The sequence below is a fragment of the Dendropsophus ebraccatus genome, chromosome 7 (genome assembly GCF_027789765.1).
Source record: "Dendropsophus ebraccatus isolate aDenEbr1 chromosome 7, aDenEbr1.pat, whole genome shotgun sequence".
Classification (NCBI taxonomy): domain Eukaryota; kingdom Metazoa; phylum Chordata; class Amphibia; order Anura; family Hylidae; genus Dendropsophus; species Dendropsophus ebraccatus.
Genome location: NC_091460.1, coordinates 6470582 through 6542670, shown reverse-complemented (window position 1 = coordinate 6542670; position 72089 = coordinate 6470582). Strand labels below are relative to the sequence as shown.

The window sequence follows — 72089 nt, the reverse complement described above, 5'->3', positions numbered from 1 at the left end:
CTGACACAGCCTACTTAGGTTTGCGGAAAGTTCTTTCTATATTTTCTTATGGTTGTCGGCAAAAGATGGACATTTTGCCATTAGAACAATATGTAATTGCTTGCAGTAGTTTGTATAACCTTGCCTTATTTCATTACCATGTTTCTGTATGCAGGTAACGGACACTTTACGCCCAGGGGCGGATTAACTTTACCATAGGGCCCGGGCTGTTCACAAAGCCTGGGCCCCCCAACCCCACTGTAACTATTCATAGTACAGGATAGATAATGTCATGATGCCCTGATTTGTGCAAAATTGTGGTAAAAAGGAAGGTTTTTTTTGCAAGTCATGGCAGAACTTTAGCCAGGAGACAGTACACCACTGAAAGTATAAGTCTTTTTGGGTGGCCATGGGCCCCCCTAGAGCTCAGGGCCCCGGGCTACCACCAGAAACGGATCTATTAAAATCCACTACTGTTAACGCCTTCACTGAGCTTTATTGTATTACTTGTATTACTCTGTTCTTTTTGTTTTTCCCCGGGATTGGTTTGGGAGTATCGTTCACCTGCTTTGACCTCTGTTTCTAAAATAGCTTAATAAATACCAATTTAAAAAAAAACTTTATAAGGGGTCCAATTATGAATGTGTTATTTTCTTCCAAAAAGAAGAGGAAAATTTTAATAGGCTACAAACTTTCCCTTAGTTTTCAGTACCCTGCGCAAGTGGGGGCAGGGAAAAGACTCGGGTCAAAGTGAGATTGTGGCTTTTTTTTTCACAGATCCAAACACTGTTTTCATGTGGGAACAGGAACCACAGCCGACTGACAAGCTGGAGTTTAAACACCACAACTACAAGGAGATGCGTAAAGTGAGTATCAACACAACGACAACTGCAGACAACATAAGAGGTTTCTTCCAGAAACAGTTACTCACGCGTTGATTAGTTGTGTGTAGTACTGCAGTTGTTTTTTGGTGAAAAAAAAGCATTTTTATTGATTTAGTACAACTTTGATCTGCATGTAGAAATTAGTTGTGAGTTATCCCAGAGTACAGAAGGTGCAACAGCAACCCACAGGTGCAAGAGCTTACCGTACATACTCCTCCCACTGTACACACGGTAAACACCTGCCCTGTAGATATTAAAAATTAAAATATAAATTTTTTTTTTGAAAAAGTGAGGATCTTAGCAAACTATTTGATCAAAGAGAGCGCACCATGTCACCACGTCAAGGCGTCCCCAGAGACACGGTCCCTACTCTAGCATTTTCACACTAGCAATGGCCTCTCCTGGGCTGAATAAGCCTACAACTGGGCAGATAGGAGCCAAATGAGCTCTTTTATAGCAGCCACACCCCTCACAACCTGCAGTGTGAACAGAGTCATAGATGTGCTGCCAAAATTTCCCTTTTTATCCCAGAGTCATCACAACTATAAAGTGCTGGGCTGCCGGCTGATCGAGGCTGAATCATGCATTATCTAATGTCTATTGAGAATTTTTTTTTTTTTTTTACAGCTAATGAAGAGGGTAAATGAGGACTGTCCAAATATCACACGTGTCTACAGCATCGGCAAGAGCTACCTTGGGCTCAAGATGTATGTGATGGAGATATCAGACAACCCAGGACAGCATGAGCTGGGTAAGACAGGGAAACAATGATATATCTATATTAAAATATGGATATTTGTTCTAGAAGTCAAAATAGATGGAGAGACATTAATGATACTACACTACTATAGTTCACTGGGATATTTGCAGTCCTCCTAGCCAGGTTACAATACATTGGAGGCTTCGGTTGTAACAAACAATAGATACTGACAAGGTCTTATATTACAGGGGAGCCCGAGTTTCGCTATGTGGCCGGGATGCACGGGAATGAGGTGGTGGGTCGAGAGTTGATGTTGAACCTAATGGAATATCTGTGTCAGGAGTACAAGAAGGAAAACCCTCGAGTCATGAGACTTATAACAGAGACTCGTATACATCTCCTGCCCTCTATGAACCCAGATGGATATGAAATGGCCTACAAACTGGTACTGTTCCCCCTTTTCCACTTCACCTAGACCCCTCTGTAACACAGTGCATGGCACTGATGGTGTTGTCTTCTTTACTAGGGCTCTGAGCTGTCAGGCTGGGGCATTGGACGCTGGAATTACCAAGGACTTGATCTAAACCACAACTTTGCTGATCTGAACACTCCCCTGTGGGAAGCAGAAGACAATAATCAGGTCCCAGATCAGTTCCCCAATCATTATATTCCAATCCCAGAGTACTACACCATGGAAAATGCCACAGTAAGTAACCAGAGGTGATAGTATCCTACCACATATACTGTATCTGCGGCACACATTAACCATGAGCAACTTTACGTCCAATCATAATTTACAGATTTACAGATGTATTTCTAGATTTCACATTCTTCCTGTTCCAGGTGGCTCCGGAGACACGTGCCATCATTGACTGGATGCAGAAAATCCCATTTGTCCTTAGTGCTAACATGCATGGTGGAGAGCTTGTGGTGTCCTATCCCTTTGACATGGCACGCTCTTACTGGATGGCCAAGGAACTGACCCCCACGGCTGATGATTCCATGTTCCGCTGGCTTGCCACAGCCTATGCCTCCAGTCACCGCATTATGGCTGATGACAACCGCAGGATCTGCCACTATGATGACTTTATGAGGGTCGGAAATATCATTAATGGAGCTAACTGGCACACAGTGGCAGGGAGTAAGTGACATGCCCCATCCCATGAAGTTGTCACTGACATCTGTCTCTTATCTCTATGTAACCATGTCTTCTCCTCCACTCAGGTATGAATGACTTCAGCTACCTCCACACCAACTGCTTCGAAATAACGGTGGAGCTGTCCTGCGATAAATTCCCACATGAGATTGAACTCCCAACTGAGTGGGAGAACAACAAGGAGTCTCTGCTTCTCTACATGGAGCAGGTCTGTAACTACATAAATATATCCAGATTTAATTAAAAAAAATAATAATAAAAAGGGAGGAATGGGTTCAGACAACTACATAGTTAGTAAGGTTAAAAAAAGACAATAGTTTACCAAGTTCAACCTATAATCCTGTGTTGATCCAGAGGAAGGCAAAAACCCTTAAGTGGAAGGTTCCTCTTGGTAAGTCTGGTGAGGGCCAGGCATTGCCTTGGTCTGTTGGGTGATGCTCCAGTAGAAAAAGTTTGAGAAGCACTGTAACCCACCCATTTCCCTAATGACCCTGGTCGCCCTCCTCTGCACCCACTCCAGGTCAGCCATGTCCTTCTTATATCCTGCCCACCAATACCCCCAGGGTAGAACCTTACATTTATCCACATTAAACTTTATTTGCTATTTCTCTTCCCAAGCCTCCAGCTTCTCAAAATCCCTCTGTAATATTATATTATCCTTCTCTGTGGTGATTACTCTACCCAGTTTAGTGTCACCAGGAAAAATTGGGATTCTAATCTGTAGTGCCTCTACAAGATCATTCATATATTAAAAAGTGACCCTGATACTGCCCTCTGCGGTATCCTATCAATTACTTATATTTTATCCTAGTCCCAGCAGATGTGGTTGGTAAATCTACAATAACTGCATGTAAACTTTCCTGGGATAAAAACATATCTATCCTAAAGGTAATAAAAAAAATAATACGGGGTATACTAGATGGACCAGGTGGTCTTTTTCTGCCAACTTTATTTGTTTCTATGATTCAATTAATTCTTGAGAATACTAAAGCTTCCCCCCCCCCTTTTTTTTAGGTGCATCGTGGGATTAAAGGCGTTGTGCGTGATAAGGATACAAACCAAGGAGTCCCAGAGGCAGTCATAGTGGTGGATGGTCTCAACCACGATATCCGTGCAGGTAATCATGTATCTATAAGCCTGTATAGTCACTATAGTTACTTTCTTCCTGAAACAGCGCCACTCTTGTTCTTGGTTTATGTGTGGTCTTGCGGCTCAGATCCATAGAAGTGAATGGAGCTAAGTTGTAATACCACACACAAAACCTGAGGATAGGACTGGTGCTGTTTTTTTTCGTTTTTTTTTTTTTTTTTAAAGTAATTGTGATCTTCTGATCTTGGATATCCCCTTCAATGGCCAGTGTCCTGGAATTTGGGCAAATTGACTTATTTTAAGAAAACAGGGACAAAGATAATGGAAGAACATTAAAATATATGTATGAATTAATATTTGATAGTTCTTCACAATTCACAATGGGTACTATTGGTTTGAATTTCCTGCCATTTCTTTGGCAATTTGTCTGGGAGCGTCAAATGACTGACAACTTTCTTAGCCAATCGCAGCTGAGCAAGCTGTGAGTCATCCTAAGATATAGTAGGCGGGGGGCTGGCTAAACTGAGGGACGCTAAATGGCGTCCGCAAAAGATTCCGTGGTTGACAGGAGTTAGGTAAGTATGACTTTAATCACACTTTTAGGGGGGGGAGCTGGTAAAGGGGACAAGAAAACAGATTAACATGCATCACAAAGTTATACAATTTCAACGTGTATTAATTAACAAAAATAAAAAAAAAGTTTTACCGGAGTTCTCCTTTAAGCCCTAAGGGTGCGTTCACACCTACAGGATCCGCAGCAGATTTGATGCTGTGTTCAGTTATTTAAATGAAATCTGCTGTGGATCTGCAGCAGAAAATCAGCTGCAGATCCGGTAAGTGTGAACGTACCCTAAAGGAGTTTTCCTAGAAAGGACACTCATCACCTTTTTTAGGACAGGTGACAAGTGTCTGATTGGTGGAGGTCTGAATGCTGGAGGGACCCCCAACTGTTCACGAGGAAAAGGGGTCTGATGTCCCCTGCTGGCCAAATGGCACAATGGTTAGAAATACTGTACGTGAAGCAATTGCATTCAACTCAGAAATTCCAAACTTAAATCATGTACAGTAGTTGTGCTTGGTTTTCTGGCCTGCTTCTCAGCCTACAAGTCTCTCCTCTCCTTATGTCCTGGTCAGTCAAGAGACACTGTATTCCCATTGACACGCTGAACACTGCACCAAGACGTACAAGCAGGATCCAAAGTGTTCCTGAATGCCCTCCATATACATCCCGTTGCATACACCTTGTAATAACACGGCATATGTGTGCATTATGTTCTAATGCAAAACATTGTATATTCTCTTCTAGCTGTTGATGGCGATTACTGGCGTCTTCTGAACCCAGGAGAATACGAAGTCACAGCAAAAGCAGAGGGATATCACCCATCTACTAAGTCCTGTCGTGTCACCTATGAAGACCGCCCAACCATTTGTGATTTCTACATATCCAAGACCCCAAAGCAACGCTTGAAGGAGCTGCTGGCCAATGGTAAGAAGCTGCCCAAAGAGCTTCTGCTACGTCTACGTCAGCTAAGGAACCGCAAGCTAAAGTCCAAGAGCCCCAAGTGAATGGCCGGAAAGTGAAAACCAATGACAAACAGCAATAGGGGAGGAACAAGCAGAGATCAACAACCCGACAAATTCAAGTCCCTCTGTCCAATGACATAATCTTTAGGACTTCTGCTTCCCAGTGTAGGACTGGGAACATTGGAAAACGGTTTCAGACATTTATAATTAAAAAAAAAAGCTGCTATATGCTTAATGCAGGTCGGGAAGACCAAGTCCTGGAGAAACTTCCGTAAGATATTGCAGTAGGTTGTCTTTCTAGGCGAGAATCTTCCAACCAATCTAATCTGGTAAAATGGTTAAGAATGTCCTCGTAGAGTGGAGCCTTCTCTCTATGTCTTGGGATGAAGTCCATTTGGTATGAAGACACTGATCCAGACAGATTTCCCATTGACCTAGTCACTACTTAAAGCCTATCTCCATTTGCTCCACAATGTCCCCAACCTCATGGTCGGCACACAGACCTTACTTTGCCTTCTTTTTTATCATTTCTTTTGCAAACTTCTCTTCTCTTCCTGGAAAAAAGAATCTATGTCTGTGTGGCCTGGAGAGTCTCCCATATAGATAAAACTTTACATGACTGATTTCAATGACCTGAAATTACTTACAGGAATAGTCAGGCTGTGGAGCTAGGCTTTAAGGTACAGTATGTTCTATGAATCTCTGGCAGACGTGTGAGCATTGAGACTGTGATGTTCTGACAGGCTGGGTCTGCTTAGAACAAGTCATGTACAGGAATAACGTTTACTACTTATACTTGGAGGAGATGCTGGCATTGATATATATCTATGTACTTGCTAGTCAAGTAATATCAGTAGGAAATATTAATAAACATTACTGCTTCAATCTGTGTGTGTGACTCAATAATAAAATATGCACAAAGCCCGATGAGGAGCAATAGCCGACCACCGCATCACCGCATTGAATATTGTTACACTGAAGGTATAGTTCTGTATGAAGTGAGCTCCCCCTAGTGGTGGTCCTGTGGAGGAGTAGGAGAATAGGAGCTCAGTGTTAGGGTTCTTTTACATGCACAGATAAATTGCTTAATCGCTTGTTTAGCGAAGGACAAGCAATGACTTTTTTTTCTTTTTAACGATAGGTGTTCAGGAGAGAAGATAAATCGCAATAAAAAGTCAATGTGATCGTAATTGTGTCTATATTCTGTGAATATTTGTAATTGCGTTCGTATCTATACACTGTGAATGACGAGTGTTTACACTGAAAGACTTGAGAATAGAGATGAGCCAACCTGGAGCATGCTTGAGTCCATCTGAACCTGAACTTTCGGCATTTGTTTAGCTGGGGCTGCTGAAGTTAGATAAAGCCCTAAGGCTATGTGGAAAACATGGATATAGTCATTGGCTGTATACATGTTTTCCAGACAACCTTAGAGCTTTATCCAACTTCAGTAGCCCCGGCTAATCAAATGCCAAACGTTCGGATCGACTCGAACCCGAACCCGGTTCACTCATCTCTACTTGAGAAAGATTAACGTTCGGGTTTGAGGACAGCTCAAAAGATGCGATCAGCGACTTTCGTTCATAGTTTGATTGCTGCCGCGTTTACACCAGAGGATTTATGTAAACAAATTAATGTTTTTTTGCATAATAATCCTGTGTAAAATGCCCTTAAGAAATACTGAGCTATGTGAGCAGAGCCTGTCCCTAAGATCCTGTCCTCTGACACCAGCAGGGCCTGTCCCTTAGATACCATCCTGTGACATCAGCAAAGCCTATCCGTAAAGTCCTGTCCTACGATCTCAGCAGAGCCTGTCCCTAAGGTCCTGTCCTATGATCTCAGCAGAGCCTGTCCCTAAGGTCCTGTCCTATGATCTCAGCAGAGCCTGTCCCTAAGGTCCTGTCCTATGATCTCAGCAGAGCCTGTCCCTAAGGTCCTGTCCTATGATCTCAGCAGAGCCTGTCCCTAAGGTCCTGTCCTATGATCTCAGCAGAGCCTGTCCCTAAGGTCCTGTCCTATGATCTCAGCAAAGCCTGTCCCTAAGATCCTGTCCTACGATCTTAGCAGAGCCTGTCCCTAAGATCCTGTCCTACGATCTCAGCAGAGCCTGTCCCCAAGATCCTATCCTACGATCTCAGCAGAGCCTGTCCCTAAGATCCTGTAATACGATCTCAGCAGAGCCTGTCCCTAAGATCCTGTAATACGATCTCAGCAGAGCCTGTCCCTAAGATTCTGTCCTGCAACCTCAGCAAAGCCTGTCCCTTTCGAGTTAGACTGTCATAGATCAGCAGTATAATCGCTACAATGACAAAGCTGCACCAGCGGACAGAGTCTAAGGGGCCGTTGGGCTCCACCAGCACCCACTGCAAGGTGGGCTGGACTTGCTGCGGCAGGCGACCCCCAGGTCGCTACCCCTGGCTTGGCTTGCTAGTAGTGGGGGACGAGGTGCAGCTAAAGACACGTAGGTAGAAAGGCAGACACCAGAACTCACATATGCACCATACCCCGGTATATAGACATATACAGCTGACCCATACACCATACACCGGTATATACACATATACAGCTGACCCATACACCATACACCGGTATATACACATATACAGCGGACCCATACCCCGGTATATACACATATACAGCTGACCCATACCCCGGTATATACACATATACAGCTGACCCATACCCCGGTATATACACATATACAGCTGACCCATACCCCGGTATATACACATATATACAGCTGACCCATACACTGTACCCCTGTATATACACATATATACAGCTGACCCATACACCATAAAAATTATCCTTATGTGGAGTTGCCCTTGTACATCTTCAATAAATTGTTCAGCTATCGGCTATCCCTTCTGACCGCTGCTGATCCTCTCCATAAACATGAACGTTCAAGCACGGCCAAGTGATCCTGTGTTGTCTATGGGGAGCGGTAACAGAGGGGCTGGGCGGTGATATTATATCACATCGTATGTTGATGGTCGGTCAGAAGAGCCCAATACACCTTATACCACTGGCTGAACCAGTCAGGACTGCGGCTACCTGCCCTAATCCAGAGAACGTTTCATGGTCGGAGTGGTCACACCACTTTTACAACGCTCTCAATCTACTTCGTCTATGGTTATGGGGGTTACGAAAATCCATTAAAATCTCACCAAGTGCTGAGCTCAATACTGAACAGGAGGCCGGACAGTCCGACATTACACCAAACAAAAAGCACAAACATTGGATATTAACAACTCACAGCGCAGTGTGAACACGGCCCTAGTGCTGCAGTATACAGAGCTGTACCCCAGTATATACTCATATCGTGGCATATACAGCTGACCCATATGCTGTACCACAGCATATACACATATACAGCTGACCCATGCCCCGGTATATACACATATACAGCTGACCCATACACCATACCCCGGTATATACACATATACAGCTGACCCATACACCATACCCCGGTATATACACATATAGAGCTGACCCATACCCCGGTATATACACATATACAGCTGACCCATACCCCGGTATATACACATATACAGCTGACCCATACACCATACCCCGGTATATACACATATACAGCTGACCCATACCCCGGTATATACACATATACAGCTGACCCATACCCCGGTATATACACACATATACAGCTGACCCATACCCCGGTATATACACACATATACAGCTGACCCATACACCGGTATATACACACATATACAGCTGACCCATACACCATACCCCGGTATATACACATATACAGCTGACCCATACCCCGGTATATACACATATACAGCTGACCCATACACCATACCCCGGTATATACACATATACAGCTGACCCATACCTCCGTATATACATATACAGCTGACCCATGCCCCGGTATATACACATATACAGCTGACCCATACACCATACCCCGGTATATACACATATATACAGCTGACCCATACACCATACCCCGGTATATACACATATACAGCTGACCCATACCCCGGTATATACACATATATACAGCTGACCTATAACCCGGTATATACACATATATACAGCTGACCCATACCCGGTATATACACATATATACAGCTGACCCATACACCATATCTCGGTATATAGACATATACAGCTGACCCATACCCCGGTATATAGACATATACAGCTGACCCATACCCCAGTATATACACATATACAGCTGACCCATACCCCGGTATATAGACATATACAGCTGACCCATACCCCGGTATATAGACATATACAGCTGACCCTTTCCCCCGGTATATACACATATACAGCTAACTGCAGTCACGCTATCAGCACTAGGAATTGCAGTGCTCCTATATACCATGTTTTACGGTAATAGCCAGGACTAGTTAGTTCCAGGCTCCAGAATGTGCCAGGAAGATCATAGGGTGACATCTACATGTGAGACTAAACAATGTCAACTCTTAACCCCTTCAGGTCCATTCACCCACTGTTAACCCCTTCAGATCCACAACTGTTCAATTCCCCCACTGTTAACACCTTCACATCCACTACAATCTAATTCATCCACTGTTAACCCCTTTAGATCCACAACACTTCAATTCACCCACTTTTAACCCCTACACATCCACCACAGTTTAATTCATATACTGTTAACCCCTTCAGCTCCAGGAATATTTTATTTTTTTCTAACTATATGTAATTTTTAACACCTGAAAACCAGGCTCATTTTAATTTATTTCTCTTATTTGTCTTAGACATAGAGGAACCATTTTTACTGTACGGATTCGGAGTAATGTGATGGTAAAGTGTCTATTTGGGGTTATATGTCGCACATTTTGAAGTCCAATAAAATCAGGAAATCAAATTGTTGTCCAATCTCGTTACCATATCCTAGAAGAGCGCTTACTCTCGTCCAGGTTCTGTGATTTTCAGACATTTTTACTGTAGGGATTTGGAGTAATGTGATGGTAAAGTGTCTATTTGGGGCTATACACCTGATAATTTGAAGTCTAATAAAATTACGAAATCAAATAGTTCTCCATCTTGTTCTTGTTGTTGGACGCTCTTGGTAGACGACTTCCAATCCCAGGAGGGACCAGTTTCATGGCTGATGGAAGATAACCATTAAGAGACTTTTTTCAGGACTGTTCTTCTGTTCTAGTTTAATAAGTCTATGTTCCTTTTAAGTTTAGGTTAGGGACTGGCAGGAGAATGAGGACCCTTGATGTGGCTTGCGAGCTTACGATATTTCTTGCCTATTTTTTTCTTCTAGTTTTCAACGGTAAAAGATATCTACTAATACCTCATTGAAGATTGGACATCGAGCCATCAAGGAGCCCCACTAGACTAAAGCTGCTTTCACATGCAGCAGATTTTAGGCAGATTTTCTGCAGCAGATTGTCTGTTGCCAAACCAAAGTCAACCTGAAGTTTCAAATCTGCTGTAGAAAATCTGCATCAAATCCGCAGTGTGTGAAAGCACCCTTACTATTCTGCAAGTCTTCCCAAGTGCATTATAGGGCAATGCAGCTGCCACTGACTGACAGCTACTTACCGCCCTAGCGGTCTTGTTTCTGCCATCTAATAAAGAGTGCTGAGGGGCCTGTGTGAGCTGCTGGCGCCTGCTGATGCCCCTCCCCCATGCTTTTATAGAAGAAGTCTGGCTAAAACATTTTTGTATTGTTATTGTATTGTCACTCAAACGTTATACAAATCCCCAATATACACCTATTACGGGAAATGCTTAGGATGCGCTTTTTTCTCTGCACTTACTACTGCATCAAGGCTTCACTTCCTGGATAACATGGTGATGTCACTTCCTGGATAACATGGTGATGTCACTTCCTGGATAACATGGTGATGTCATGACCCGACTCCCAGAGCTGTGTGGGCTGTGGCTGCCGGAGAGGATGATGGCAGAGAGACACTGAGGGATACAGGGCACTGGAGGAACACTGAGCATCCCCCTGCCATCATCCTCTCCGGCAGCCACAGCCCGCACAGCTCTGGGAGTCGGGTTGTGACATCACCATGTTATCCAGGAAGTGACATCACCATGTTATCCAGGAAGTGACATCACCATGTTATCCAGGAAGTGACATAACCATGTTATCCAGGAAGTGACATCACCATATTATCCAGGAAGTGACATCACCATGTTATCCAGGAAGTGACATCACCATGTTATCCAGGAAGTGACATCACCATGTTATTCAGGAAGTGAAGCCTTGATGCAGTAGTAAGTGCAGAGAAAAAAGCGCTTCCTAAGCATTTCCCGTAATAGGTGTATATTGGGGATTTGTATAACTTTTGGGTGACAATACAATAACAATACAAAAATGTTTTAGCCAGACTTCTTCTATAAAAGCATAGAGGTCGGCACGGGGGACGGGCATCAGCAGGCGCCAGCAGCTCACACAGGCCCCTCAGCACTCTTTATTAGATGGCAGAAACAAAACCGCTAGGGCGGTAAGTAGCTGTCAGTCAGTGGCAGCTGCATTGCCCTATAATGCACTTGGGAAGACTTGCAGAATAGTAAGGGTGCTTTCACACACTGCGGATTTGATGCAGATTTTCTACAGCAGATTTGAAACTTCAGGTTGACTTTGGTTTGGCAACAGACAATCTGCTGCAGAAAATCTGCCTAAAATCTGCTGCATGTGAAAGCAGCTTTAGTCTAGTGGGGCTCCTTGATGGCTCGATGTCCAATCTTCAATGAGGTATTAGTAGATATCTTTTACCGTTGAAAACTAGAAGAAAAAAATAGGCAAGAAATATCGTAAGCTCGCAAGCCACATCAAGGGTCCTCATTCTCCTGCCAGTCCCTAACCTAAAAGGAACATAGACTTATTAAACTAGAACAGAAGAACAGTCCTGAAAAAAGTCTCTTAATGGTTATCCTCCATCAGCCATGAAGCTGGTCCCTCCTGGGATTGGAAGTCGTCTACCAAGAGCGTCCAACAACAAGAACAATATGGAGAACTATTTGATTTCGTAATTTTATTGGACTTCAAATTATCAGGTGTATAGCCCCAAATAGACACTTTACCATCACATTACTCCAAATCCCTACAGTAAAATTGTCTGAAAATCACAGAACCTGGACGAGAGTAAGCGCTCTTCTAGGATATGGTAACAAGATTGGATAACAATTTGATTTCCTGATTTTATTGGACTTCAAAATGTGCGACATATAACCCCAAATAGACACTTTACCATCACATTACTCCGAATCCGTACAGTAAAAATGGTTCCTCTATGTCTAAGACAAATAAGAGAAATAAATTAAAATGAGCCTGTTTTTCAGGTGTTAAAAATTACATATAGTTAGAAAAAAATAAAATATTCCTGGAGCTGAAGGGGTTAACAGTATATGAATTAAACTGTGGTGGATGTGTAGGGGTTAAAAGTGGGTGAATTAAAGTGTTGTGGATCTAAAGGGGTTAACAGTGGATGAATTAGATTGTAGTGGATGTGAAGGTGTTAACAGTGGGGGAATTGAACAGTTGTGGATCTGAAGGGGTTAACAGTGGGTGAATGGACCTGAAGGGGTTAAGAGTTGACATTGTTTAGTTAGTCTCACATGTAGATGTCACCCTATGATCTTCCTGGCACATTCTGGAGCCTGGAACTAACTAGTCCTGGCTATTACCGTAAAACATGGTATATAGGAGCACTGTAATTCCTAGTGCTGATAGTGTGACTGCAGTTACTGCTGACTTATACCCCGGTATATACACATATACAGCTGACCCATACCCCGGTATATACACATATACAGCTGACCCATACCCCGGTATATAGACATATACAGCTGACCCATACCCCGGTATATAGACATATACAGCTGACCCATACCCCGGTATATACACATATACAGCTGACCCATAACCCGGTATATACACATATACAGCTGACCCATACCCCGGTATATACACATATACAGCTGACCCATACCCCGGTATATACACATATACAGCTGACCCATACCCCCGTATATACACATATACAGCTGACCCATACACCATACCCCGGTATATACACATATACAGCTGACCCATACACCATACCCCGGTATATACACATATACAGCTGACCCATACCCCAGTATATACACATATACAGCTGACCCATACCCCAGTATATACACATATACAGCTGACCCATAACCCGGTACATACACATATACAGCTGACCCATACCCCGGTATATACACATATACAGCTGACCCATACCCCGGTATATACACATATACAGCTGACCCATACCCCCGTATATACACATATACAGCTGACCCATACACCATACCCCGGTATATACACATATACAGCTGACCCATACACCATACCCCGGTATATACACATATACAGATGACCCATACCCCGGTATATACGCATATACAGCTGACCCATACCCCGGTATATACACATATACAGCTGACCCATACACCATACCCCGGTATATACACATATACAGCTGACCCATACCCCGGTATATACGCATATACAGCTGACCCATACCCCGGTATATACGCATATACAGCTGACCCATACCCCGGTATATACACATATATACAGCTGACCCATACACCATACCCCGGTATATACACATATACAGCTGACCCATACCCCGGTATATACACATATACAGCTGACCCATACCCCGGTATATACACATATACAGCTGACCCATACCCCGGTATATACACATATACAGCTGACCCATACCCCGGTATATACACATATACAGCTGACCCATACCCCGGTATATACACATATACAGCTGACCCATACCCCGGTATATACACATATACAGCTGACCCATACCCCGGTATATACACATATACAGCTGACCCATACACCATACCCCGGTATATACACATATATACAGCTGACCCATACCCCGGTATATAGACATATACAGCTGACCCATACCCCGGTATATACACATATACAGCTGACCTATAACCCGGTATATACACATATACAGCTGACCCATACCCCAGTATATACACATATATACAGCTGACCCATACCCCGGTATATACACATATATACAGCTGACCCATACACCATACCCCGGTATATACACATATACAGCTGACCCATACACCGGTATATACACATATACAGCTGACCCATACCCCGGTATATACACATATACAGCTGACCCATACCCCGGTATATACACATATACAGCTGACCCATACCCCGGTATATACACATATACAGCTGACCCATACCCCGGTATATACACATATACAGCTGACCCATACACCGGTATATACACATATACAGCTGACCCATACCCCGGTATATACACATATACAGCTGACCCATGCCCCGGTATATACACATATACAGCTGACCCATGCCCTGGTATATACACACATATACAGCTGACCCATACCCCGGTATATACACATATACAGCTGACCCATACCCCGGTATATACACACATATACAGCTGACCCATACCCAGGTATATACAGCTGACCCATACCCAGGTATATACAGCTGACCCATACCCAGGTATATACAGCTGACCCATAACCCGGTATATACACATATACAGCTGACCCATACCCCGGTATATACACATATACAGCTGACCCATACCCCGGTATATACACATATACAGCTGACCCATGCCCCGGTATATACACATATACAGCTGACCCATACCCCGGTATATACACATATACAGCTGACCCATACCACGGTATATACACATATACAGCTGACCCATACCCCAGTATATACACATATACAGCTGACCCATACCCCGGTATATACACATATATACAGCTGACCCATACCCCGGTATATACACATATACAGCTGACCCATACCCCGGTATATACACATATATACAGCTGACCCATACACCATACCCCGGTATATACACATATACAGCTGACCCATACCCGGGTATATACACATATACAGCTGACCCATACCCCGGTATATACACATATACAGCTGACCCATACACCATACCCCGGTATATACACATATACAGCTGACCCATACCCCGGTATATACACATATACAGCTGACCCATACCCAGGTATATACACATATATACAGCTGACCCATACCCAGGTATATACACATATATACAGCTGACCCATACACCATACCCCGGTATATACGCATATACAGCTGACCCATACCCAGGTATATACACATATATACAGCTGACCCATACCCCGGTATATACACATATACAGCTGACCCATACACTGTACCCCGGTATATACACATATACAGCTGACCCATACCCCGGTATATACACATATACAGCTGACCCATACCCCGGTATATACACATATACAGCTGACCCATACACTGTACCCCGGTATATACACATATACAGCTGACCCATACCCCAGTATATACACATATACAGCTGACCCATACCCCAGTATATACACATATACAGCTGACCCATACCCCGGTATATACACATATATACAGCTGACCCATACCCCGGTATATACACATATACAGCTGACCCATACCCCGGTATATACACATATACAGCTGACCCATACCCCGGTATATACACATATACAGCTGACCCATACACTGTACCCCGGTATATACACATATACAGCTGACCCATACCCCGGTATATACACATATACAGCTGACCCATACGCCGGTATATACACATATACAGCTGACCCATACCCCGGTATATACACATATACAGCTGACCCATACCCCGGTATATACACATATACAGCTGACCCATACCCCGGTATATACACATATACAGCTGACCCATACCCCGGTATATACACATATACAGCTGACCCATACCCCGGTATATACACATATACAGCTGACCCATACCCCGTATATACACATATATACAGCTGACCCATACCCCGGTATATACACATATACAGCTGACCCATACCCCGGTATATACACATATACAGCTGACCCATACCCCGGTATATACACATATACAGCTGACCCATACACTGTACCCCGGTATATACACATATACAGCTGACCCATACCCCGGTATATACACATATACAGCTGACCCATACGCCGGTATATACACATATACAGCTGACCCATACCCCGGTATATACACATATACAGCTGACCCATACCCCGGTATATACACATATACAGCTGACCCATACCCCGGTATATACACATATACAGCTGACCCATACCCCGGTATATACACATATACAGCTGACCCATACCCCGGTATATACACATATACAGCTGACCCATACACCATACCCCAGTATATACACATATACAGCTGACCCATACCCCGGTATATACACATATACAGCTGACCCATACCCCGGTATATACACATATACAGCTGACCCATACCCCGTATATACACATATACAGCTGACCCATACCCCGGTATATACATATATACAGCTGACCCATACCCCGGTATATACACATATACAGCTGACCCATACCCCCGTATATACACATATACAGCTGACCCATACCCCCGTATATACACATATACAGCTGACCCATACACCATACCCCGGTATATACACATATACAGCTGACCCATACACCATACCCCGGTATATACATATATACAGCTGACCCATACACCATACCCCGGTATATACATATATACAGCTGACCCATACGCCGGTATATACACATATACAGCTGACCCATACACCGGTATATACACATATACAGCTGACCCATACCCCGGTATATACACATATACAGCTGACCCATACCCCGGTATATACACATATACAGCTGACCCATACCCCGGTATATACACATATACAGCTGACCCATACCCCGGTATATACACATATACAGCTGACCCATACCCCGGTATATACACATATATACAGCTGACCCATACCCCGGTATATACAGCTGACCCATACACTGTACCCCGGTATATACCCTTCTATCTCTATATATACAGCCCCTGTATCCTGATCCCCGCCCCTTACAGCACACGTGATACATCTATACACCACATCCCGGGAGTCAACTGTTGCTAGGAAACCACAACGGTTTCGTGGCCTTGTATTCGGGCCGCTACACAACATGTGACCGGATACACCGGGGGATACATCGGGTAACAGCCCGGACCCCGGCCGCACAGTCAGTACAGCGCCTCAGTAGAGCCCACTGCCGGTCAGTATGAGGTGAGCAGGCTCCGACAACATGGCGGCTCCCGCGGAGGCGACCAGTACAACACGTGACGTCAGCAGTGACGTGTGTGCTCCGCGCCGGAAACTGAGGAGACACTGGAGAAGCGCAGGTGAGAGAGGGCGGGGCTGTGTGTGTATACTGTCCTGTATATAATGTGTGGTGTGTGTATACTGTCCTGTATATAATGTGTGGTGTGTGTATACTGTCCTGTATATACTGTGTGTATACTGTCCTCTATATACTGTGTGTATACTGTCTGCTGTGTGTATACTGTCCTGTATATAATGTGTGGTGTGTGTATACTGTCCTGTATATAATGTGTGTATACTGTCCTCTATATACTGTGTGTATACTGTCCTTTATATACTGTCTGCTGTGTGTATACTGTCCTCTATATAATGTGTACTGTGTGTATACTGTCCTCTATATAATGTGTGTATACTGTCCTCTATATACTGTGTGTATACTGTCCGCTGTGTGTATACTGTCCTCTATATGCTGTGTGTATACTGTCCTGTATATACTGTGTGTATACTGTCCTCTATATACTGTGTGTATACTGTCCTCTATATACTGTATGTATACTGTCCTCTATATACTGTGTGTATACTGTCCTCTATATGCTGTGTGTATACTGTCCTCTATATACTGTGTGTATACTGTCCTCTATATGCTGTGTGTATACTGTCCGCTGTGTGTATACTGTCCTCTGTGTGCTGTGTGTGTATACTGTCCGCTGTGTGTATACTGTCCTCTATATGCTGTGTGCTGTGTGTGTATACTGTCCTCTATATACTGTGTGTATACTGTCCTCTATATGCTGTGTGCTGTGTGTGTATACTGTCCTCTATATACTGTGTGTATACTGTCCTCTATATACTGTGTGTATACTGTCCTCTATATACTGTGTGTATACTGTCCTCTATATACTGTGTGTATACTGTCCTCTATATGCTGTGTGTATACTGTCCTCTATATGCTGTGTGTATACTGTCCTCTATATGCTGTATGTATACTGTCCTCTATATGCTGTATGTATACTGTCCTCTATATACTGTGTGTATACTGTCCTCTATATACTGTGTGTATACTGTCCTTTGTGTGCTGTGTGTATACTGTGCTTTGTGTGCTGTGTGTATACTGTCCTCTATATACTGTGTGTATACTGTCCTTTGTGTGCTGTGTGTATACTGTGCTTTGTGTGCTGTGTGTATACTGTCCTCTGTGTGCTGTGTGTATACTGTCCGCTGTGTGTATACTGTCCTCTGTGTGCTGTGTGTATACTGTCCTCTGTGCTGTGTGTATACTGTCCTCTGTGTGCTGTGTGTATACTGTCCTCTGTGTGCTGTGTGTATACTGTCCTCTGTGCTGTGTGTATACTGTCCTCTGTGCTGTGTGTATACTGTCCTCTGTGTGCTGTGTGTATACTGTCCTCTGTGTGCTGTGTGTGTATACTGTCCTCTATATACTGTGTGTATACTGTCCTCTATATAATGTGTGTATACTGTCCTCTGTGTGCTGTGTGTATACTGTCCTCTGTGCTGTGTGTATACTGTCCTCTGTGTGCTGTGTGTATACTGTCCTCTATATGCTGTGTGCTGTGTGTGTATACTGTCCTCTATATACTGTGTGTATACTGTCCTCTATATACTGTGTGTATACTGTCCTCTATATACTGTGTGTATACTGTCCTCTATATGCTGTGTGCTGTGTGTATACTGTCCTCTATATGCTGTGTGCTGTGTGTATACTGTCCTCTATATGCTGTGTGTATACTGTCCTCTGTCCGCTGTGTGTATACTGTCCGCTGTGTGTATACTGTCCGCTGTGTGTATACTGTCCGCTGTGTGTATACTGTCCGCTGTGTGTATACTGTCCTGTCCGCTGTGTGTATACTGTCCGCTGTGTGCTGTGTGTATACTGTCCTCTATATACTGTGTGCTGTGTGTATACTGTCCTCTGTGCTGTGTGTATACTGTCCGCTGTGTGTATACTGTCCTCTGTGTGCTGTGTGTATGCTGTCTGCTGTGTGTATGCTGTCTGCTGTGTGTATGCTGTCCTTAACTCCTTGTATGCTGTTGTACTATATGTAACCTCCTCCTGATATTATATGTATGTATTAATCTGACCTGTATATACAGCCTCTTCCCTATACTATATGTATGTGTGTGTGTATATATATATATATATGTATATATATATATATATATATATATATATATATATATATATATGCCTGACCTATACGTGCAGCCTCCTCCCTATACTAATAGGGACAATACAAGTGGGGACAATAAGTATCTTATCCGCTGCCGACCACCTACACAGAATGGAGAGTGGGGGTAAGATTTCTGGTCGGTAACTTCACTTATGAGAGACAGAATCTGTCGAACATTCCAGATAATCACATTGTAAGATTTATAAAGAATTATCCAACATTTTATTGGAGGATATAAGGTTTTGATCACTGACCGACCAGCAGGACTTCTGCCTCGCACAAAGCTGTAAGTTCCTCTATAGGAAGCTCCTCCTACTCTGCCCTCTAAGGACACCAGAGACACAAATTGTAGCCCTGCACAAGGCTGGGATGGGCTGCAGGACAATAGGCAAGTAGCTTGGTAAGAAGGTAACAACTGTCAATCTTCCTTGGTCTGGAGCTCCATGCAAGATCTCGCCTCCTGGGGTAGGGATGAATACGAAAGGAAGTGAATCAGCCCAGAACTGCACAGGAGGATCTGGTCACTGACCTGAAGAGAGCTGGGACCACAGTCTCACAGATTACCATTAGTAACACACTACACCATCATGGATTATCCTGCAGGGCACACAAGGTCCCCCCGTTCACACCAGCACATGTCCAGGCCCGGGTGACGTCACAAATAACCATCTGGACGATACACAGGAGACATGGGAGGTTGTTGTGTTTTTTTGGGATGAACTCCACTTGTCTTGTTTGGAGAAAGAAGAAGGATGAGTACAACCCAAGAACATAGGAAAGGGAGGACATGATCAAACCTTTAAATATGTTACAGGACTAAATAAAGTTCAAGAGGGAGATGTTTTTAATAAAAAACTGAGGGGAAAGATGAGAAGCAGCGTGAGAAAATATTACCTTACTGAAAGAGTAGTAGATGCTTTGAACAAACTTCCAGCAGATGTTGGTAAATCTACAATAACTGAATGTAACCTGCCTGGGATAAACATATCTCTAGCCTAAGATAATAAGAAAGGAAATACTTATAGGGCCGACTAGATGGAGCAGGGGGCTTTATCTGCCGACAGTCTTCTGTTTCTTTAGGGGCTTTTCTGCAAAGTGGACAGGATGGGACCGTGTATCCCCAAATACAGCAGCCTCCTTCCTTCCGTAAGAGCTGTGAAGATGGGTGGTGGCTGAGTCTTCCAGCTGACAATGACCTGAAGCCCACAGCCGGGGCAACCGAGGAGGAGACCCCCAGCCGGGGCAACTAAGGAACAACTCTGTATGAAGCATTTCATGGTCCTGGAGTGGCCTAGCCTGTCTCCACACCATAAACTTAAATAAAAATCTTTGGAGGTAGCCAAAACCTGAAAGCTGTGGAGAAGATGTGTATGGAGGAGGGGGACACAATCCGTTGTAGGGTCTGCAAACCTGATCAAGGTCTCCAGAAAACGTCCGACCTCTGTAACTGCAAACAAAGGTTTCTGCACCAAATATTAAAGCAATACTGTCACCCCCTTATGGTCCTTTTACACAAAGCCATAAATCAAACAACAATTTGTTTTTTATGCCGATCAACATTTAGACAAAGACATAAGTCGTTTAAAAAAAACTCTCTTAAGATCGATCAAGGCCGTCTCACACACTAGGGTGAATCTGCGTTTAGACAAAGCGATTTAATAATTATCAGCGAGCAAAAAGCAACGATTTGAGAATATGTTAAAAGGCCGATTAACAATTTTCTTGCTCGTCGCTTGATCGCTAGCTGTACTCATGCTGAGAACAGCACATAGAGAATGGTGGGTGACAATATCGATTTAAAGGAAATCTCAGCACTCGCACCCGACCTGAGTCGCTGACAGTGTTGTATAGGTGGTAGCCACCTAGTGGACATGGTATCGCTGATTTCTCTGTCCATGTAACAGAAACAGAATTTTCTTACTGTAATCAAGAGTCAGAAAGGAGTTGCGGCTCTGCGGCTGTGCCGCGCTCTTTCACGCCTAATCCCTGGTTCCTCCCCCCTCTTCCATTTGAATAATAATTTTTTCTCTGCCTCTCACGACTGAAGCTAGTTTGTGTCAGTGTGTGTGTGTGTGTGTGTGTGTGTGTCGCTCTTCCTGGCTATGGCACCTGCACGGGCTTAGGATGCAAGAAACAAAGAGGACTAAGGGACTAAGCGTACCAGACCACGACCCTGCAGCAGAGCCACAACTAATTTTTGACTCTTGATTACAGTAAGAAAATGTGGATTGTCTGGTTTCTGTTACCAGAGATGCCGTGTCCACTAGGAAAACAGATCGCAGGGAGACCAGTCAAACGATAACACTGCCCGTTAAAGCGCTCAATGCAGTAAAATCCTAGGTGCATTCCTCCCTGGAAAACATGAATATGCAAAAGAAGAGCCACTGGAGCCTCATTTAAGAGTCTCAAAACACAGGAGCAGCCAGATATTCCTCCAGGAAGAACCCAGCCATGGGGTGGCTCCGGTAAGGAAACCACAATTTTAAATGGCCCTATAAGTCAGTGTAATGACAAGGGACAAACCAAGGCCAGGTATTCATCCACATACAGCTGTTTCGGGGTGTTGCCCCTCATCATTGTGGAGCAGGATTCTGGCTAGGTGGGAGAAATGCCTAGTAGAGCCATAAGAGAAAGATCGCTGATCTCAGGGAGACCAGCCAAACAACAACACTGCTGGCTGCTAGTGAAAGCGCTCAATGCAGTGAAGTCTTTGGTGCATTGCTCCCTGGGAAACATGAATATGCAAAGGAAGAGCCCGTGGAGCCTCATTGAAGAGTCTCAAAACACAAGACTAGCCAGATATCCCTCCGGGATGGACCCAGCCAGGGGGTGGCTCCTGTAGGGAATCCACCAAAACCACCATATTAGGTGGCCCTATAAGTCAGCGTAATGACAAGGGAAAAACCAAGGCCAGGTATCCATCTGCATACAGCTGTTTCAGGTGTTGCCCCTCATCAGTGTGGAGCAGAATTCTTCAAGACTCGGCCTAGAGCAGTTGTTTCACACAGGTTTATTCAGTGTGTCAGTGAGAGCCGCTGTGCTTACAGCTGTAGTTAGACACTTAGAATAAACCAGTGTGAAGCTACTGCTATTCTATTGTATCAAATCCTTATTTCATGTAATAAAATGATTCTTTATAAATCCTACAATGTGATTATCTGGAATGTTCTATAGATTCTGTCCCTCATAGGTGAAGTTACTGACCAGAAATATTACACAATTCTCCGTTCTGTATAGGTGGAAAAACTTCTGCAGCATATGAAATACTTATCTTCCCCACTGTATGTATGCATATGTGTGTGTGTGTGTGTGTATAAATATATTACTATATGTACTGTATATATACTGGACTTATACATTAAACAGCCATTATATAATATGAATATGATGCCTCCCAGGGCTGGGATATATTATATGACCTTTCTCTGGGCTGGGATACATTATATGGCACCTCTCATGGGTGGGATACAGTATATGGCACCTCCCAGGTCTGGGATATATTATATGGCACCTCTCTTGGCTGGGATACATTATATGGCATCTCTCTGGACTGGGATACATTATATGGCACCTCCCAGGGCTGGGATACATTATATGGCACCTCTCACGGGTGGGATACATTATATGGCACCTCTCATGGGTGGGATATATTATATGGCACCTCTCAGGGCTGGGATACATTATATAGCACCTCTCATGGGTGGGATACATTATATGGCACCTCTCATGGGTGGGATACATTATATGGCACCTCTCTAGGGATTGCTATGTTCTGGCTGATTGGTGTAGTATACTGTGTCGTGTATGTCATCTCCCTGTACATAACTATATATGACCCCAGCCTACTCCACTCTCTCCGCAGGCAGTAATGGTGGAGTTTAAGATCCGCAGTTACGTGGCTTCGGACTATGAGGTGGTGCGGGATCTGTTCTCCCATGGGATGAGTGAGTACGTCCCCAGCGTTTGTATCCATGTGGTGACGCGGCCTTGGGTCCTGTTCGTCATGGCCTGTACGTTCCTGTCCCTGCTTTTCAGCTCTAAGTCCGTCATCCTCCCGGTCCTAGCCGTCACCCTCTTGTTGGCCTTGGGACGCCATCTTCTCGGCTACATCTGGAGCTTGTACATCGACCACTGCTTGAAGGCAGACCTGCAGGACATCCAGAAGACTTACATGGAGAACCAGGGCTCCCACTTCTGGGTGGCGGAGGTTGAGGACACCGTAGTCGGGACAGTCGCAGCCAAACCTTCCGATGAGAACCCACACGAGCTTGTCTTGAAACGCATGTCTGTGAGGAAAGACTTCCGGGGTCTCGGCATGGCCAAGGCCTTGTCCCGGGAGGTGATGGGGTTTGCTCGGCAGCGAGGTTACAATTCAGTTATCCTGAACACATTAATGGTGCAGCGGGAGGCGCAGAGGATGTACGAGAGCGTCGGCTTCAAGAAGTATACAGAGTTTGTGCTGCCCACCGTGTACGGTCAGCTTGTCAACTTCACCATCTCCAAGTACCGCTATGATATATTACCGGAAAACTGACATTGCATCAGTATGGTGCCGCTATATCAGAACTCAGGGGACCGGCGGAGGAGGACGCCGCCACTACTTGTCTGTCATCCTAGTGTGAGCCCGTAATCAGCTGTATATGGTTTATTATATGGATTTATGTTTTTTTTTATCTATAGATGTGATTAAATGCACAGAACTGGCTGCGCCTGTGGTGAATGACCTGATCCTGAGTTACATACATTTACAGTACTGATCCAGAGTTACATACATTTACAGTACTGATCCTCAGTTACATCCTGTAGATCTTTTATTTAAAAATATAAAACATAACAACAAACCAATATAAATAACATAACTGTACAATATATACAAGTCCATAAACGTATTGGCTGGTCCAGCCTCACACTCCTCAAACGCACCACTGTATTATCCCCCATATGTGCAAACTAGATTTTCCCACAAACACCATAATAATAACACATCAAAACTTAACATAACATACTCTACACTAAACCCCTGGTCCGGTTGCATTCCACAAAAATTAAGTACACAAATAAATACATAAATGAATATATACATAGAGCCCTACACCAAACACCAAAACATCTTTTATAATTTTTTTTTTTTTTTGGGCCCTGAGCTGGTCCCGCATCCCATGCCCCCAGTACATGATAACAGACGTCCATGAACCAGCCCAGGATTTTCTGTTTATACCTGTATTATACTCCAAAGCTGCACTCACTAATTTGCTGGTGGGGGTCACTGTGTACATACATTACATTACTCATCCTGTACTGATCCTGACTTACATCCTGTGTTATCCTCCAGAGCTGCACTCACTATTTTTTTAGTCTGATATGTAAAATCCTCAAGCATTCCCTGCTTGTTCAGGGCCTGTTTACTCCCTTTTAGTAGCTGAAGCTGTAGACTAGTCATATTATTAATGAGTGCTAAATGCAATTGTAAAAAAGAAAAAAGTGCAGCGTAATTAAACAGATGACTCGCAGAGCGGCGTACTGTTCTTGTCTCTTACTGAGTAAACATTCACAGGGGAAAGAGAAAAAGTAAATCCTTTGGAATTCCCTGGATTTCTACATTGATTACTTGATTGTTTTCTATAGATAAAGTGACTGTTGCACCATTCATGTCTATAAGTGAACACAACATCCACAGTGCAGGGAGAAATAAGCTGTAATGAAGGATTCAGGAACGTGCCAAAAATAGGTTATATTGTCCATTGAACCATAGGCCCTTGTGATCAGCATACATATTGATATTTAAGGGATTTATGTGAATTTATGTTAACCCTCCAGAGTTGTGACAGGGGATGTCACTGCTGTTCGTGAGTCCCTGAGTGCCCCTCTATGGTGCACAGATATTTCTCATTCTCTACATTACAGAGGGCCGCATCGGAGCGGAGCTGTTTGCCAGTAGTCTCCACTGCACAGTCACAGCACTTACTCCTCTCTGCTATGCTCTGACATAGCATGTTGGGGTGAGGGGGTATTGAGGTACTGATTTTTTTTTCAACAGAAAGGAAAGTATTACACCAAGTACTAAAACTAAAATATTGATAATATGCTAAAGGGATGGGGGCGGTTACATTCAGGAGGCAGCATTGTGTACATAAAGCAGTAGTTACACAAGAGACAGCTGCCCTGATCTTTATGTGTAGTTAGAGATGAGAAGGAAGCCTTAAATTACCTTTCAGAGACTGTGTGGATCCTCTGGTAGAGGCAAGAGACTCACAGATGATAACTTCTGGTTTCGGCATGCGTGGTGTAGTGTAATGGAGCTCCATCAGTGACCCGCGATACTAGTGCCTCACCTGACACCGAATCACCCCACAGGGCTGGGAAGTCTCCCATACCGATCTTCTCTGCAATCCCTTAGCCACAAAGGGAAAAGACTAAAAACAAAATGGCGACCGCACCTCCAGGCACAGTTAAAAAAAAAAAGCGCCGCAGCTACAGTTACCTCATGTCTTCCTCCTCTTTGGGTCTCCAAGGTTCCTTCCAAGTTTAAAGAGCCCATTATATTGGTCCACGACCAAATAACACTACTAGTACCAAGAAAGACACCTCTCCTAAACCCAGACAAGCTATTGTAATCCTGCTATACTAAAGATTTTCATTCAGACGGATCTACTAATACCTACAATAGTCCTGAAGAAGTGTCCTTCCTTCTCGATGACCCGAAAGAACCGACTTCTCCACATGCAGACAAACACAAACAATACCAACACAATAGCCCCACTTCTCCTTCAGTAGACATGGACTGAAATCTGGACTCTACATCGCTCCTCCAGGTGTAATTTACTAATTCTCCTCATCTAATCTATTTAGAAAAATGGTAACATTATTAAAGGGAACCATTCACCCCGTGGCCCCAGGCAGAAACTGACATACAGTGACATAAAGGTCAATATACTTACCACATCGCTCCTGGTCCCGTCCCGGATCCCGTTGTTGACACGGAGAAATCGCTGATTCTTCTTCTTGCGCCCATTATGGTAATGAGCCAAGATGAGTCCAACGTCCATAGGAAACGACGGACGAGTCCAACTTATTCATGAGGTCCTCTTCTCGTCGCCGCCCATCCACGCCTCCTGGAACTTGATTGACGTCTTCAGTCTTCTGATGAATTCCCGTGCAGGCGCTGTTGCGATGGTCTCGTCACCTCTTCTGCGCCTGCGCGGTAAACAGGATACGTGCTCGAGACAATCGGCGCACGCGCAGTAAACAGTGAAGCTGCGGAGCGGCTTCAATTGTGAACTGCGCATGCGCCGAAAATGACCGTCACGGCGCCTGTGCGGGATATGGCGAGAAGAAAGAAGACGAGGAGGAAGAAGACCCGGCGTCAATCAAGTGTCGGAGGTGGGGAGAAGGCTGGACTTCGGGCGCGAGAAGAAGAATCAGCGATTTCTCCGTGTCAACAACGGGATCTGGGACAGGACCGGGAGCGATGTGGTAAGTATATTGACCTTTATGTCACTGTCAGTTTCTGCCTGGGGCCACTGGGTTAATGGTTCCCTTTAACCAATCTTACGGGTTTTTAATGTATGTATATATGTTTATGTCTAAATATATATGTTTATTTAATTTATTTATTTAATTTTTTTTATTTATTTATTTTTCCTTTCTCCTCTTCTCTTTCTATTCATTTCTTTGCCAGGAGATCTGGGATTAATATTGTACGTTGAAAGTATAATTTCACAGACCTATTATAGTATTCTTATTTTCTTTTACCTCGTGTTCTATCCAATGTATCTCAGATTATTTGATTATTTATTTCCTCATCTATTTATTTTCATTATTACACATCATTGGCTCTATGCTTAGAATAACTATGACTACTAGTTTCCCACTGTTGCTATATTTTCATGTAATGGGAAGAGACAGCACACGTTGAGTTTCAAAGAAGGAAATCAATGACATTATTAGCAGAATCACTCCAATTTCCAACGCTCTTTTCTTACCAATTGATCCAGTTTTTCTTATTTCTTTTTTCCATCTTTACTTATTGCTGTCAGGACTGGGGAGGCAGGGACAAGACACGGCAGTGAGCCCTACAACTGAGCCCACCCACTGTCCTTACCTACTTGCCTCAAATGGCCCTAGGTAGCCGCGGACAACCACAAAGGCGGTTGATGCTCTGGTATAGGTGTTACACAGAACGAGACAGACAAACAAACACAAAGGGAGAGTCGACAAGCCAAAGTCCAAACCAAACGGCCAACGCAGTACAAAGTCAGGTAACAATCAGATAGTCAGAGGTCAGGCGGGAGGTCAGGTAACAGGTCGAGCAATCAGAGGAATTAGGAACGGGGATCGCAGGAATAGACAGGGGGAGCTGGGATGAGGGTATGAACCTTAATAGCCAGCGCTGAGAGACTGCCTCAGCTTTCTTTTATGAGGACCAAGAGCCCAGTCCGGATCCCCATTGGACCTACACTCTGATCCTCCAGGTTCCGGACAGGCAGAGGAAAAAGTCAATCAAAAGACTTGCTCAGCTGCAGCAATCAAGTCTAGCAGAGCTCTGAGTTATGCTGCATTTACACGAAGCGATAATTCGCCCAATTGATTGCTTCACGATTTTGTAGCAACGATTTGGTTTTTATAACGATCAGCGTTTAGACGAATAAATCGTTAGAAAAATCGTAAGAGGATTCGTAAGAAAAATCGTTATTGCGATCGTTTTTAAGATCACTTAAGCCAATCTTTTACATAGGGTGAATCTTTGAAAGACTGTTTACACGAAGCGATCTGCGAATTTTTAGCGAACGATGAACGACGATTTGAGAACATGTTGAAAGATCAAAATGAATGATTTTTCGCTCGTCGCTTGATCGTTTGCTGTGTTTACACGGAATGATTATCGCTCAAATTTGATCTTTATTGCAAAAATTCGAAGGATAATCGTTCCGTGTAAACGCAGCATAACTCCTGCATTGCCGGAGGCTGAGAAGCAATCGGATGTGTCACACAAAAGCAAAAACCAGGCCCAGTTCACACCAGGCTACTGCACATTCCTGACAATTGCCCGCCCATTTGGAGTTGGCGAATACCCCAATGGTTGCTACTCGGAAAAGGTGAAGTCTTACAAAGACATTATTTCGCTTGCTTTTCTTTCTTGCTTGTTTATACAGTTGGTACAATTTTCTTGTGTTATATATGTTCTCATATTTAGTGATATTGTGCTATTCTATTATATTTCTACGTACCTATTATATGCAAAAATTTTAGATCTCATGATGTTACGGCTCCCAGGACCCCAGTCTCACTTTTCCTCCTCTCTTGGCCTTTATGAAAATAATATCCTGGAATGTAATAGGATTGCGTCCTCCTTCAAAAAGAACGCTAATTCTTAAACATTGAAGAGACTAAGAGTGGACGTGGCACTTTTACAGGAATCCCATTTGTCTGATAATTATTTTAGGTTAAAACGTTTTTTGGGGTAGGCCAGGTATATGGTTCTCCGGCTAATAATAGAAAAGGAGATGTTGTAACCCTTATCCACAAAAATGTTAATCATACAGTCATTTCCTCAAAACTCAGACACAGAGGGTAGAATACACCATATAGTGCTCAGTACTGGCTCTGGCACATTCAGGATTTACAATGTGTATGGTCCCAATTAGGGATGGTCAGAACCGGCCGAGGTTGGGGTTCGTACGAACTCGAACTCTCGGCAATGATTTCCACTGTCTGCCTGCTCCGTGGAGAGGGTGGATACAGCGGGAGGACCGCCTGGAAACCTGGGATACAGCCATAGCCATAGGTTGTATACCAGTTTTCCAGGCGGTCCTCCCGCTCTTTTGTGTGGTGACAGCTCTCCTCTGTATGTGACAGCTCTCCTGTGTATGTGACAGCTCTCCTATGTGTGTGACAGCTCTCCTATGTGTGTGACAGCTCTCCTATGTGGTGACAGCTCTCCTGTGTGTGTGACAGCTCTCCTATGTGGTGACAGCTCTCCTGTGTGTGTGACAGCTCTCCTATGTGGTGACAGCTCTTCTGTGTATGTGACAGCTGTCCTATGTGGTGACAGCTCTCCTTTGTGTGTGACAGCTCTCCTGTTAGTGTGACAGCTCTCCTATGTGTGTGACAGTTCTCCTATGTGGTGACAGCTCTCCTGTGTGAGTGATGGTTCTCCTATGTATGTGACAGCTCTCCTATGTGGTGACAGCTCTCCTGTGTGTGTGACAGCTCTCCTGTGTGTGTGACAGCTATCCTATATGTGTGACAGCTCTCCTATGTGGTGACAGCTCTTCTGTGTGCGTGATGGATCTCCTATGTGTGTGACAGCTATGTGACAGCTCTCCTGTATGTGACAGCTCTCCTGTGTGTGTGACAGCTCTTCTGTGTGTGTGACAGCTCTCCTGTGTGGTGACAGCTATGTGACAGCTCTCCTGTGTGGTGACAGCTCTCCTGTGTGGTGACAGCTATGTGACAGCTCTCCTGTATGTGACAGCTCTCCTGTGTGGTGACAGCTATGTGACAGCTCTCCTGTATGTGACAGCTCTCCTATGTGGTGACAGCTCTCCTATGTGGTGACAGCTCTCCTGTGTATGTGACAGCTCTCCTGTGTGATGACAGCTCTCCTGTATGTGACAGCTCTCCTGTGTGATGACAGCTCTCCTGTATGTGACAGCTCTCCTGTGTGGTGACAGCTATGTGACAGCTCTCCTATGTGGTGACAGCTCTCCTGTGTGGTGACAGCTCTCCTGTGTGGTGACAGCTGTAGTGCTGGCTGTAGGACAGGGATGGATCTCAGGGAGGAAGTGGGGAGGGAGCAGGGAAGGGGCCGGGCCGCACACAACTACAATCCTCCGACTTGTTCTACTTGTCTCGTGGCCGGATAGAATACGAGGAGCCCTCACCCCAGGGAGGTATATGACGCCACCTACAGACTGTCACTGGGAGTCAGGTATATTCTCCTAACCCTGAGATACACTGAGACTACACAAGATTGTATACATCTCACTGTATCCCCCAGACTGTATATACAACTCACTGTATCCCCTGTATATACATCTCACTGTATCTCCCCGGCTGTATATACATCTCACTGTATCCTCCGGCTGTATATATATCTAACTGTATCCCCGTGTATATACATTTCACTGTATCCCCCTGGCTGTATATACAACTCACTGTATCCCTTGGGCTGTATATACTTCTCACTGTATCCCCTGTATATACATCTCACTGTATCTCCCCGGCTGTATCTACATCTCACTGTATCCCCCCGGCTGTATATACATCTCATTGTATCCCCCGGCTGTATATACATCTCACTGTATCCCCCGGCTGTATATACATCTCACTGTATCCCCCAGCTGTATATACATCTCACTGTATCCCCCAGCTGTATATACATCTCACTGTATCCCCTGGGCTGTATATACATCTCACTGTATCCCCCAGACTGTATATACAACTCACTGTATCCCCTGTATATACATCTCACTGTATCCCCTGGGCTGTATATACATCTCACTGTATCCCCTGTATATACATCTCACTGTATCCCCCCGGCTGTATATACATCTCATTGTATCCCCCGGCTGTATATACATCTCACTGTATCCCCCGGCCGTATATACATCTCACTGTATCCCCCAGCTGTATATACATCTCACTGTATCCCCTGGGCTGTATATACATCTCACTGTATCCCCCAGCTGTATATACATCTCACTGTATCCCCTGGGCTGTATATACATCTCACTGTATCCCCCAGACTGTATATACAACTCACTGTATCCCCTGTATATACATCTCACTGTATCCCCTGGGCTGTATATACATCTCACTGTATATCCCGTCTGTATATGCAAATCACTGTAACCCCTGTATATACATCTCACTGTATCCCCCAAACTGTATATATAACTCCCTGTATCCCCTGGGCTGTATATACATCTCACTGTATCCCCCGGCTGTATATTTAAATCCCTTTATCCTCTGTATATACATCTCACTGTATCCCCCGGCTGTATATACATCTCACTGTATCTCCCGGCTGTATATACATCTCTCTGTATCCCCTGTATATACATCTCACTGTATCCCCTGTATATACATCTCACTGTATCTCCCGGCTGTATATACATCTCTCTGTATCTCCCGGCTGTATATACATCTCTCTGTATCCCCTGTATATACATCTCACTGTATCCCCTGTATATACATCTCTCTGTATCCCCTGTATATACATCTAACTGTATCCCCCGGCCGTATATACATCTCACTGTATCTCCCGGCTGTATATACATCTCTCTGTATCCCCCAGCTGTATATACATCTCACTGTATCCCCCTGGCTGTATATACATTTTACTGTATCCCCTGTTTATACATCTCACTGTATCCCCTGGCTGTATATGCATCTCACTGTATCCCCTGTTTATACATCTCACTGTATCCCCCGGCTGTATATACATCTCACTGTATCACCTGGGCTCTATATACATCTGTATACAAGTGTATGTATATACACTTACCTCTCAATAGCTAAACTCAATCAATTGTGCTAGTATCAGTGTAGCCCCTTACCAATTGTGTCCAGTAGGGGGCAGCACAGTCCAGTATCCTGTTATTAACCCCTTACAGCTATGTACAGAAATGTAGTGTGGGAGGGGGAGGCATATATGCACCAGTCGGCACTGCACCATGGGGATACTCCTTATATTAGTGCCCCCTGCAGTAATCTGCAAATAGGCTACAACATTCAAATCCAAATACAACACTGATTGTGACTGCAGAGTACTGAATTACCTCAGAAGCTGGTTCTCCACTGTAAGAGCAGTAAATCTGTGGAGTACTTGTATCAGCCTGGAGTAAGGGGAGGATGGAGGGTATGATGAATAAATGAAGAAATATCCTGTCACAGGCCGAGTGCTAATAACTCTCTCCCTTCCTGAGGTAAAAGCTGCCACAGAGGTTACAGAGAGGGACTGCACCTAAGATAGCCCTTCCCCATGCCAGGAACCCTTCTAAAACATGTAGGGCAGTCTTCTGATACTAGAAGAACTGACCCCAGTAGGACAAAGCTACCAGAGTAAAGGTCTACGTATCCTACTGCGCAGCCCAGGATGAGTGGGAAGTCTCGGGAACCTGCTACACCCAGATAACCAATGCTACCCTAGCAGGAAAAGTAGCTCGCAACTGCAGGGCAGAAGGCGGTCAGACTATAGTCTATACGTGTGTACGAGTATCACTTATCTCTTCTTCTCTACACTCCTGTTCCGGCAGAGCACATATACTACATTGGACAGGGCTCATCTGGCAACTCCTCTCCTCTTCCTTCTCTTTGCAAATCACCTACCTCAACAAAGCACTTACTTCCACAAAGCACCTACTCCTAAAAAGTACTGGTTCTACCTCACTGTCGGCAGCTACCTTTCAGTACAGTATGAAGATTTGCAGTAACTGTATTACGTGTACTGTTCATCTCAAGCCTTGTTCAGTGAAGTGTTCTATTTTTTTACTAAAAGCACAGGAATCTGTCTTATCTATTTGCACCTGCACCCACACACACCACTGTTTTCCTTGGGTTACTTGTACCTTTCTGTGGGTGGCGGTACCGACATCCCGGCTAGGTCCAATACCACTCCAGGTTACTGTGACAAGTGCCCAAGGGACCCTCAACCCGGTGGTTACCGACCAATGGTGATAGCAAACCGGCCAAAACAGGTACCAACATCTCACCTGTCATACCTACGCCCGAGTCACTAGAGTCATCACAGAAGTGGCCGAGTAGCAGTATCGAGAGGAGTAGCTCGACCACCACACACCTAAGGCTGCATTCACAGAAGCTGCGGACCATGAAGCTGCACACTGGAATCACAGACCTCCCTATAGTTTCCTATAGCCGCCTCCTTCATCCACGTCTTCTCACCACTCTTGGTGGAACCTAATGGACTTACCTTTTTTCCTCTGTAACAATGTAACTATGTAATATTCCTTTTCCTCTTTCTTGCAGAGTGCCATCATGTCTGACTACTTTATCCGACTGTACAAGGACTCTGACTATGATGTGGCCAGGGATCTGTTCGCGGGTGGACTCGTAGAGCACAGCAATAAAGCCTTTCACCATGCAATACGGCTGCCATACATCTGCCTTCCGATATTGGCTGTGTTGACCCTTCCAGCACTAAACCTCATCTCTATCCCGATCTCCATCCTTATGGCGGTCATAGCTGTAGTCGCTGTATGGTTTGGTGCCCGTTACATGTACACGTCCTACATAGATCACGCCCTCTCCGATGACATGTTGGACATTCGTGAATATTACCTGCAGCGGGACGGTTACAACTTCTGGGTGGCGGAGTCATCCGATGGTGAAGTCATAGGGACCATCGCTGCTCTTCCTTCTTCTGAGCCTGGAGGAGAGAAACATCTGGAACTGAAACGACTCTCGGTGGCCGAACATCACAGAGGGAAAGGGATCGGCTCAGTGTTGTGCAGGACCCTCATTGACTTTGCCCGGAAGAGAGGCTGCGAGGCCGTGGTCCTCACTACCACCCTATCACAAATAGAGGCACAGAAAATGTACGAGAAGCTCGGCTTCAGGCACACAGACACCTTGTACCTTCTGGGGCCCCTGAGTGAGTTCCTGGGCTTTAGCTTCCTGGCCTATAAATATGACATCCCAGCAGCTTAGTGGTTGACTTCAAGCTTACCCCAAGTACTATCATCATACCATGTGAATTGGGACATACCAGGAGTCCTTGTTGTATTTCATTCCTGGTCTGGTTGTACGGTTATGGAGTCCTTATGTACTTATGGAGTTGGAATCCTTGGTAATCCAATGGTTAAATTTCTATTCTCGGTGGTGTAGTAGTAGTGGTGGGTAAATAATTTCCCAAATATTTCTGATTGTCCAGTGGTACTAATTATATCAATGATGGTCCAGTGGCAATAATAATGTTTCTAGTGTTCCAGTGGTACTAATAATGATCCTGGTGGTCTAGTGGCACTTATAATAATTCTGGTGGTCCAGTGATTTCATTTCTATTCTCGGTGGTGTAGTGGTGGTGGGTAGATAGTTTCCAAGTATTCCTGGTGGTCCAGGGGTATTAGTAAGGTTCTTGTTGTCCAAGAGGCTTCTATAATATTCTTGATGGGGTAAAAGTTTTATCATTTTATCGGTGTTAGTTTTCTAATATGCCTTAAGGTTTATTAATGGGATTTCTAACGTTCCTACGCAGCAGTGAAATATACCACTTATAAAGATGGCCCAGTGGTAGTTTGACTATTTTTAGAGGTCCAGTGGTGCTAAGAATGTCCCTGGTGGTCCAGTGGTGCTCAGAATGTCCTTGGGGTCCATGGGTGCTCAGAATGTCCCTGGTGGTCCAGTGGTGCTCAGAATTTCCCTGGTGGTCCAGTGGTGCTCAGAATGCCTCTGGGGGTCCAGTGGTGCTCAGAATTTCCCTGGTGGTCCAGTGGTGCTCAGAATGTCCCTGGTGGTCAAGTGGTGCTCACAATTTCCCTGGTGGTCCAGTGGTGCTCAGAATGTCCCTGGTGGTCCAGCATTATTTATAATGTCTCAGATGGTCCGGTGGTATTTCCATTGTCCCTGGTGGCAGATATATCTCTGGTGGTTTCATGGGTATGTGTAATGTGCCTATTACTTTTACCACTGGGAGTCCAGGGATGTCTTACAGGCCCACATTCCAGGACTATTCCACACTTGGAGATAGTCCTGAGATTGCAGACAGACCCAGGATAATCTCATTTAGTTTTTTTCCTTGTAACTAGAGATGAGCAAAGCAAATCTGACTAAGGGTGCGTTCACACCTACAGGATCTGCAGCTGATTTTCTGCTGCAGATCCGCAGCAGATTTCATTTAAATAACTGAACACAACACTAAATCTGCACCATCAAATCTGCTGCGGATCTGCTGCAGATCCTGTAGGTGTGAACGCACCCTAAACCTGCGTTTAATTCATCTCGTTGAGATTCGCCAGATTCACTTTGTTAACCTTCGCTAATCGTTTGCAATAATTGAACATTCGTTCTATAATCGTTCAGTGGAATTCCCCATTGTCCATTCTTTTACTGGGATCAGTTGGAGTAAACAATCGCAGTAATGAACGTTATAACGACTGTAACTAACGACTATTGTTCTGTGTGAGATTTGTTTGTAAACAAATTTCTGAGTGATTCACTTATCTCTACTTGTAATCAATCTGTACAAAAGACTGAAAAATAAACCACCTATTAATAAACCACATACTAAAAATCCACCTATTAATAAACCGTTTACTAATAGACATCTACTAATACACCGCCTACTAATACATCACCTACTAATACATCTACTAATACACCACCTACTAATACACCACCTACTAATACACCACCTACTAATACATCTACTAATACACCATCTACTAATACACCATCTACTAATACACCATCTACTAATACATCACCTACTAATACACCACCTACTAATACACCACCTACTAATACACCACCTACTAATACACCATCTACTAATACATCACCTACTAATACATCACCTACTAATACACCACCTACTAATACATCACCTACTAATACACCACCTACTAATACACCACCTACTAATACACCACCTACTAATACACCATCTACTAATACATCACCTACTAATACACCACCTACTAAAACACCACCTACTAATACACCACCTACTAATACATCTACTAATACACCATCTACTAATACATCTACTAATACATCACCCACTAATACATCTACTAATACACCACCTACTGATACATCTACTAATACACCACCTACTAATACACCACCTACTAATACACCATCTACTAATACACCACCTACTAATACATCACCTACTAATACACCACCTAATACATCTACTAATACACCACCTACTAATACATCACCTACTAATACATCTACTAATACACCGCCTACTAATACACCATCTACTAATACACCGCCTACTAATACATCACCTACTAATACACCTCCTACTAATACATCTACTAATACATCATCTACTAATGCACCATCTACTAATACACCACCTACTAATACACCAGCTACTGATACATCTACTAATACACCACCTACTAATACACCACCTACTGATACATCTACTAATACACCACCTACTAATACACCATCTACTAATACACCATCTACTAATACATTGCCTACTAATACACCACCTACTAATACACCATCTACTGATACATCTACTAATACACCATCTACTAATACACCATCTACTAATACATCGCCTACTAATACACCACCTACTAATACACCACCTACTAATACACCACCTACTAATACACCACCTACTAATACACCATCTACTAATACATCACCTACTAATACACCACCTACTAAAACACCACCTACTAATACATCTACTAATACATCATCTACTAATACATCACCTACTAATACACCACCTACTAATACACCACCTACTAATACACCACCTACTAATACATCTACTAATACACCATCTACTAATACACCACCTACTGATACATCTACTAATACACCACCTACTAATACACCACCTACTAATACATCTACTAATACACCATCTACTAATACACCACCTACTAATACATCTACTAATACACCACCTACTAATACACCACCTACTAATACACCACCTACTAATACATCTACTAATACATCATCTACTAATGCACCATCTACTAATACACCACCTACTGATACACCATCTACTAATACATCACCTACTAATACATCACCTACTGTTAGTCTCACCATGGGCAGCAACATATTAAAGGCTATGTTTGAGTGGAATACCACTTTAATGTCACTAATACACACTATAAGGCAGAAATAACCAAAATCATCTGGGCTAAAACTGTCTGATTTGCCCATCACAGCAAACCACAGCTCAGGTTTTATTGTAGCAGAGGAATCTGAGAAATGGAGACAAATATTGAGACTTGTGTGCGAGGGTAAGCTCCACAAGGACCTCATAGCTCTTCTGGTACCTGCATGGGCCTGAGGCTCCTCTTGTCACGTCTCTATTCAGACCTGCATCCTGCCATAGTAAACTGCAGCTCAAATACACTTTTGCTAAAGACAGCCACTGGGACATGACCAGTGTGAACATAGTTCTTAAGGCGAGAGAGAAATTTGACTCTCAACACATTGATCAGGTAGCATATCCTGAGACCCACTACCTCCCGTCCTGGGGGTATCCTGAAAAACATCTTTACCTTTATGTTATGACATATTTTATTGAAATTAATAGGAGCTACAATGTCCTATGGTAAGTTGTGAGTTCCTCCGCCCTGATTGGGTAAGTTATACGTAAGCCTGTAAGAAGATTATCTGCAATATATTATAAAGAAGGGATTAGCCAAGATCGCCGCGTACCTGTGTTTTCACCCGACTGGTGGTTTTATGCTGTAAATCTCCTCCCCGGGACAGGGTTCACGTGTCCTAATGTAAACTCTGACCACCGCGCTTCATACTCCCGGGCTGGATGGTTATATTCTCATTGTAAATACCTTGTATGCAATATTATATAATGTAATAAAATATATGACCTCCACTAGTCCAAAGGGCAGAAAACGGCGAGTGAGTGTGGAATCGCTCGCAGAGTGGAGTCGGGGCTCTGAGTAGGTAAGTGGGGATTATTGTACAGAGTGTGATGTAGGGGAGTGCTCAATGGCTGGCACTGTGTTTGAGGGCGCACTCTGGGGGGGGGATATCTATGGTGCACTCTCTGCTGCACTAAGTGTCTAGTAGTGTGTATTTGGGCATATCCTCTGGCTGGTAGTATGTATGGGGCATGCTCTGGCTGGTAGTATGTATGGGGGATTCTCTGTCTGATAGTAAGTATGGGGCACTCTCTGGCTGGTAGTATGTATGGGGCACTCTCTGGCTGGTAGTATGTATGGGGCACTCTCTGGCTGGTAGTATGTATGGGGCACTCTCTGGCTGGTAGTATGTATGGGGCACTCTCTGGCTGGTAGTATGTATGGGGCACTCTCTGTCTGATAGTAAGTATGGGGCACTCTCTGGCTGGTAGTATGTATGGGGCACTCTCTGGCTGGTAGTATGTATGGGGCACTCTCTGGCTGGTAGTATGTATGGGGCTTTCTCTGGCTGGTAGTATGTATGGGGCACTCTCTGGCTGGTAGTATGTATGGAGGATTCTCTGGCTGTTAGTATATATGGGGCACTCTCTGGCTGGTAGTATGTATGGGGCACTCTCTGGCTGGTAGTATGTATGGGGCACTCTCTGGCTGGTAGTATGTATGGGGCACTCTCTGGCTGGTAGTATGTATGGGGCACTCTCTGTCTGATAGTAAGTATGGGGCACTCTCTGGCTGGTAGTATGTATGGGGCACTCTCTGGCTGGTAGTATGTATGGGGCACTCTCTGGCTGGTAGTATGTATGGAGGATTCTCTGGCTGTTAGTATATATGGGGCACTCTCTGGCTGGTAGTATGTATGGGGCACTCTCTGGCTGGTAGTATGTATGGGGGATTATCTGGCTGGTAGTAGGTATGGGGCACTTTCTGGCTGGTGGTATGTATGGGGCACTCTCTGGCTGGTAGTATGTATGGGGCTTTCTCTGGCTGGTAGTATGTATGGGGCACTCTCTGGCTGGTAGTATGTATGGGGCACTCTCTGGCTGGTAGTATGTATGGGGCACTCTCTGGCTGGTAGTATGTATGGGGCACTCTCTGGCTGGTAGTATGTATGGGGCACTCTCTGGCTGGTAGTATGTATAAGGCACTCTCTGGCTGGTAGTATGTATGGGGCACTCTCTGGCTGGTAGTATATATGGGGCATTCTCTGGCTGGTAGTATGTATGGGGCTTTCTCTGGCTGGTAGTATGTATGGGGCACTCTCTGGCTGGTAGTATGTATGGGGGATTCTCTGGCTGGTAGTATGTATGGGGCACTCTCTGGCTGGTAGTATGTATGGGGCACTCTCTGGCTGGTAGTATGTATGGGGCACTCTCTGGCTGGTAGTATGTATGGGGGATTATCTGGCTGGTAGTAGGTATGGGGCACTTTCTGGCTGGTGGTATGTATGGGGCACTCTCTGGCTGGTAGTATGTATGGGGCTTTCTCTGGCTGGTAGTATGTATGGGGCACTCTCTGGCTGGTAGTATGTATGGGGCACTCTCTGGCTGGTAGTATGTATGGGGCACTCTCTGGCTGGTAGTATGTATGGGGCACTCTCTGGCTGGTAGTATGTATGGGGCACTCTCTGGCTGGTAGTATGTATAAGGCACTCTCTGGCTGGTAGTATGTATGGGGCACTCTCTGGCTGGTAGTATATATGGGGCATTCTCTGGCTGGTAGTATGTATGGGGCTTTCTCTGGCTGGTAGTATGTATGGGGCACTCTCTGGCTGGTAGTATGTATGGGGGATTCTCTGGCTGGTAGTATGTATGGGGCACTCTCTGGCTGGTAGTATGTATGGGGGATTCTCTGGCTGGTAGTATGTATGGGGCTTTCTCTGGCTGGTAGTATGTATGGGGCACTCTCTGGCTGGTAGTATATATGGGGCATTCTCTGGCTGGTAGTATTTATAGGGCACTCTCTGGCTGGTAGTATGTATGGGGCACTCTCTGGCTGGTAGTATGTATGGGGGATTCTCTGGCTGGTAGTATGTATGGGGCTTTCTCTGGCTGGTAGTATGTATGGGGCACTCTCTGGCTGGTAGTATGTATGGGGGATTCTCTGGCTGGTAGTATGTATGGGGCACTCTCTGGCTGGTATTATGTATGGGGTACTCTCTGGCTGGTAGTATGTATGGGGCTTTCTCTGGCTGGTAGTATGTATGGGGCACTCTCTGGCTGGTAGTATGTATGGGGTACTCTCTGGCTGGTAGTATGTATGGGGCACTCTCTGGCTGGTAGTATGTTTGGGGCACTCTCTGGCTGGTAGTATGTATGGGGTACTCTCTGGCTGGTAGTATGTATGGGGGATTCTCTGGCTGGTATTATGTATGGGGCTTTCTCTGGCTGGTAGTATGTATGGGGCACTCTCTGGCTGGTAGTATGTATGGGGTACTCTCTGGCTGGTAGTATGTATGGGGCACTCTCTGGCTGGTAGTATGTTTGGGGCACTCTCTGGCTGGTAGTATGTATAAGGCACTCTCTAACTGGTAGTAGGTATGGGGCACTCTCTAGTTCTCATTCTATATGGGGCACTACTATCTCGCTCACATTGTGTTTGTGGTACCCTCTAGCTGGCATTGTTAATGGGCACAGCCTCTGACTGATATTATATACGGCGACTGTGTATGATCTTCTCCAAGTTCTCCCGATTTTGTAAACACATTGGCTATAATCTGTTAGTAACAGAGAACGTTCTCCAGCCATCCTGGACTCTCAGGTGTGAGGCCTCCGTCGGTGTCATCCGCAGTCCAGGAGAGATCATCTGCAGAAATCAGTCTTAGGCTGGGTTCACACTGTTTTGCAGTCCATTTAACGAAAAACTGGATGCATTTGTGTTCAGGGGCGGATTACCCTCACCATAGGTCTTGGGCTGTTCACCAAGCTTGCCCCCCCCCCCCCCCTAATTATGGCAGCAGCATTCACATTATTCCAGACTTCAACCAGACCCCTACATACAGATACTGGACCCCAAAATTAGTTCATACCCCGAATTACACCAGAATATCAGAATATCCCCCATTGCCCCCCCCCCCAATACTTTGCTCCCATGACCCTGCTGTCTTTTGTCCCCACACTCACCCTAGACTTGTCACCCTGTATCCCCCCGCCCTCACCCTAGACTTGTCACCCTGTATCCCCCCGCCCTCACCCTAGACTTGTCACCCTGTATCCCCCCGCCCTCACCCTAGACTTGTCACCCTGTATCCCCCTGCCCTCACCCTAGACTTGTCACCCTGTATCCCCCCTGCCCTCACCCTAGACTTGTCACCCTGTATCCCCCCGCCCTCACCCTAGACTTGTCACCGTGTATCCCCCCGCCCTCACCCTAGACTTGTCACCCTGTATCCCCCCCGCCCTCACCCTAGACTTGTCACCCTGTATCCCCCCTGCCCTCACCCTAGACTTGTCACCCTGTATCCCCCCTGCCCTCACCCTAGACTTGTCACCCTGTATCTCCCTGCCCTCACCCTAGACTTGTCACCCTGTATCTCCCTGCCCTCACCCTAGACTTGTCACCCTGTATCTCCCTGCCCTCACCCTAGACTTGTCACCCTGTATCCCTCTGCCCTCACCCTAGACTTGTCACCCTGTATCCCCCCGCCCTCACCCTAGACTTGTCACCCTGTATCCCCCCGCCCTCACCCTAGACTTGTCACCGTGTATCCCCCCGCCCTCACCCTAGACTTGTCACCCTGTATCCCCCCTGCCCTCACCCTAGACTTGTCACCGTGTATCCCCCCGCCCTCACCCTAGACTTGTCACCCTGTATCCCCCCTGCCCTCACCCTAGACTTGTCACCCTGTATCCCCCCTGCCCTCACCCTAGACTTGTCACCTTGTATCCCCCCGCCCTCACCCTAGACTTGTCACCCTGTATCCCCCCTGCCCTCACCCTAGACTTGTCACCCTGTATCCCCCCGCCCTCACCCTAGACTTGTCACCCTGTATCCCCCCTGCCCTCACCCTAGACTTGTCACCCTGTATCCCCCCGCCCTCACCCTAGACTTGTCACCCTGTATCCCCCTGCCCTCACCCTAGACTTGTCACCCTGTATCCCCCTGCCCTCACCCTAGACTTGTCACCCTGTATCTCCCTGCCCTCACCCTAGACTTGTCACCCTGTATCCCTCCGCCCTCACCCTAGACTTGTCACCCTGTATCCCCCTGCCCTCACCCTAGACTTGTCACTCTGTATCCCCCCGCCCTCACCCTAGACTTGTCACCGTGTATTCCCCTTCCCTCACCCTAGACTTGTCACCCTGTATCCCCCCGCCCTCACCCTAGACTTGTCACCCTGTATTCCCCTTCCCTCACCCTAGACTTGTCACCCTGTATCCCCCTGCCCTCACCCTAGACTTGTCACCCTGTATCCCCCTGCCCTCACCCTAGACTTATCACCCTGTATCCCTCCGCCCTCACCCTAGACTTGTCACCCTGTATCCCCCCGCCCTCACCCTAGACTTGTCACCCTGTATTCCCCTTCCCTCACCCTAGACTTGTCACCCTGTATCCCCCGCCCTCACCCTAGACTTGTCACCCTGTATCCCCCTGCCCTCACCCTAGACTTGTCACCCTGTATCCCCCCGCCCTCACCCTAGACTTGTCACCCTGTATCCCCCTGCCCTCACCCTAGACTTGTCACCCTGTATCCCCCCGCCCTCACCCTAGACTTGTCACCCTGTATTCCCCTTCCCTCACCCTAGACTTGTCACCCTGTATCTCCCTGCCCTCACCCTAGACTTGTCACCCTGTATCTCCCTGCCCTCACCCTAGACTTGTCACCCTGTATCCCCCTGCCCTCACCCTAGATTTGTCACCCTGTATCCCCCCGCCCTCACCCTAGACTTGTCACCCTGTATCTCCCTGCCCTCACCCTAGACTTGTCACCCTGTATCCCCCTGCCCTCACCCTAGACTTGTCACCCTGTATCCCTCCGCCCTCACCCTAGACTTGTCACCCTGTATCCCCCTGCCCTCACCCTAGACTTGTCACCCTGTATCCCCCCGCCCTCACCCTAGACTTGTCACCATGTATCTCCCTGCTCTCACCCTAGACTTGTCACCCTTTATCCCCCTGCCCTCACCCTAGACTTGTCACCCTGTATCCCCCTGCCCTCACCCTAGACTTGTCACTCTGTATCCCCCCGCCCTCACCCTAGACTTGTCACCGTGTATCCCCCTGCCCTCACCCTAGACTTTTCACCCTTTATCCCCCTGCCCTCACCCTAGACTGGGCACCCTGTATTCCCCTTCCCTCACCGCAGACTGGGCACCCTTTATCCCCCTGCCCTCACCCTAGACTGGGCACCCTGTATTCCCCTTCCCTCACCCCAGACTGGGCACCCTTTATCCCCCTGCCCTCACCCTAGACTGGGCACCCTGTATTCCCCTTCTCTCACCCCAGACTTGTCACCCTGTATTCCCCTGCCCTCACCCCAGACTGGGCACCCTGTATTCCCCTTCCCTCACCGCAGACTGGGCACCCTTTATCCCCCTGCCCTCACCCTAGACTGGGCACCCTGTATTCCCCTTCCCTCACCCCAGACTGGGCACCCTGTATCCCCCTACCTTCACCCCAGACTTTTCACCTCGTATCCCCCTGCCCTCACCCTAGACCGGTCACCCTGTATTCCCCAACCCAGACTGGTCACACTGTATCCTCTTGCCACCACCCCAGACTGGTCATCCTGTATGCTCCTTCCCCCACCCCAGATTGGTCATCCTGTATGCTCCTTCCCCCACCCCAGACTGGTCACCTTGCCCCCTATTTTTACTGATTCTCCTCTCCTGTCCCTTTGGAGTTTTGCCCTGATTTGTGCAAATTCACAGTAAGTGCCAGGAGACAATACACCACTGACCACGCAACTCGGGGGCCGCGGGCTACTACCCAAAATGGACCTATTATAATCCGCTACTGTGTCTGTGCATTTGTTTCGGTCTGAAAAAAGATTTAAAAAACGGATCAAAATGCATCCATTTTTCATTTTTTAAGCGTTCACAAGAGAAAAAAAAAGTCCGGATGCATTTCGGTCGCTTTTGTGATCCTTTTTTCTTTTTTATAATGGAAGTCAATGAAAACCAAATCGAAACGTATGCAAATAAATGAACCCGATTTTTCTTTCCATTAAACCAATCTATTAAATGGACGGCAAGAACTCAATGTGACCTCACCTGTAAACCATCAGCTGATCCCCATCATTTACAGTACGAGGAGATAAGGGCTTTATGGTTCTTATCCTGCTGGTTAATGTGTAGACACTGAGGACCCTTCATTGCAGCTGAAGGTCACGTTATCTCCATGTAGCTCCTGACATGCTGAACGTGTCTATAGGGTTACATGGTGGCCGGCAGAAGTGGCTTTTATGGCTCTGGGATACATCATATCATACAAAAACTTAGAGTTTGTCCAGGAAAAATTTACTTTTCCCCTATCCACAGGACAAGGGAAAAGTAAGAGATTGCAGGGGGGTCCGACCTCCATACCCCGCGCTGATCTCTGTATCGAGCCCCGGCTTATTTGTTATGAATATAGCCGCAGGTACGGCACATGACCCACAGCTCTATTCATTCCTATGGAGCCATCGGAAATTTTTCCTGGACAATCTCTTTAAGTTTAGAATAATTTAGTGTAAAGGGGAACTATCAGCCGGTTACACGAATCTAACCTGCTGATAGCTTCCTAAAGGGCACGGGGCACCAAGCAGGATGGTATGTCTCTTAACTTCATGCTCAGTGCCGTTCCTGTGCTGTTAGTTGTGCCCAGTAAGCCGTCCCTCCAAGCACCTCCCCCCACGCAGTGAACCACCCCCCTAATATTTATGGGGCAGAAGATTTCAGAATAAACAGCACAGGAATGGCGCTGACGATGAAGGTAAGAGATATACCTTCCTCCTCAGTGGCCCCGTGCCCACTAGGGAGCTATCAGCAGGTTAGATTTGCCTAACCTGCTGATAGTTTCCCTTTAAATAGATATCAAACACCAAATGTTTGACAGACGTCAATATATGACATCTAAACTTTTAAAATTGTGGAAAGAGGCCTAAAATGTGTCAAACTTGTCCTCCCCTGAAAATGTCTACAATGGTCATGTGAGCACTAGACCCGGGGCATGGAGCATTGGAAGAAGGCGTTTGGTCTTATCGGTCACATTCTCCATCATGTGGACGGCCAGGTGCCTGTGTGTCACTTAACTGGGAAGAGATGGCACCAGGATGCACTATGGGAAAAAGACAAGATGGTGGGGGCAGTGTGGCAATGTTCTGCTGGAGACCTTGTATCACCTACCTACCACAAAGGTCCAGTAGGCTACGTCAGCTTTATCTGCTCTTTGCCATCACTGGGCATAGTCATAGTCCGAGCAGCTGAAGGACTTCTTGATAAATAATTGGTAGAGTGTGATCTACCCAGATGTAGGCAGGATAGGTCCCTTGGGTAGTTATTGCCCCTCTTAGGGTTTTAGCAGACCATCATCTTGTAGACTGGACCTTGTAAGAAAAGAATCAGTCTCTGACAGGAGCAGGTACCTGGCCACAAGGAAGGAGAGCTGCTGCCAAAATGACAGGTGCTCTGCTCCACAGCCAGGACTTCCCCCTTCCCAGCTCCTCGCTGTGTATTCATCTGCACTGCAGCGTCTGGTGACTATCACTAGAGGCTGCAGTGCAGAGGAAGATGCAATACGGACAGAAGCGTGGAGGAGTACGTGTTGGGCTGTGTTCCCATACTGCATTTATGTTAAAAACATGTGATGGAAATGCAGCCTTTCAGCACTTTGTGGGCGGTGTTTCCTGCTGTGCTAGCTGCAGCTTTTAGCAAATACGCTTGTGGACTGGGGGCAGGGCCAGGTCCCAACGGTAGTGTATGTTTAAGTCGACGCGGTTAGCACAGCAGGGAAGAGTCCCCTCCATTTCCTTTTCTTCTCTCTCTCTCTTGTGTTTCAGAAACCAATATCCTGAAGACTATGTCGGATTCAGTGGACTACGTCAATGACCAGCTTTATTGGTCATGGAGTGATGTGGGGATGCTTTTTTAAAATATTTTTTATTCTCTGTGTATGTTTTCTTACTCACTTTCCAAGCTTAGAAGTGGAAGCTTTCTGATTGGTGGCTTCCATTACTAGGCTGCGGCTTAGTGTTAGCCTGTAAAATTGCTGTTATGGACAATTTTTCCAACATCTATTCAGTGTCCTTTGAGTTTGTGAGGAAAGAGGGGGAGATTTTCTTTCCTCCATGACTGCTACCTCCCAGCATATAAGCAGCTATATGCATATCTCCCAACTTTTGCTGGAAAGAAAGAGGGACGTAGCCACGCCCATACCTGCGCTCTATAACTCCATAGCCACATCACATAGTAGCATTATCAAATATTATCACCACACCTTCACCACATAGTTACTTATACCATCTTACCAGTGCTAAATAACATCCACTATGCAAATACTAATATTCCCCCATACTCTGGCCCATATGGAGGCAGATTCTGCACACCATAAAAGTGATTACAGTGCAGTTAAATCGCGTGACTCACAAGTGACGTCTTCTCTGATCGGAGTAGCTCACTTTCCTTTTTTTTTCTTCTCCATCTGGCCCAATCATTATGAAGACTTCTCCTGGCAATGCCTCGTCAATCTGCCAGACAAATATTTTAGGCTCTTTGAACTTGTCACCATCCTCACCATCTACACAAAGTCCCCATCTGTATAAGCCCCTTCCCTCTGGTAATAAGCCTCCCATGTAAGCCCCTTGCCTCTGGTAGTAAGCCCCCCCTCTGGTTATAAGACCCCCCACGCAAGCCCCCCCTCTGGTAATAAGCCCACCCTGTAATAGGCCCCCCTCCACCCAATGTAAGCCCCTTCCCTCGGGTAATAAGCCCTAGCCCCCAATGTAAGCCCCCTCTGGTAATAAGGCCCCCCCCCCATGTAAGCCCCTTCCCTCTGATAATAAGCCCCCCCTGATAATAAGCCTCGCCCCCCCAATCTAGTAATAAGCCCCCTCTATGTAAGCCCCTTCCCTCTGGTAATAAGCCCCCCACTATGTAAGACCTTCCCTCTAGTAATAAGCCCCCCATGTAAACCCCATATACTCACCTGACTCCTCCAGTGTCTTCTCTTCCAGCTCTCAGCGACGAGTGACGTCATCACTCGCCCGGAGCTGGGGAAGGAAGCGACTTCTTGTGGCCGAGGCAGAATGATGCCTGCGGCCACAAGACAGGGTGAAAAGCCAATGCGGAGTGGAGAGCCAACGGCTCCGGCTCTGCAGTGGACACTGTGAGCCGCCGGGTGCTGATAGTGATGCTTTAAAGAGGTTATCCAGCACGACAAAAACATGGCCACTTTTCCCCCTCTCTTGTCTTCAGATTGGGTGGTGTTTAAAACTCAGTTCTATTGAAGTAAATGGAGCTTAACGGCAAACCATACCTGAACTGGAGACAAGAGAGAAAGAAAATTGGCCATGTTTTTGTAGCGCTGGTTAACCCCTTTAACTATGAACACCCATGATAAGCTCTCACAGTAAAAGCGTCACTGTCAGCACCGGATCAGGGGGGCAGTCAGTAGCACTCCCGGGATACACGCGTGCGGGTGGGGGGTTGGATGGTATTTAGAAGGGACACATGCAGGTAGGGCATTCCAGGGATAAGCAAGGGCAGTTGGAAGGTATGGCTATCCCTCCACCAGCCCTGACCTAATCAGGGATGACAATCCTGCAGGTATCACTTTGCAATGTACATTGCACAGGCTAGGAACGTGTGTGTTTAGGGGCACAACTGACGAGAGAGAGGGGACGGGGAATGAATAGACGGGGCAGGCGCTTGCAAAAGGGGCACAGATTTGGACATCACAGGAGTCAAAGCGCATCAAGGGAAGCCAAAACCGGAAAGTGAAGAGACCGGTGCTAAGGTGGTCTACGAACAGAGGGATAGTAAGTATGAAACCCCCCCATTAATTTAGTTTTGGTTAGTTGCATTTTGCTCTTTCTTGCAGAGCGCCACCATGTCTGACTACTTTATCCGACTGTACAAGGACTCTGACTATGATGTGGCCAGGGATCTGTTCGCGGGTGGACTCGTGGAGCACAGCAGTAAAGCCTTTCACCATGCGGTACGGCTACCACACATCTGCCTTCCGGTATTGGCCGCCTTGACCCTTCCAGCTCTAAACCTCATGTCTATCCCGATCTCCATCCTTATGGCGGCCATAGCTGTAGTCGCTGTATGGTTTGGTGCCCGCTACTTGTACACGTCCTACATAGATCACGCCCTCTCTGACGACATGTTGGATATTTGGAAATATTACCTGCAGCGGGACGGTTACAACTTCTGGGTGGCGGAGTCATCAGATGGTGAAGTCATAGGGACCATCGCTGCTCTTCCTTCTTTTGAGCCCGGAGGAGAGAAACATCTGGAACTGAGACGACTCTCAGTGGCCAAGCATCACAGAGGGAAAGGGATTGCCAAAGCATTGTGCAGGACCCTCATTGACTTTGCCCGGAAGAGAGGCTGCGAGGCTGTGGACCTGACCACCACCCTATCACAAATAGAGGCCCAGAAATTGTACGAGAAGCTCAGCTTCAGGCACACATGCACATTTTATCATCCAGGTCTGTTGTCTAAATTCCTGGACTTCAGGATCTTGGTCTATAAATATAACCTCCCATCCCAGGAGTAGGAAACGCTAAGCCTGCAACATCTGCTCCATAGTCGTTGACGTCAACCTTGCTGGTTTCTTCGCTACCTCAAACCGTATTGCAGGAATATTGATAGTATATTAATAAAATGGTATTAACATGGTGTATTATCCAGTGGATGTTGTAACGCCCGGAGTAGTGGATCCACTGGACCGGCACCAGCGATGGCACAAACCTCACCAGGGAGCGGAGTCTAAGGGGCCGCTGGTTTTCACCAGAGCCCGCCGCAAGGCGGGATGGACTTGCTGCGGCAGGCGACCCCCAGGTCGCTACCCCTGGCTTGGTTGCTGGTGTCGGCAGGCGAGGCGTGGCTGGAGATGGCACAGGCAATAGTCTGCAGATGAGAGAGCACGTGACAAGCTGGACACAGGAACAGGTGGAGTGACAGGGGAACAGGAACCAGGAACAGGGACTAGGGACCAGGTAACGGACAGGACTCAGGAACAGGGACTAGGGACCAGGTAACGGACAGGACACAGGAACAACAGGGAGCTGGGCCAAACGCTATGGGAAGCATGTAGAGGCTCCAACCCAGGGGACAGGGCATGCTGGGATTTATAGGGGAGTGATTAGGTGCAACTACCAATTAGGAGCGCACTGCCCCTTTAAATCTGAGACAGCCGGCGCGCGCGGCGCCCTAGGTGGGGGGGACGCGCGCGCCGGCCGGCACAGCGGGAGACAGGAGCGTGGAGAGGTGAGGCGCCCCCCGGGGCCGAGGTGATAGCAGCGCCGGGTCCCCGACTATGGACACCGGCTGCTGCATGGGGCAGGAAGCGGTCGCGGCGGCGGCCCGGAACGCGGGACGCCGCCGCGGCCGTGACAGTACCCCCCCCCTTTGGCCTCCCCCTCTTTCTTGCCTGCAGATGGCACAGGAAGCCACAAAGTCTTTGACATCTTGAAACAGACTAGGCCACCAGTAGTGGCGAGAGATCCGTTGGCCGGTCTTACGGACTCCAGGGTGCCCGGCTTCCAACGAGGAATGACCCCACTTCAAAATACCTCTTCGAAGCGCAGGGTGAACATGAGTCTTTCCGGGGGGTACTCTCTGAAGCGAGGAGGTGACGACTGGTGCTAGGCGATCAGGCGGTAAAACATGGCAAGGGACTGTGGGTCTGTGGACGAGGACCTTCTGTAAGTTCTTCCGGTGGTGAGAGGACACGACCTTAGTCTTGGGTACGGGGAGAGGGTACACCTCGGCAGAGAAGGCATCCGCCGAGTCTTGGTCTTCTGCCGGTAGGCCGGATAGAGGCTTGGCCGGGACAGGAAATGACATAATACACTTGGTCTGAGGTGACTTGAGACACTGGTGGGAACAGTCCTGACCCCAAGTGAGAATCTCCCCGGTTCTCCAGTCCAGCTGAGGGGCATGTTCTTGTAGCCACGGGAGTCCCAGGAGGACCGCGGGGGAAGAATGGGGCAGGACGTAGAAGGATATCTCTTCTTGATGTGAAGGACCCACCTGGAGGACTAAAGATGCGGTCTGGTAGTACACACGGTCGGTAAGAATTTCGCCCGTGACCGAGGAGATAGTCAGGGGCCTGGCTAGTCGGGTCACGGGTAGCCGCCATCTTTGGACCAATGTTGCCGCAATAAAACTGCCTGCTGACCCAGAATCGAGGAAGGCAGTAGTCTGATGATTACGTCCTGAGAGAGTCCGGATGGAAACTGGCATAGACAGACTTGGAATGGTGGCATTCACACCTAGGGACACCTGTCCCACCGGACCTAGGTGCGAGCATTTTCCGGATGTTTGGGGACGTAGGGGACATCCCAGCCGGAAGTGATCGGAACCCCCGCAATAGAGACAGAGATTCTGCTCCAGGCGCCGGATTCTTTCATCAGGCGTCAGGTGAGCCCGTTCCACCTGCATAGGAATCTCAGGAGAGGGTTGGGACATCGAAAGGTCAGGATTCTGGAAAACCGGCGCCAGCTGGGGATGGCGACGGGAACGGGTTAGTAAATGTTCATGCCGAACCTCCTCCTCCCTCTCCGAAAAACGAGTATCAACTCGGGTGGCCAGTAGAATGAGTTCGTTCAGGGAGGTAGGCAGGTCTCGGGCAGCGAGCACGTCTCTCAACACGACTAGACAGGCCCTTCTTGAAGGTGGCCAATAGGGCGGCCTCGTTCCAGTCCAATTCGGCTGCCAGGGTGCGGAACTGGATGGCGTAGTCACCAACAGAGGAGCTGCCTTGAGAGAGGTTGAGGAGAGCAGTCTCGGCTGAAGAAGCACGGGCAGGTTCCTCAAAGACGGAGCGAAACTCGAATAGGAAGGCCCGGAGATTGGCAGCAACTGGATCATCACGGTCCCACAGTGGCGTGGCCCAGGCCAGGGCTCTACCTTCTAATAGGCTGATGATGAAAGCCACTTTAGAGCGCTCGGTGGAAAACTGACTACTCAAAAGTTCAATGTGCATGGTGCACTGAGTCAAGAATCCTCTGCACAACTTAGTGTCCCCAGAGTACTTGCTTGGGAGGGCCAGTCGGAGTGAAGAAGAAGCGTCAGGAGGTGGTGTGCGCTGGGCAGTAGTCTGCTGCTGTAAGGCGGCAGTGAGTTGCTGGATCTGCTGTGACTGCTTCTGGATTTGTTGCGCCTGCTGAGTGACCACTCTGGCGACATCACGGAGATCAGGCACCTCGCCGGGATCCATGGTTGGAGCCTACTGTAACGCCCGGAGTAGTGGATCCACTGGACCGGCACCAGCGATGGCACAAACCTCACCAGGGAGCGGAGTCTAAGGGGCCGCTGGTTTTCACCAGAGCCCGCCGCAAGGCGGGATGGACTTGCTGCGGCAGGCGACCCCCAGGTCGCTACCCCTGGCTTGGTTGCTGGTGTCGGCAGGCGAGGCGTGGCTGGAGATGGCACAGGCAATAGTCTGCAGATGAGAGAGCACGTGACAAGCTGGACACAGGAACAGGTGGAGTGACAGGGGAACAGGAACCAGGAACAGGGACTAGGGACCAGGTAACGGACAGGACTCAGGAACAGGGACTAGGGACCAGGTAACGGACAGGACACAGGAACAACAGGGAGCTGGGCCAAACGCTATGGGAAGCATGTAGAGGCTCCAACCCAGGGGACAGGGCATGCTGGGATTTATAGGGGAGTGATTAGGTGCAACTACCAATTAGGAGCGCACTGCCCCTTTAAATCTGAGACAGCCGGCGCGCGCGCGCCCGAGGAGGCGGGGACGCGCGCGCCGGCCGGCACAGCGGGAGACAGGAGCGTGGAGAGGTGAGGCGCCCCCCGGGGCCGAGGTGATAGCAGCGCCGGGTCCCCGACTATGGACACCGGCTGCTGCATGGGGCAGGAAGCGGTCGCGGCGGCGGCCCGGAACGCGGGACGCCGCCGCGGCCGTGACAGATGTTTGGAGCATGTCATATTTTCCATAAAGATGAACGGTGTAGTTGTGTGACTGGGGAGTTCTTCAGTATTCCTGGTGGTCCAGAGGTTTTAATTCATTAACATTCTTGACAGTCTAGTAATCATGGTTATGTAGTTTCCCAAATATGTTTGGTGGTCCAGAAGTACTTATAACATCCCTGATGAACTAGAGGGCTTTGATTTTCATTCTTGGTACTTTTATTATTTCCATGTTGATCTTTCTCCTTGGTAGTCATGTGGCATAATTTTCCTATTATACTTAGAGGACCATTAGTACTTTTAATGTCCCTGGTGGTGCAGTAGTGTTTAGAATTTCCCTAATGCTCCTATGGTGTCTTCATATATGATGACCCCTCTGATATTATTGGGTTGAGGGGGGGGGGGGGAGGCTAATTTGATGTAAATGAGGGGCTTGTTGTTCATGGCCACTTTCAAAAATTTGAGCCATGGGTCGTGTAGCCTACGTAAAGCTGCTGGGTTGCTTTAGACTTAAGGCTAGAGATGAGCGAACCGGGTTCGGGTTCGAGTTGATCCGAACCCGAACGTTCGGCATTTGATTAGCTGGGGCTGCTGAACTTGGATAAAGCTCTAAGGTTGTCTGGAAAACATGGATACAGCCAATGACTATATCCATGTTTTTCACATAGCCTTAGGGCTTTATCCAAGTTCAGCAGCCGCCGCTAATCAAATGCCGAACGTTCGGGTTCAGATCGACTCGAGCATGCTCCAGGTTCGCTCATCTCTACTTAAGGCCCTTTAACATGGATCGATTATCATTAATAAACTCATCGAGAAACGATCATTTAGCCGATAGTGGTACATTTGCTTTAAATGGCTGCACAAACAATGCAGCGATCGTTCGTGCACCCTGGCCATGTGATTTATTGTGCCTTGTTGTGTAAGTGATCACCAATTTTGCTGATAGTATCTCATTTGCTTCCTTGCACAGCCAATTATTGGGCCACGTTAGTGTAGGGCTTCACCACTTATCCCTTTAAAAGGGACCTCTGCATCATCACCCTTAGTGTGGTCTCCAAAAGCTATGCCTGAATCATCCTTGTGTGGCAGCAAAGGAACAGACAGAAGACATGGTCCATCAGGCAAAGGTTCGGGCAGAACAGAGTAGAGTAATGTAACATCACTTTTGCTCAGTTGAGGAAGACCAGCATGAGAGTCTCTGAAGTAAGCTATGACTACATGACGACAGGGCATTTATGGGGACAAAGTACAGTGTGCACTTGTCCAAGGGATGCCAAGCCAGAGGAGGAGAATGCCAGCAGGCAAGACCAGTGGCATAGTGTGAGGGGGAAGGGCATGGGGGATTTTGTCCCCCCTTGGGGGGAGGGGGGTTAAGTACCTACTAGGGGCATACTGGGGGAGGGGGGTTAATGACTTACTAGAGGCATGCTAGGGGGAGGGGTTTACCTACCTACTAGGGGCATGCTGGGGGGAGGGTGGTTAACTACTTACTAGGGGCATCCTACCTGGGGGAGCATCACTGTAAGGTAAAAGTATTCTGAGCTAATGGAAGTCCTGGATCCTTACAGATCTACCAGTAAAATGTCACCAGTTGTAATAAAGGAAGAAACATTTACAGTTATTCCCCCGTAACACAAAAAGCTGAACCGCTCGAAACATTTTGAATCATGTAACAGTGGAAGTGGATGGTGAGTTTACATTGTGAGTCATTGGCATCTAGAATGTCTGCTGTGCCTGAATTATAAAATAGACATTCTCCCAATAACAAAATAGGCATAATTTCATATAATGGGGTGAAATTGGACCCATCGCTGTACCCCAAAAATGCAGCTAAACGTCACTAAAGTGTGCCTTAAAGTGTCACCAAAAGAAAACTTTTGTAAGAGTGTTAAAATTTCAACCAATCCTAGAACAGGCATAGGGAGATGTGATCTATATGTCTGTGAGCAAGATGGCCCTATAGACTTATGATATGTGGCCTTATTGATCATATGAGTCGGGGATAAAAAAAACTTTAGACTTCTTTAGGCTGGGTTCACACTACGTATATTTGAGGCTGCATATTTGAGGCTGTATAGCAACCAAAACCAAGAGTGGATTGAAAACACAGAAAGGCTCTGTTTACATAATGTTGTAATTGAGTGGATGGCCGCCATTTAATGGCAAATATTTGCTGTTATTTTAAAACAACGGCTGTTGTATTGAAATAATGGCCGTTATTTACTGTTATATGGCGGCCATCCACTCAATTTCAACATTGTGTGAACAGATCCTTTCTGTGTTTTAAATCCACTCCTGGTTTTGGTTGCAATATGAGGACCTGACAAGAGGACCAAATACAGCCTGAAATATACATAGTGTGAACCCAGCCTGAGACTGTAAGAGGAAAGTTAAGAAAATCAATAGATACACAGGGACAATGTGTTACGCTTTCTGGGCACTGCTTTGCAAGAAATGTTTGTCTCTACACATGTAGTATACAATATGACTCTTTCAGGGCAGTGTTTGGCACAATGGTAATGACTGCTACTCTTTGGAATCTTTTTGTTACGATATGCAGTAAACACAAAATATCATTATATGATCAATACAGGGGGCTATGTAGAAATGGGGTGAGATTGGACCCATCACTGTACCTCACAACTGCAGCTAAAAGTCCTTAAAGTGTGCCTATCACCAAAAGAAAACTTTTTTAATGTCACACAGACATGTCATAAGTCCTTCTCTTTGGGGTCTGATTTTTTAGATTACAACCAATCAAGAGAAAAGGTGTAGAGAGATGTGCACTCTGTGTATATGTGCACTCTGTGTATCTGTGCGAGCGCGACAACCACATAGACTTACATTGAACCCTTCTCGGTCATGTGACACTTTCTGGGCACATGGTGGACATGTTTGGCTCTATGTGAGTAATGTATGGATCTTTAAGGGCAGTGTTTGACACTATGGTAGTGAGTGCTACATTAGGCACAATATGGCATTATATGGGCTGTATGTGCATATGCATGTCTGTATGTCTGACTGTGAGAATGTGCCCATGTAAATCTGTTTATGTGCTAAGGACCCAGTCAGAAATGGAACTGGTCAGCTAAAATGAGTCTGCAAGCTTTGACGCATTCACACTTACAGATTTCTTCTTGAATTAAAGGGGTTATCCAGCGCTGCAAAAACATGGCCATTTTCTTCCAGAGACAGCACCACTTGTGTCTTTGGTTTGGGTGCAGACTTGGTTGCATTGAAGTGAATGGAGCTTAATTGCAAACCACACCTGAACTGGAGACAAGAGTGGTGCTGTCTCTCAAAAAAAGTGGACATGTTTTTGTAATGCTGAAAAACCCCTTTAAGTTGCAATAATAATATGATCTTACGCATTCTCAGTACATTATAGAGAGGAGATTTGCTATACATGATCAGTTGCTTAACTCACAGTTTCCTTTTTCTTGAAGGAAAACATGTTCCAATACCAGATCAGGCTCTACAAGGACTCGGACTACGAAAGGGTTCGGGAGATCTTTGCTAATGGATTAACAGAGCATACCAGGACAGCCTTCCATATTGCCCTTCGTCTCCCACGTACCGGGGCGTTTCTTCTTGTGACGTTTCTTCTTCTCTTCCATCTCACCGGATCATTCCTGATGTCCATCCTAGGACTGATCTTTGATATAGGGCTCCTGTATGTCATCCATAAATACATCTACTTGATCTACGTCTGGCACTGTCTTGATGACGACATGTCGGATATACAGAAGTATTATCTCCAACGAGATAGCTGCTGCTTTTGGGTGGCGGAGTCTGCAGGAGAGGTGGCCGGGATGGTAGCCGCTGTTCCAGCCCATCATCCTGGAGGAAAGAGACAGGTAGAACTCTTGAGGCTGTCAGTTCCCAAAAAATATCGGGGCAAGGGAATTGCTAAAGCCCTGTGCAGGACGGTCATTGACTTCGCTCGAGAGAGAGGATGTGAGGCGGTGGTCCTCGAGACCTCAAGCCCTCAAGTTGATGCTTGGAAGATGTATGAGAAGATGGGTTTTAAGAAAACTAGAACTGCCTTAGCCCCGGCTCTGATGGCAAAAATCGTTGGCTTCACAGTATTGTTCTACTGCTTTGACCTTCCCATTCGCAGGTGAAAAATAAAGAAACCTTTCCAAGTCTCCAGTGTATAACTGATTGACCGAGACCAACAGGACGACAGATGAGCTTGGATAAAATCTTTCTTATTTACCCATTAAAAAGAACTTGGAAATATTAAACACTTAAAGTGTATCATTTTCCAAAGGGTCTATAAGGATTCTGCAGGATGCATAGATGCTTTCTTGCATAAACAGCACCACCTCTGCCTCACGTTGTGTGTGGTGTTACCAGTCTGTCCTATTCACTTCAATGGAACTGACCTCAAATACCCCACAAAACTGAGAAGAAGAGTGGCACTGTTTCTAGAAGAAAATGACCATGTTTTCTCTAATCCTGGAGAATCCCTTTAAGGATGTGAGTTGGGGAATATCCTTAGGAATAGTCAGACTCTGCAAAAGGTTTAAAGGTATACATTGTTCCCAGAGCTGGTACAAGCTCAACACAAAAGACCACAAAGCCAAGATTAAAATAAAGTCTAATAAAAAAAATAGAAGGTGTTATAGGAATTCTCATTAATATCGGATTCGTTAGTTTATCCGTAGAACAGGTCATGCATTCCTGGGTGTCCACAAATCAGCACCATGGACAGTAACCCACTATCTAATGTATTGTGCATAGGGGAGCACATTGTGGTCAGATACCATTGGTAAAACAATAACAGCCTATCCTAACTGGGATGACGCCCAAGACCTCACGTCTCTGCTGCCAGTACAATTACCTTCTCTATGGGAATTTATTACGCCAAAACAACAACAAGTGGCAAAGAAATGAACCACCCTAAACAATTTGTCCAAAAAATGCTGTAATCTCTTTGATGCTACATGGGTTTTTCTCGACTGAAAGATCTTTGCATCAGTATGTGTCCATGCCTTTCAGATTGGTACCCCAGTCTCTATTGGCTTAAAGGGGAATTCTGGGCAGAGGGTTTTGGCAAAGTTTAAATAAATAACTTGCATTCAACTTGCCGTCTCTATCGCTGATGCCTGTATAACACAGCTCTGGTCCCTCGGTCCCTGGCTAGAGAGAGGACCTGAGACACTCAGAGGACCTGAGACAGTCAGTGGCTGTAGCGGGGCCCAGCCTGGCCGCTGACTGTCTCAGTGTGCCTAGATGAGGCCGGTGACCTAGCGACCGGAGCTGCAGTTTACGAGTATCATTGCTGGAGCCAGCGAGGTAAGTGCACAAGTATCACATGCATTTCATGGGTGTTCATACATCTCCACAAACACAGAGAAGCTACCACTCAGCACCTATTAGACTGCATTCAGCATCTAGAAGAGCCATATCATAGGTCCCGAGCTACACAACCCCTTCCACAATTACATTTACCAAGGTCAGAGGTCTCAAACCACCTCAACTTTCTCTCTGCCCCTTCTGAGTCTCTAGCAGGGTCTCGCCTCGGGCTGCTGACTGGCTGAGCTGACCTAAAACGTCACTTCCCAGGTCACCACTAAGACCCAGAAGCCGCTGGGACCAGAGCTGCAGGACACCAGCACTGGAGCAGGGGAGGTAATATCATGTTACTTCTTTCATCCTCCCCCTCCCCAGCACTCTGCCAAATATCACCCCAGATCGGAGTTATCCTTTAATTTTTAAGCCTTCTTCAAACACGTATTCAAACACACGGGCCAATTATCAGGCAAATGATTGTTCATTCCTGACAGCTGAACACATCTGGCTTCCAGTATTGGCTGTGTTGACCCTTCCAGCACTAAACCCCATGTCTATTCCGATCTCCATCCTTATGGCGGTCATAGCTGTAGTCGCTGTATGGTTTGGTGCCCGTTACATATTCACGTCCTACATACATCATGCCCTCTCTGATGACATGTTGGACATTCGTGAATATTACCTGCAGCAGGACAGTTACAGCTTCTGGGTAGCTGAGTCGCTGCTCTTTCTTCTTCTGAGCCCGAAGGAGAGAAACATCTGGAGCTGAGACAACTCTCAGTGGCCACACATCACAGAGGGAAAGGGATTAGCTCAGTGTTGTGCAGGTCCCTTATTGACTTTGCCCGGAAGAGAGGCTGCGAGGATGTGGTCCTGACCACCACCATATCACAAAAAGTGCCCAAAAAATGTACGAGAAGCTCGGCTTCAGGCAAACACAGAACTTTCTTCACCCAGGGTGTTCTCGATGACCTATATAATTGTGGATCATCCTATGGGTATTCTCGATGACCTATAAAATGGTGGATCATTCTATGGGTGTTCTCAATGACCTATATAATAGTGAATCATCCTATGGGTGTTCTGGGTGACCTATAAAATGGTGGATCATCCTATGGGTGTTCTCGATGACCGATATAATGGTGGATCATCCTATGTGTGTTCTAGATGACCTATATAATGGTGGATCATCCTATGGGTGTTCTCGGTTACCTATATAATGGTGGATCATCCTATGGGTGTTCTCGATTACCTATATAATGGTGGATCATCCTATGGGTGTTCTCAATGACCTATATAATGGTGGATCATCCTATGGGTGTTCTCGATGACCTATAAGATGGTGAATCCTCCTATGGGTGTTCTCGATTACCTATATAATGGTGGATCATCCTATGGGTGTTCTCGATGACCTATATAATGGTGAATCATCCTATGGGTGTTCGCTTTTACCTATATAATGGTGGATCATCCTATGGGTGTTCTTGATGACCTACTGTATAAAATGGTGGATCATCCTATGGGTGTTCTCTTTTACCTATATAATGGTGGATCATTCTATGGTTATTCTAGATGACCGATATAATGGTGGATCATCCTATGGGTGTTCTTGATGACCTATATAATGGTGGATCATCCTATGGGTGTTCTCGATGACCTATATAATGGTGAATCATCCTATGGGTGTTCTCTTTTACCTATATAATGGTGGATCATCTTATGGGTGTTCTCGATGACCTATATAATGGTGGCTCTTCCTATGGTTGTTCTAGATGATCGATATAATAATGGATTATCCTATGGGTGTCCTCGATGACCGATATAATGGTGGATCATCCTATGGGTGTTCTAGATGACTGATATAATGGTGGATCATCCTATGGGTGTTCTTGATGACCGATATATTGGTGGATCATCCTATGCGTGTTCTTGATGACCTATATAATGGTGGATCACCTATGGGTGTTCTTGATGACCTATATAATGGTGAATCATCCTATGGGTGTTCTTGATGACCTATATAATGGTGGACCATCCTATGGGTGTTCTCGATGACCGATATATTGGTGGATCATCCTATGCGTGTTCTTGATGACCTATATAATGGTGGATCACCTATGGGTGTTCTTGATGACCTATATAATGGTGAATCATCCTATGGGTGTTCTTGATGACCTATATAATGGTGGACCATCCTATGGGTGTTCTCGATGACCTATAAAATGGTGTATCATCCTATGGGTGTTCTCTTCTACCTATATAATGGTGGATTATCCTATGGGTGTTCTCGATGACCGATATAATGGTGGATCATCCTATGGGTGTTCTAGATGACCAATATAATGGTGGATCATCCTATGGGTGTTCTTGATGACCGATATAATGGTGGATCATCCTATGGGTGTTCTTGATAACCTATATAATGGTGGATCATCCTATGGGTGTTCTCGATGACCTATATAATGGTGGATCATCCTATGGATGTTCTCTGAGTATTTCACTATAATTCTGCATTAGAGAATACTGATGTAGTTGTAGGGCTCTCATTATGTTGACCCTGGAGCCAGAATCCTTGGTGGGAATTAATATTCTTGGTGGTCTAGCCAATGGTCTCCCAAATATGCCTGGCGGTCTAGTGGTATTGATAATATCTTGGATGTGCTAGAGATTTCATTGTCATTCTTGGTGTTGTAGTACTTTTATCCTTTTCAGATTTCTCTTTATCCTTGGTAACCATATAGTTTTTTTTTTATAGAGTTTTAATGTCCCTGGTGGGCTGGTGGTGTCTCATTTGTCCAGGTTCTAGAAATATCACACATCTACTATGAAAGTGGATTGTTAACTATTAGGTGGCAATAAATACTAGCTACGGGGGGTGGGGGGGACGGGCTAACTGGGGGATGCCTTCTACATTAAGGTCGAGGATACTACCTATTGGGGGGGTAACCATCAGTTCCTAAAATGGGGGTCACTACGTACTAGGGAGCGGGGGCTAAACACCAAGGAAAATGCCTACAGGAGGATACTACCGACTGGTGGTGGTGGGGGTAGCAAACTACCAGGGCAGATTACCTACAGAGTGATGCTTACGTGGTGTGTGATATGTGTGTGTGTGTGTGTGTGTGTTTGTCTGTACAGTATATTTGTTCTATCCCCTATTAGTGCTGTTCTGGGGTGACTTCCACACACAGAGCTATGTGATCTCTCTTGGAATTTCTGGTGAGGTCCCGCCATCTTCAGACCCCAGGTATCACTTTGCTCTGTTGGGTGAGGCTCCAATAGAAACTTCAACTCTTTGGGGGATATTTATGAAAGGGTGTAAATATACACCTGGTGTAAACTGCCCACAGCAACCAATCACAGCTCCTCTTATATTTTACCAGAGCTGAAAGCTGGGCTGTGATTGGTTGCTGTGGGCAGTTTACACCAGGTGTATATTTACACCCTGTCATAAATCTCCCTCTTTATGTTATCACCATTAAGGTTCTCCTCTCAGAAATTACATCTCCCAGCATGCCCTGAGAGCTTCATAAGTGATGGGGGGGGGGGGGGGGAGATTCTGAGAGTTGTACTTCTGCTGAAAACCTGTTATTCAAAAGGGAGTTGTGGACACAGATGTATCTACTGTAGGATGGAAGCAGGTCAGCATGTCGCTTCTCACTTGTTCTCCGTTAGTGGCCCCAAGGATCATTACCTCTGGTGGCCCCAGTTAGCCACCAGGGGCTCCGATGAGCTGTCAGGGGGTGACCTAGGTGATCTAGTCTTTGACGATTCTGCATTATGCTCATACATTATACTCTGGTTTACCTTTGATCGATTCACAGTAAATCATTATATAATTCACGTTATATATTTGCTGACTCAGGAGGGAATTGACCGATGTCCGGATTTCTTCGCCACTTTCACATGTATTTTCTTGTGGACTGGACAAGCTCTGGGACCCTACAACCTCCTCAGGATCTCCGGCAGGTCTGTAATCCATGGTGTTTCCGGTACATATAATGATGACACTACTATATGATCTTCTCATCATGGATCCGTCTGACCATAGTCCCTGTAGTCCATGTCCTCCCCTCAGTAATGGGCATAGGAGGACCCCATTGCTCAGCCTGTACCTACTTACTCAGTATGATCATAGCTGTACCTCAAAGATCCTGGTTCTTTATTACAGGGCCCTCAGCTTCCCGGTGCCATTTATATACTGGGGTCTTTTCATATGGTAGAGTGGCCTTTGGGCCCCCTCAGCCACCATAGCCCAGATGTGACTGCTACCTCTTTGCCCCCTATAGTTACACTGCTGTGACCCCCTGTGACCATGAATAAATAGAAGGCAGTGCCGTAAGTCATAGAAAGTGTGTGACTTGGATCAGCTTTCTTCTATGGTGTTCTTGTTCAACTTGGTCATGTGTAGACCACCTATAACAAAATATTGGCCCGTGACCTATATGATTCATACCCAAGACCCCCTATCTCATTTGACTTTTTTCCTCTGAATCTTTTCCTCTTTACCTTTCCTTTTTTCTCTGCCCTCTTCATATATTGTGTTGCACAGTGGTATTTGGCACTGCTGGAGAGGTGTTTAGTGCACAGGGATATGTTGTGTTGCATAGTGGTATTCGGCACTGCTGGAGAGGTGTTTAGTGCTGCACTGAGGTATTAGATGCTGCTGGGGACATATGTTATACTGCACTGCTGTATGTATTTGGTGCTGCAGTAAGGTATTTGCTTGGCACTTGGAGAGGCATTTTATGCTGCGCTGAGGTATTGGCTGTTACTGGGGAGGTGTTTAGTGATGTCCTGAGGAATTGGATGATTTGGGCCAGATATATTGTGCTGCACTGGGGTATTGGGTGGTGTGGGGCAGGATTGTTGTGCTGCACTAGGGTACTGGGTGCTGTGGGGCAGGTATGTTCTTGTGTTCTGGGGTATTGGATGCTGTGGGACAGGTATGTTCTTCTGCACTGGGGTATTGGGTGCTGTGGGGGAGGTATGTTCTTGTGCTCTAGGGTATTGGGTGCTGTGGGGACGGATTGTTGTGCTGTACTGGGGTATTGGGTGCTCTGGGGCAGGTATGTTCTTATGCACTGGGGTATTGGGTGCTCTGGGGCAGGTATGTTCTTGTGCTCTGGAGTATTGGGTGCTCTGGGGCAGGTATGTTCTTGTACACTGGGGTAGTGGGTGCTGTGGGGCAGGTATGTTCTTGTGCACTGGGGTAGTGGGTGCTGTGGGGCAGGTATGTTCTTGTGCACTGGGGTATTGGATGCTGTGGGGCAGGTATGTTTTTGTGCACTGGGGTATTGGGTGCTGTGGGGCAGGTATGTTCTTGTGCACTGGGGTATTGGGTGCTTTGCGGCAGGTATGTTCTTGTGCACTGGGGTATTGGGTGCTGTGGGGCAGGTATGTTCTTGTGCATTAGAGTATTGGGTGCTGTGGGGCAGGTATGTTCTTGTGCACTGGGGTAGTGGGTGCTGTGGGGCAGGTATGTTCTTGTGCATTACAGTATTGGGTGCTGTGGGGCAGGTATGTTCTTGTGCACTGGGGTATTGGATGCTGTGGGGCAGGTATGTTTTTGTGCACTGGGGTATTGGGTGCTGTGGGGCAGGTATGTTCTTGTGCACTGGGGTATTGGGTGCTTTGCGGCAGGTATGTTCTTGTGCACTGGGGTATTGGGTGCTGTGGGGCAGGTATGTTTTTGTGCACTGGGGTATTGGGTGCTGTGGGGCAGGTATGTTCTTGTGCACTGGGGTATTGGGTGCTGTGGGGCAGGTATGTTCTTGTGCACTGGGGTAGTGGGTGCTGTGGGGCAGGTATGTTCTTGTGCACTGGGGTATTGGGTGCTGTGGGGCAGGTATGTTCTTGTGCACTGGGGTAGTGGGTGCTGTGGGGCAGGTATGTTCTTGTGCACTAGAGTATTGGGTGCTGTGGGGCAGGTATGTTCTTGTGCACTAGAGTATTGGGTGCTGTGGGGCAGGTATGTTCTTGTGCACTGGGGTATTGGGGGCTGTGGGGCAGGTATGTTCTTGTGCACTAGAGTATTGGGTGCTGTGGGGCAGGTATGTTTTTGTGCACTGGGGTATTGGGTGCTGTGGGGCAGGTATGTTCTTGTGCACTGGGGTATTGGGTGCTGTGGGGCAGGTATGTTCTTGTATACTGGGGTATTGGGTGCTGTGGGGCAGTATTGTGTATTGGGCGCTGTGGGGCAGGTATGTTCTTGTGCACTGGGGTATTGGGTGCTCTGGGGCAGGTATGTTTTTGTGCACTGGGGTATTGGGTGCTGTGGGGCAGGTATGTTCTTGTGCACTGGGGTATTGGGTGCTGTGGGGCAGGTATGTTCTTGTATACTGGGGTATTGGGTGCTGTGGGGCAGTATTGTGTATTGGGCGCTGTGGGGCAGGTATGTTCTTGTGCACTGGGGTATTGGGTGCTCTGGGGCAGGTATGTTCTTGTGCACTGGGGTATTGGGTGCTGTGGGGCAGGTATGTTCTTGTGCACTGGGGTATTGGGTGCTGTGGGGCAGGTATGTTCTTGTGCACTGGGGTATTGGGTGCTGTGGGGCAGGTATGTTCTTGTGCACTGGGGTATTGGGTGCTGTGGGGCAGGTATGTTCTTGTGCCCTGGGGTATTGGGTGCTCTGGGGCAGGATTGTTGTGCTGCACTGGGTTATTTGTTACTGCTCCTGTGAGGGTGTTCTGTGCTGCTGTGAGTGTTAGCCGTGCTGCAATGTGGTATTTGGTTATATTGTAGTGGTAATGTGGATGGTGCACAGTAGTCACTGAGGAAGCCCCAACATTCCCATGGAGTCATCTACCTTTTTCTGTTTCTTTCCCTTTGAGTTCCGCATTTTTTCCTCCTCCATCTTAACCTCCTTCTTATTTCTCTTCATGTTCAGCTTCTTCTTTCTTCTCCTGCTTCTTTACCTAATCTTCCTGTTCTTCATAATTTTTTTCTGTTCTTTTTCTCCACCTTTTCTTCTCCTCCTTTTGTATTACTTTTCGTTATATGTTCTTCCTCTTTATCATCATCATCATCTTCCTCTACTTATTATTCCTCGTCTTTACTTATTCTTCATCATCTTCCTCTTTTTCTGTTCTCCCTCTGGACCTTCTTCCTCTTTCCCACTTCTCATTGCTGCTGACCCTTCTTAACTTATTTTATCATTTTATCTTGTCTTATAGGAAAGGCGCCATGTCTGGTTACTACATCCGTCTCTACAAGGCCTCGGATTACCATACTGTAAGAGACATCTTTGCTCGTGGTATAGTAGAACACACTGATGGTGCCGTCCACCATGCATTGACCCTTCCTCGGATTTGGATGCCCTCCGTGGTGGTGATGGGGCTTCCCCTTCTGATTGCAGGATCTCTTCTTACATCTATCCTGGCAGGGACCATTATCTTGGGCCTCATCTATTACATCAATAGACGCCCAAACACCACCTATGCTAACATCAGCTTGAGGGACGACATGTTAGACATCCAGAAATACTATCTACAATGTGAGGACCGCTGCTTCTGGGTGGCGGAGTCAGACCGGGAGATCGTAGGGATGGTGGCGGCGGCTCCATTTCTTCACAATGGAGGAGAGAAGCAAATGGAGCTGAAGAGATTATCAGTTCCCAGAAGACACCGGGGAAAAGGGATAGGGAAGGCCTTGTGCAGGACGGTCATTGACTTTGCTCGGAGGAGAGGCTACAAGGCGGTGGTCCTAGAAGCTTCACTGCAACAAACTACATCATGTTATCTCTATGAGAAGATGGGATTCAGGAGAGCCTACTACTTCTATCCGGACTACTTCTGTGCACGTTACATAGACTTAGAATATGTCATTTATCAGTACGATATCCAGGAATAAACATCTAATGTATCCTAATAATAAAGAGCAGAGATATCTGGCAGCAGGTGGCATAATTTTTAGAGTTAAAGGGGCCAGGCTGGAGTACCAAAAGCAAGCCTCCTCCCCGCACGGATTGTTCTCATACCCTCCATTACAGGGGCTGGGACCAGCAGTGCACACACAGGTACTTCCTGTCCCTTAGTTATCTGGCCAGTCACAGCACCTACTGCTTACTGCTAGGCCATGACATAGTGCCGGTGAATGTCCACCGCACACAGCAGGCGAACTCTGTACACTACTATAAATGGCATCTACAGGGGCAAGGGGGGCATTGGTTTTACAGGATGACATTTGATTAAAAATGAAAGAAAAAGCAGCAATACAAGAAGGAAGGGGTTACACTAAGCACCGATCAGATGCTGGTGATGATGGCAAGCTAAAGAGGGAAGAGGTGGAGGGTGACATTACATTTAGGAGGCAGCACTGTGCACATTTACTAGTAGGAAGATCATTTCCTCTGGTGGCCCTAGATACCCCAGTCCCACACTCACAGGGGCTCAAAGAAGTTGTTAGGGGGTAACTGTTGGGGGTGTCACTGGGTACTATGGTGGACAGTATTCATCATATCCTGACACAGTGAGCAGTATGTATGACATTACTCCTGACACAGTGGGCAGTATATGTGACATTACTCCTGATCTCCTGACACAGTGGGCAGTATGTATGACATTACCCCTGACACAGTGGGCAGTATGTATGACATTACCCCTGACACAGTGGGCAGTATGTATGACATTACCCCTGACACAGTGGGCATTATGTATGACATTACCCCTGACACAGTGGGCAGTATGTATGACATTACCCCTGACACAGTGGGCATTATGTATGACATTACTCCTGACACAGTGGGTAGTATGTATCACATTACCCCTGATCTCCTGACACAGTGGGCAGTATGTATGACATTACTCCTGACACAGTGGGCAGTATGTATGACATTACTCCTGACACAGTGGGCAGTATGTATCACATTACCCCTGACACAGTGGGCAGTATGTATGACATTACTCCTGACACAGTGGGTAGTATGTATGGCATTACCCCTGATCTCCTGACACAGTGGGCAGTATGTATGACATTACCCCTGACACAGTGGGCAGTATGTGTGACATTACTCCTGACACAGTGGGCAGTATGTGTGACATTACTCCTGACACAGTGGGCAGTATGTATGGCATTACCCCTGACACAGTGGGTAGTATATATGACATTACTCCTGACACAGTGGGCAGTATGTATGACATTACCCCTGACACAGTGGGCAGTATGTATGACATTACTCCTGGCACAGCGGGCAGTATGTATGACATTACCCCTGACACAGTGGGCAGTATGTGTGACATTACTCCTGACACAGTGGGCAGTATGTATGGCATTACCCCTGACACAGTGGGTAGTATATATGACATTACTCCTGACACAGTGGGCAGTATGTATGACATTACCCCTGACACAGTGGGCAGTATGTATGACATTACTCCTGGCACAGCGGGCAGTATGTATGACATTACCCCTGACACAGTGGGCAGTATGTATGACATTACTCCTGGCACAGTGGGCAGTATGTATGACATTACCCCTGACACAGTGGGCAGTATGTATGACATTACTCCTCATCTCCTTACACAGTGGGCAGTATGTATCACATTACCCCTGATCTCCTGACACAGTGGGCAGTATGTATGACATTACTCCTGACACAGTGGGCAGTATGTATGACATTACTCCTGACACAGTGGGCAGTATGTATCACATTACCCCTGACACAGTGGGCAGTATGTATGACATTACCCCTGGCACAGTGGGCAGTATGTGTGACATTACTCCTGACACAGTGGGTAGTATGTATGGCATTACCCCTGATCTCCTGACACAGTGGGCAGTATGTATGACATTACCCCTGACACAGTGGGCAGTATGTGTGACATTACTCCTGACACAGTGGGCAGTATGTATGGCATTACCCCTGACACAGTGGGTAGTATATATGACATTACTCCTGACACAGTGGGCAGTATGTATGACATTACCCCTGACACAGTGGGCAGTATGTATGACATTACTCCTGGCACAGCGGGCAGTATGTATGACATTACCCCTGACACAGTGGGCAGTATGTATGACATTACTCCTGGCACAGTGGGCAGTATGTATGACATTACTCCTGACACAGTGGGAAGTATGTATGACATTACTCCTGACACAGTGGGCAGTATGTATGACATTACCCCTGATCTCCTGACACAGTGGGCAGTATGTATGGCATTACCCCTGACACAGTGGGCAGTATGTATGCAGTAGCGGTCTTTGGCACCAAGCATACCAAGCAATCGCTTGGGGCCCCCAACATCCAGGGGGCCCCCATGCCCCACTCTTCTCTTGTGCTCAAGACCGCTAGACAGGGCTGCTGCCCCGCTTGCTGCTGTGATCTGAACTGTAACTATGAGCACTCTGGAAAGAGAAAGGGGAATACAGCGCACGGCGCACATAGTGTAATTCTGCAGGGTAGGTTGGTGTAGTAGTGAGTGATAGAATATTGCTCACCTTTGCGTGTCGTGCTACGAGCCCGACACCGCCAGATGCTTTAAACGCTCGCTGCCCACCAGGGGTCCGACTGGGTCGGTAGAAGAAATCGGTGTGCAAGATCACTTTATCCAGGCAGGATACGTGGTGTACTCTGGTGTCCGGCGCTGAGCGGATTTTCCAAAAATTATCAAGGAGATGATGGAGTCGTAGTATTAAAATCTTAAACTACTTTATTGCATGACGTAAAATAAAATACGTTTCGAGGAACATGCCTCTTCATCAGATAATTGAAACCATATGGACAAGCTCTCTATTTATAATGGGCCGGGGCGGGAGATTCAACATTCAAATTTCCCGGGGTGGACTGTCATTGGCTGTGCTCTCATCTTCAGTCTACTTTCATTGTTTACTCAAAACATTGTAATGTTCTTGGGAAATACGTGCTTGTACTTAATCATAAATGAATATATAAAAATACATGAAATAAATACATAAAAACATAAAAAATACAAACTGACATTTTACTGTGTATATACATACACCAACACTTGTTGGCTTTTGATATGTGTCTAGTTCTAACTCTAAATCCTTTACCTGGAATGAACCTGCCGGGTGGTGAGCCGGCAGATGTCCCGACCCCGGCAGCCGGCATCCCATGTTCAAATCCCCAGCCAGACAGATTCCAGTCGAACAGCTACTTTTGGTTTTTTTGGTTTTTTGTTTGTTTCTTTGTTTTTTTTGTGGGAGTTTAGAGTGTTTTCTGCACACAATATTATGCTAGAGACTGGTAGGGAATAGATTCAAAGGATATTAAATAATAAAATGAAATGAATAATAAAATGAAAATATAGTCTTCGCGGACGCAGGTAGGTGTTCCACTGTATATAAAAAAACAAAAAAAAAAACATATTGTTATGAAGTTTGGTTACTCAATCATTTCTGTGATCTCGTTTAATCCTCGGGGTTGGAGTGTATTCAAGCGATATATCCAATACATCTCTTTTCTAATTAAATTACCCAATCTATTGTTCACATGTATAGGTATGTGATCAATGGGATAGATTATCAATTTTCTGAAGTCGCAGTCATGTTTTTCATAGAAGTGTCTGGACAATCCGTGTTTTTGGAAGCCTCTTCTGATATTCAGTCTATGGCCATTTAATCTTAGGTGTAATGGCTGTGTCGTGCGCCCGACATACTGATATGAACATGGGCATTCTATCACATATACAACATAACTGGAAGTGCATGTGAGGGAAAATTTAATAGGAAATTTTTCACCCTCCCTGCTGCTAAACTCTGTCATTCCGATTTTTAAGGAGAGGCAGCATAGACATCTGGACTTTCCACATTTATGGATTCCCTTAGACGGGTTGGTGGTTTCACTCAATCCTTTCGTGTGTTTGCGCAGTCTACTAGGAGCTATCAGACTTTTTAGGTTGGGTGCCCTATGGGTAATTTAATTAGAAAAGAGATGTATTGGATATATCGCTTGAATACACTCCAACCCCGAGGATTAAACGAGATCACAGAAATGATTGAGTAACCAAACTTCATAACAATATGTTTTTTTTTTTTTTTTTTTTTTTTTTATATACAGTGGAACACCTACCTGCGTCCGCGAAGACTATATTTTCATTTTATTATTCATTTCATTTTATTATTTAATATCCTTTGAATCTATTCCCTACCAGTCTCTAGCATAATATTGTGTGCAGGTAACACAAAAAAACACAAAAAAACAAAAAAAACAAAAGTAGCTGTTCGACTGGAATCTGTCTGGCTGGGGATTTGAACATGGGATGCCGACTGCCGGGGTCGGGACATCTGCCGGCTCACCACCCGGCAGGTTCATTCCAGGTAAAGGATTTAGAGTTAGAACTAGACACATATCAAAAGCCAACAAGTGTTGGTGTATGTATATACACAGTAAAATGTCAGTTTGTATTTTTTATGTTTTTATGTATTTATTTCATGTATTTTTATATATTCATTTATAATTAAGTACAAGCACGTATTTCCCAAGAACATTACAATGTTTTGAGTAAACAATGAAAGTAGACTGAAGATGAGAGCACAGCCAATGACAGTCCACCCCGGGAAATTTGAATGTTGAATCTCCCGCCCCGGCCCATTATAAATAGAGAGCTTGTCCATATGGTTTCAATTATCTGATGAAGAGGCATGTTCCTCGAAACGTATTTTATTTTACGTCATGCAATAAAGTAGTTTAAGATTTTAATACTACGACTCCATCATCTCCTTGATAATTTTTGGAAAATCCGCTCAGCGCCGGACACCAGAGTACACCACGTATCCTGCCTGGATAAAGTGATCTTGCACACCAACTATGAGCACTCGTAATGAGCTCTCACAGTTACATGCAGCAGCAGCACTGACAGGGCGGGAGCCATTGGCTCCCTTCCTGTCAGTCACTCTTATGGCCGTAACAAGTGTTTTCCCTGCGGTCACAAGTGGCCGCTCTGTCCTTGTGGTGTCGGTGCTGCAGTGACATCACTGGAGCATCGGCACCAGGAGAAGGGGAGTGCGGCCTCTTGTGACCGCAGGGAAAACCCTTCCTGCGGCCACAAGAGTGAAGAGAAGAGGAGACGCCCGGACCCAGGTGAGTATAAGTGTTTGTTTTATTGTGTTATATACTATATGGGAGGGGGAGCACACAGGGGCCTGTGTAACTGGGGGAGCGCACAGCGGGGGTCTATATAAATGGGGGGAGCACACAGTGGGGCTATATAATGAGGAAGACACAGGGGGGCTATATATAACTGGGGGAGCACACAGGGGGCTATAGACTACTGGGGCTTCACAGAGGGGTCTATATACTACTTGGGTCAGCACACAGGGGGTCTATATACTACTTGGGGCAGCAGAATGGGGTCTATATACAACTGGGGAGCACACAGGAGGTCTATATCCAAGTGGGGGAGCACACAGGGGGGCTATATACTACTGGGGGAGCTCACAGGGGATCTATATACTACTGGGGTAGCACACAGGGGGTCTATATACTACTGGGGTAATACACAGGGGTCTATATACTACTGGTGGGGCACACAAGGGGTCTATATACTGCTGGGGAAACACACAGGGGTCTATATACTACTGGTGGGGCACACAGGGGGTCTATATACTACTGAGGGAACACACAGGAGTCTATATACTACTGGTGGGGCACACAGGGGGTCTATATACCGCTGAGGCAGCACACAGGGGGTCTGTATATAACTGGGGGGGGGGCACACAGGGGTCTATATACTACTGGGGCAGCACACAGGGGGTCTACATACTACTGGAGGAGCACACAGAGGTCTATATACTACTGGTGGGGCACACAGGGGGTCTATATACTACTGGGGGAACACACAGAGGGTCTATATACTACTGGTGGGGCACACAGGGGGCCTATATACTACTGGGGCAGCACACAGGGGGTCTATATATAACGGGGAGCACACAGGGGGTCTATATATAACTGGGGGAGCACACAGGGGGGCTATATATAACTGGGGGAAGCACACAAGGGGTCTATATACTGCTGGAGGAGCACATAGTGGTCGATATACTACTGGGGGAGCCCACAGGGATCTATATAATACTGGTGGAGCACACAGGGGGTCTATATACTACTGGGGGATCCACACAGGTGGTTTATATACTACTGGAGGAGCACAAAGGGGTCTATATCCAAGTGGGGGAGCACACAGGAGGTCTATATCCAAATCGGGAAGCACACAAGGGGGCTAAATACCCCTGAGGGAGCACACAGAGGGCCGATATACTAGTGGGGGAGCACACAGGGGGTATATACGACTGGGGGCAGCACACAGGGGGTTTATATACAACTGGGACAGCACACAGGGGGTCTATATACTTTTGGGGGAGCACACGGGGGGGCTATATATAACTAGGGGAACACACA

At 46.3% G+C, this 72089-nt stretch overlaps 4 protein-coding genes across 10 annotated transcripts in view; all 4 read left to right on the top strand.

The window, feature by feature from the left end:
• Positions 1 to 6217, top strand: part of LOC138796641 (probable carboxypeptidase X1) — a 44318-nt gene extending 38101 nt beyond the window's left edge. For both annotated transcript variants that reach the window (XM_069976265.1, XM_069976264.1), the window contains 8 exons: positions 757 to 845; positions 1491 to 1614; positions 1812 to 2008; positions 2090 to 2269; positions 2407 to 2704; positions 2788 to 2927; positions 3734 to 3836; positions 5115 to 6217. In XM_069976265.1, coding sequence (XP_069832366.1) covers positions 757 to 845; positions 1491 to 1614; positions 1812 to 2008; positions 2090 to 2269; positions 2407 to 2704; positions 2788 to 2927; positions 3734 to 3836; positions 5115 to 5374 — 1391 coding nt within the window. In that variant the 3' untranslated portion in view covers positions 5375 to 6217. The remainder of the gene's footprint in view (positions 1 to 756; positions 846 to 1490; positions 1615 to 1811; positions 2009 to 2089; positions 2270 to 2406; positions 2705 to 2787; positions 2928 to 3733; positions 3837 to 5114) is intronic.
• Positions 6218 to 17354: 11137 nt separating this feature from the next.
• On the top strand, positions 17355 to 24433 carry LOC138796640 (probable N-acetyltransferase camello). The gene is made up of 2 exons (XM_069976263.1): positions 17355 to 17619; positions 23591 to 24433. Exon 2 carries the CDS (start codon positions 23597 to 23599, stop codon positions 24260 to 24262), a length of 666 nt encoding a protein of 221 aa, XP_069832364.1. The 5' UTR covers positions 17355 to 17619; positions 23591 to 23596; the 3' UTR covers positions 24263 to 24433.
• A 4368-nt stretch (positions 24434 to 28801) lies between these two features.
• On the top strand, positions 28802 to 56580 carry LOC138797245 (probable N-acetyltransferase CML1). Of its 6 annotated transcripts, none has more exons than XM_069977130.1 (3): positions 28802 to 28823; positions 33718 to 34342; positions 55879 to 56049. In XM_069977130.1, exons 2-3 carry the CDS (start codon positions 33727 to 33729, stop codon positions 55950 to 55952), a joined length of 690 nt encoding a protein of 229 aa, XP_069833231.1. In that variant the 5' UTR covers positions 28802 to 28823; positions 33718 to 33726; the 3' UTR covers positions 55953 to 56049. The 6 variants fall into 6 exon arrangements, with proteins under 6 accessions (XP_069833231.1, XP_069833230.1, XP_069833233.1 ...); XM_069977129.1 differs by lacking the exon at positions 28802 to 28823 and adding an exon at positions 30545 to 30620; XM_069977131.1 differs by lacking the exons at positions 28802 to 28823; positions 33718 to 34342 and adding exons at positions 37448 to 38376; positions 48369 to 48984.
• Positions 56581 to 61614: 5034 nt separating this feature from the next.
• On the top strand, positions 61615 to 65591 carry LOC138796639 (probable N-acetyltransferase CML1). The gene is made up of 2 exons (XM_069976262.1): positions 61615 to 61699; positions 64906 to 65591. Exon 2 carries the CDS (start codon positions 64916 to 64918, stop codon positions 65579 to 65581), a length of 666 nt encoding a protein of 221 aa, XP_069832363.1. The 5' UTR covers positions 61615 to 61699; positions 64906 to 64915; the 3' UTR covers positions 65582 to 65591.
• Positions 65592 to 72089: the final 6498 nt, after the last annotated feature.

Excerpts from the sequence above, each read along its gene's own strand:
- LOC138796640 (XM_069976263.1), top strand. The coding sequence starts at position 23,597 with ATGGTGGAGTTTAAGATCCGCAGTTACGTGGCTTCGGACTATGAGGTG.
- LOC138797245 (XM_069977130.1), top strand. The coding sequence starts at position 33,727 with ATGTCTGACTACTTTATCCGACTGTACAAGGACTCTGACTATGATGTG. Across the intron at positions 34,343-55,878 it reads GTACCTTCTGGGGCCCCTGA|GAAAACATGTTCCAATACCA; the intron begins GTGAGTTCCTGG and ends TTTTTCTTGAAG.
- LOC138796639 (XM_069976262.1), top strand. The coding sequence starts at position 64,916 with ATGTCTGGTTACTACATCCGTCTCTACAAGGCCTCGGATTACCATACT.